Consider the following 64,846-nt stretch of genomic DNA (forward strand, 5'->3'; position numbering starts at 1 on the left):
AGGAGAAGGAGAAGGAGAAGGAGAAGGAGAAGGAGAAGGAGAAGGAGAAGGAGAAGGAGAAGGAGAAGGAGAAGGAGAAGGAGAAGGAGAAGGAGAAGATATACACAGCTCAAAGTAAGCACTCAAAGACAGATGGAAACCATCAGAGCCTCTTTAAAGGAGAAAATCAATTCTAGGCTTTTGGTTTGAAAAAAATTTTTTTTGTAATTTTATGAGCGAGTTTACATGTATTTGTATTTATGCTGATTCAAAAATAAATTAAGTTTGGCTAGGCAATACAAAATAAGGAGTGATTTTTTTTTTTTAAAGTCCTTGCTGGTATGGTTTAATTTTTTTGTACCATCACCACCTAGTGGAGAAAACCTTGAACTTCAAAGAGCTAAGGTTTGAGAAGAAATGCAGGGAGGGGTATTATACTAGTTTTATTCCTCCTGTTCTCACAATGAACTTTGAGGTCATTTTCTTCCTTAATATTTGGAAATGGGGTCAGAAGTTAAGTAGCTTTACCAAGGGTCACAGTGTGACTCACTCAGTTCCAGATAACTTGAAATTAAATGTAGTTCATTTTCACCATATAGTCCATTCAAAGGGCTCAACTCTATTCTTGTCTTTGTAAGTTATGTATCTCAATATGGAGAATTCCCTTATTTATACGTGTGAACAAATGGCATGTGCAAAAGGACTAAGATGAAGATAGAGTAGAACACATAGTATGAACGAGACCCTGGCTTAAATCTCTATCACAAGGCAATGAAAGCAACAAAAAGGAACTAAAAGGGGGGGGGTGCCCAGAGACTGGACTCCCTTCCTTTATCCCTGAAACCCGACTTCTTCCTCTATGAACCCACGACTTGCTTCTCTTTGAATCTACTATTCTTGCATCTTAGGCATTGAGGGTTGGTCATGTGCACTGTATGTTCAGATCTGATTTCTGTGCCCAGAGATCCAGTCACTGTATGGATGCTAGCACTGCCTTGATTATTGAACCATCTCCTGTATCCGTGTTGTGTAAAGAATACTTCCCAGAGGCTGGAGAAATGGCTTAGTGGTTAAGAGCACTGACTGCTCTTCCAGAGGTCCTGAGTTCAATTCCCAGCAACCACACGGTGGCTCCCAGACATCTGTAATGGGATCTGATGCCCTCGTCTGGTGTGTCTGGAGAAAGCAACAGTGTACTCACATAAAATAAATACTTTTTGTTTTTTAAATGCTCCCCAATCATCTCTGATTGGGTAATAACAAGCTGACCAGCTTGTGGCTGGGCAGAGGAGATAGGAAGGCTGGACTATTGATCTCTGCCAGATAGAGAGAGAAGGAAGAGAGGGACAAGAAGACCAATGTTTGCCATGAGGTTGAGATGAAAGAGCAGACATAAGGACACACATGGACCAGAGTTAGCCAGGGGAAGACCAGATTGGCATGTTAACTGGGCATTTGTCTGGGTATTATCAGCCTTAGAGGGTTAGAATAGCCCAGACTGGTCCAGCTTAGGCTTGCAGCTTGTTATTAAACTTAATATGTCTTTGTGTCAGCTATTTGGGAACCAGAACGGGAACAGATGAGGTCTACACTTAGGTATGTAACAGAATTTGTAACTCTTGTCACATTAGCTATTGCCAGTTTACTTCATAGCATAAGATAACTAAACCTTCAGTGGGAAAACAGTAAATAAAAAGTTTCTACCGTAACTCACTGTATACTGTTGGGTGGTAAAGTAAATAAACACTCAAATTTTGACAAGACTCATAAGTCTTTGTTTCCCTTAACACATTTAATTTCTGATTATTAGCAATAATCAATTATAATAAAATTTTGATGTTTTTGGTAGCCCCCAGGTACAGGTTGAGAATTCCAGCCTTAGCAGCTTAACAAGTCACACTCCTCTCAATCGACCTATATGTATTTAAATATTTTAAAAGATGTATTACTTTTATATTTATGTTTTGCCTGCATGTATGACTGTGCATTACCTAGGTGTAGTGCCCCCCCGCCCCCAGAGGCCAGAATAAGGAGTCAGATCCTCTGAATTGGTGCTGCAAACTGAAAGAGGAACCTACAATAGCAGCAAGTGCTCTTAACTACTGAGCCACCTCTCCAGCCCCTTTTGCATCCTTCAAAGGAGTAACTTATAGAAAAGCATAATAAAATCATAAGCAGTAATACATAGATGTAGACTACCACACTAACTTTTAAAATTTGTTTTTCAAAAGTAAAAATACAATTTTGTATTATGTAGCCCTGGTTAACTTGGAACTCAATATGTAGACCACACTGGCCTCAAACTCTGAGATCCACCTGTCAGTGCCTCCTGAGTACTAGTATTAAAGGTACACAGCACTACACCCAGAGAATAATGTATAAATGCCTATGATACTCATTTCCTGCTCCTGTCTGCTGGAAATACCTTTAAGGGCTGCCTGCCATCATTTTGTTATGGGGATACAATGATGTTTTTCAGTTTACGACTATTATATCAGCTAGAGATAACTATTAAGCAAGTACTTTGGGCGACAGGTCCTAAAGTAAAATTAAGGGGCACAGGGGAGGGAATCCCTTTTATTGCATTTCTTTGAGCAGCCTTCTAAATTGAACTTTGTCTACCTGTGTAGCTCTTGTGTTTTTATGTCGAAGCCCTTTCTCCAGCTTCCTAGGCACTTCTGGGGTATTTCCACTTCGTTTTAGTTTTATTACAAATATTCTCCCTGATGACAGCATCTCTAGTTCCGCACCCAGAAGGCCAAAATCCTGGAAAGCCAGGTTCCCAAGTTCCCTCCGCTTGGGTTTTACTCGAAGGCGGTTGTTTCCGGTACCGAGCAGGCATGCGCACGCGCACCACGCCTGTCCAAGCAGCGCCACAGAAAGGCTCTTCCCAGGGACGGGAGAAGACGAGAGGCCCTGTTGTGACGGGGAACTACATTTCCCAAAGTTCAATGCGAGAAATTGCCGGCGGCGATTGGGGGCATCGGGTTGCGGAGTCTTCTGCCCGCTGTGGACTACACTTCCCGACACGACTCGCGAGGCGTTGCCAGCTGCGGGCCGAGGGCGAGTTGACGCGGGAGCTCAGGACGTGAGGCATGAGCGGCGCCCTCCCTCGGCCCGTGCGTGTCCTGCTCCCTACCCGCGCGAGGGTCGCGCGGCACCGGGCCTAGCGGCGGGCATCGGCGTTCTCAGGGGCAGGTGCAGCCGCACGGGCGCCAGGGAGGGCAGCTGCCACCATGGAGGTGAGCGGGCCGGAAGACGACCCCTTCCTGTCGCAGCTGCACCAGGTGCAGTGCCCAGTGTGCCAGCAGATGATGCCCGCCGCGCACATCAATTCGCACCTGGACCGCTGCCTACTGCTGCACCCTGCGGGGCACGCGGAGCCAGCGGCCGGCTCTCACCGCGCTGGGGAGCGGGCCAAGGGGCCCTCGCCACCCGGCGCCAAGAGGCGTCGACTGTCGGAGAGCTCGGCGCTGAAGCAGCCCGCCACCCCGACGGCGGCCGAAAGCAGCGAAGGCGAGGGCGAGGAGGGCGATGACGGCGGCGAGACCGAGAGCCGTGAGAGCTACGACGCACCGCCCACGCCCAGCGGTGCGCGCCTTATCCCGGACTTCCCGGTGGCCCGCTCCAGCAGCCCCTCCAGAAAGGGTATGGGGAAGAGACCAGCGGCTGCAGCCGCCGCAGGCAGTGCATCCCCGCGCAGCTGGGATGAGGCGGAGGCGCAGGAGGAGGAGGAGGCGGGGGTGGACGGTGATGGCGACGCGGACGTAGACGGTGAGGACGATCCCGGGCACTGGGATGCGGACGCCGCCGATGCCTCGTTCGGAGTCAGCGCGGGCCGCGCGCATCCCCGGGCGCTGGCGGCGGAGGAGATCCGACAGATGCTGGAGGGCAAGCCGCTGGCTGACAAGATGCGTCCGGACACGCTGCAGGACTACATCGGGCAGAGTAGGGCGGTAGGGCAGGAGACTCTGCTCCGCTCGCTACTGGAGGCCAATGAGATCCCTTCGCTCATCTTGTGGGGCCCGCCAGGTTGCGGTAAGGTGAGTGCTGCTCTTGCTGTTTTTGCCAAGGGTCGCGGAGGTATTCCGAGCCAGGTGCGGTCCTTAGAATTCTGGACCCCACCTCTGGAGAGGGAGGTCTGGGGGCGCGGTCCTGATGCGTGAGCCGAGTTTGTAATAAGCAAGCAAGCAAGCAAGCAAGCAAGCAAGCAAGCCAGCCGTTCCCCCAGATTCCCCAGACCCCTTGTTGGGCGTTTTTCAGAAGAAAATGCCCAAATTTCTTGGTTTATGCAGAGATGTGGACTGAGATTCGAGCTATCTTTGTGGTCATATCCATAATTTTTAGTGACCCAATTCCAAGCAGGGGGCATGCTGCAAACATTGGGGAAGAAACATTTTGTATGCTCTATTTGTTGTGGAAAAGTAATTAAATTTTTTCTATTATACTTGACCCCCTCTCCCACTAATTGGTTTATTCTAACCGGTTTTTGGAACTAATAGAAGTCTCTGTGATTCGTTTTCAACAGGCCTTTCCATAACTTTCTCATACCAAGTGCTGCTTGAGAAAAGCATCAATGTTCTGTCTTAACCACAGCCAGAGGAGATTGGTTAGAATACCGTGGGTTTAGAGAACAGGTCACTGGAAGAATATTTGAGAAAATGTGGTGAAGTGACAGTCCTGCTCATAGGATACCCGGACCGTCCGATGGACAGTCAAGAAAGGGCCCAGGATTATAAAGAGCTCTTCTCAATTGACGGTTCAGACTGCTTCATTCACAGACACATTCCTGATGCTTATCCTGTTTTCCTTTGCAGCTCCTCTCAGCCACACCTCTTTATTTGCTGGAATACATCATTCCTTTTGTGTCTGCTTGTACTCATGTTCTCTCTGGCCAAGCATAAATCACATGTACCCAGTTAACATTTTTTTATTTCTATAAGCCCAGGCCCTTGCACTCTACTCCACCATTGAGCTACACTTCCGGCTCTCAAAATAACATGCTGATTGCTTAGTGTGCTGATTGTTAGCATCTTGCCCCCTCCTCCCAGATTTAGTGGTAGTTACTCCATTTAGGGGTTCGGTCAGTAGCATTGGTAGTAATTCTGACATCTATGTTACGACATGGAAATAGTCAGCTATTGATGCTTGTAAGCTTTGAAAAGGTCTGCAGGGAAATGACTGGTGAGTCATGGAGAATTGAGTACAAGAGATTTACTGGGCCAAGGCTTCTCAGTGAGGCATGTGGTGATAGTTACAAGCCTATATGATGGGGGAGCCTAATTCCAAAAGGCACAAGTAAGCTGGGATTTATTACCAGGCCGCCAGTGTCTAGTAACACTCAACTGTACAATTTCCAGAAAATAAACTACTACCTTTCTATTCAGGGATAGTTGGTCATTCCGCAAGCAGCCTTCTCTTTCTCTCTCTCTTATTTTTTTCTTCCCATTTTTAATATTGAATTGCTAACAGTAGTAGTAGTGTCAAATACATATTTATTGAGCAGCTCTTAGGTGCCAGATATTGAATTAAGAGTTTTCTTGAGAGCCTGAAAGGTAGCTCAGTAGTTAAGAGCACAGACTACTCTGCCAGAGGACCCAGGTTCAATTCCTAGCACCCACATGGTGGCTCATAAGCACCTGTAACTGCAGTTCCAGGGGATCCAGTGCCACCTTCCAGGAGAGCTGACATCCTCTCTTCTGACCGTCCAGGGCAAGAGACACACACATAGTGTAGACATTCATGCTGGCAAAACACTCTTATGCATAAAACAAATTATTATTATTTTTTAAAAAGGTTTTCTTGAGTTTTTGTTTTCTAAGTACTAATAAGATCAAATTGCTTCTTTTAATTTCCTTGTAGAGTGGATGTGCAGAAGTGGCATGTAGCTGTCTCATATGCTAGCTGCTTTTTTCCCTCCGAAGCTGTTCATTTTGCTTTTCTCAGCTAATCTGCTGGCTTCCCATTTGAGCTTGGTTCTGGGATCAGCTCTTATCCTGGGGCCTTTAGCATTATACTCTTGGCCAAAGGAGAAAGAATTTTCTCTTTGGTGAGAGGTCACAGCTGTCACCCTGGCTTTGCTAAATCAAGACTTCTATTCTTTATGGGGATTCATAAGAGCTTAAAGAGTCCACCAATAAAGAATCAAAAGGAGTTAAGGGTGGAGGATGGTCAGAATTGGCCTAAGGTTTAACTATCTTCTGATTTTCATTGTAATGCTTACGTATCGTCTGTCTATGCTTCAGCACTCTTCCAGGTTCAGTGTACTTGGCTAAGTAGATATGATACTTACGGTACTTATACTTTTTGGTACCTATGCATACTGCCCAGTCTGACTAGGTTTTTAAACTTTGCTTATCTTTTTCTAGACCACCTTGGCTCACATCATAGCCAACAACAGCAAGAAGCACAGCATAAGGTTTGTGACATTATCTGCAACAAATGCCAAGACAAATGATGTGCGAGATGTCATAAAGCAGGCTCAGAATGAAAAGAGCTTTTTCAAAAGGAAAACCATCCTTTTTATTGATGAGATTCATCGCTTCAATAAATCTCAGCAGGTATATTAACTTTTTACTACTTTTAGATATTATATATGTAAGATAAGATACATAGAATGTAAGATCACTTTGTAAAGTATAAAGCAATATACAAATGCAACAAATGTTAACTCTCCTCAAGACACATAGGCTTGCCATCCATCCTCAACCCCCCCCTTACTCTCTCTTTTTTCTTTCTTTAAAGTATTTTTAGATGACAAGAGAATGCTTTCTCCCTCTGATAAATGAAATAATTGCCATATCTCTGAGCTGTCTGTAGAAGAAAAGGTTCTTTTGATCCATTTTCCAACTTTTAGAGCCTTTTAATCTAAAAAGATATTGTGACTAGTTGAACTCAATATAAAGATCATTATTTAAGGCTAGGGTATAAAGTACTTACCTAGCTTATAAAAACCCTGGATTCTAGTTCTGCCCTGCCCTCCAAAGTTCATGGTTTTATCTCTCCCCACTATTTTTATGTTCAAAATTATTTTCTGTTTTCTGTGCCAAGGTAAAAATTGTAAGATAATGCTCTGTTTATTTTCAACCCTTTAGAAAGAAAATGATAGTTGGTTTTTATAAGTAAAACTTCTGTTTTGAGTTACCTAAATAGAAAAAATATTTTCAGGCATACTTTTTTCTTTGATTTACATTCTTATAGCTTTTTACGTATAGGTAGAAATATTTCCCCAAACTAATAAACCTTTTTTCTCCAGATTTGAATCTCTGAGTATACCAACACTTTACTGTTCTGCCTGATTTTGGCTTAAATATGAGACCAGAGAGTTGGCATTTTCCCTTTAGACAATGCCTGCTGGCTGCACCTTCACCATTCGTTAAGAACAGTTATGTGATGATTGAAGTATGTAGGAGAAAGACATTTTAGAAATATTAACAATGACCTTCTGTAAAAAGCTGATGTTGCATATGTTCCCACTGTGTACTAGTTCATCAGTGGGTAGAAGGTACTTGTCTAGCAAAGAAGTAGTTTACCTTGAAACTGTTAGAATTGTTCTTGAGAAGTACCGTATTCTTCCAGCAAGAGACCAGAGTTAGACAGTGCCACCCAGATATGCACCTTACATATACTAACTAAGACAGAGACTCTTGAAATGGATGTGTCTAAACTGATGACTATCCTGAAAAGGTAAAATTAGACAATAAAGGAATAGATAGGCAACTTACGGAGGCTTCTGCACGTGGCTCTTGAGTGGAATCACTTTCTTTTCTTTTCCTCCCATGGTTAGGACACTTTCCTTCCTCACGTGGAGTGTGGGACAATCACGCTGATTGGTGCAACCACTGAGAACCCTTCGTTCCAAGTCAACGCCGCCCTTCTGAGCCGCTGTCGGGTAATCGTTCTTGAGAAGCTTCCAGTAGAGGCAATGGTGACGATTTTAATGAGAGCAATCAACTCACTGGGAATCCATGTCCTAGACTCCAGCCGTCCTACTGACCCTCTGAGCCACAGCAGCAACTGCAGCTCTGAGTGAGTAGATTGTGTGCAGCCCCTGGGTGCCCACACCTCCCTGGGAATCTCTTGGCAGAGGGCCAGAGAGGGCTGGGCCTTAGGCAGGGGAAGGGTGAGGCCAAGAGGAGCCATTGGTCTGCCTGTAAGGAAACTAAAGGAGGAGGAGAGTGTTTGCTTCTGCCTGCAGGACCTGTCTAAGGCTCCCTTTCCTTAAGGTGCATCTTGTGTCTACTGAGAGGTGTGTCTGCATCTCTGAGCGTTAACATTGCTTTGTTATTGTGGTGACCTGGGCATTTGCTTTTATGCTTCATGCTTTTTCCTCTCTCACTTATTTTAAAGGCTTAGAAAGACAATAGGAAGCCTTATTTAAAGGCTTTAAGCCACTCATTAAATAGAAGAAATAGATATATATACTTGTAGAATTAATTTACAAATGTTTGAAGATTTGTGTTAGATTCAGATTTCTTTTTGCCCCACAGTGTAATTTTCAAAGTATTGAGGAAAAGCTAATGTAATTCTACCCATACAATTACTTAAAACATTTTGTATATTCCAAAGCTCATTTCCATAAAAGTAAAGAAGTGATACTGAAAGTGACATGGTCTGAAAGTGACAGGCTGAAGAGACTGTCTCATTCCTTTTGTTGACTAACTCTGCATCGTGACCACCCGTAGCCTTTCTTGTGATTAATCCATTTGATTTCATGGGTCAAAGGTTTTTCTTTATTGTTAGAAATGTTGTTCTGAAGTCATTTGTTCATGTGCTGACTGAAATAATACAGTAGAACATCATGTGGTCTGAGGAGAAACCTTTGCCCACCTCCACATGCTGTAGACCAGACAGCTGCTTGTGCTTGCTCCAAGGCCAAGTTCTGGGGCCACTTTTCAGTGAGGATTAAAGTACAAGGCATAGTTGTACCCTCAGTTTTAGGTTTCAACAGTTTCTCCCTGTGTTTCTGCATTCTCCCATTTGCTTCTGTCATATATTTGGGAAGAACACTACCACCATGTCTCATTAAAAAAAAAAAAAGCCTTAAAATATTTGGATCTTTGGGCAGAATGAAGTTGCTTCATTGTAGAGTACAGTTATGGAATGGCTATTAGAAGTTGGCCAGAAAAAAGTTTGGGACCTGCTGTTATCTGACCATTGTTGTCTTATCAGGGGCCCTTGTGGGCTGGGTCTCAGGTCATTGTATCTACTATAGTCTTTTCTCTGTCTCTTTAGAGGGTTAGTTCAAGGACCCCTCCCAAGTAAATGTGTAGGTACTAATGTACTCTCTGTAAAAAGATGCAGTGCTTGCATTAAATCTATACATTCTCCCATATACCTCAAATTCTGATTAGACTGTTTTTTAGTTTTTTTTTTTTTTTTAAAGATTTATTTATTTATTATATTTAAGTACACTGTAGCTGTCCTTAGACACTCCAGAAGAGGGAGCCAGATCTCGTTAAGGATGGTTGTGAGCCACCATGTGGTTGCTGGGATTTGAACTCTGGACCTCTGGAAGAGCAGTCGGGTGCTCTTACCCACTGAGCCATCTCACCAGCCCTGTTTTTTAGTTTTTAACTTTTTTATTTTTTTGCTGTCAATTCAATACCTTGTTCATGACAAATGTTTTATTACTGAACTGTGCTTCCACCCCCCCCCCCCCTAAAGTACAATGCCTGATATGATACAAATGCTATACAGATAGCTGTTACTCTCTGTTGTTTAGGGAATAGGGGCAAGGAGAAAAGATCTGCACATGTTTAGTAAAACACACTTTACAAAGCTTTTTTTTTTTTGTTTCTGTCAAAGACTGATAGAATTTTAGGCTGTAGAGAATCCATGGGTCAGGTATAGACTCATGTCAGCCTGTGGTAAAGGCAAATTGAAAAGAGAAAAGCAAGCCAGGCAGTGGTGGCGCACACCTTTAATCCCAGCACTTGGGAGGCAGAGGCAGGCAGATTTCTGAGTTCGAGGTCAGCCTGGTCTACAAAGTGAGTTCCAGGATAGCCAGGGCTACACAGAGAAACCCTGTCTCGGAAAAAAAAAATACAATGAGAGAGAGAGAGAGAGAGAGAGAGAGAGAGAGAGAGAGAGAGAGCAAAGAAGAAAAAAGAAGAAAATTGCCTAAGCTTTAGGAAACTTTTTATCCTATATGTTACTTGTAATGTGTCTATAAGTTTATGTCCTGCATATTTAGGGTCATTTTTATTTCCTGCCATTTCCAGGGTCTGAGTTATCCATGTGCTTCGAGGCTTCTCATTACTGCTCTGTCATGATTGCACTGAGGTCAGTAGAACTGTGGACCTCACCTTCATGCAGAAGGTTTCTGTGCTTTAAGAGATTCCCAGATGATCTGCAGGCACATAAAGTCTGAGGAGATTCAGTAGAAGAAGTAAGACTTCATATAGATACAGACCTGCTAAAATGGCGTTGCCGTCAGTGCAAACCTCCCATATCCAACATGGCTTACTGTTGTCAGTTGTTTAGAGCTGGTCCTAGTTATGGCTTCTTTTCATTCTTGCTTGCTTCTTCTGTCCTCCTCCTTCCTGGGTATGCTAAGAAAATGGGAAGTTGTCCTTGTTTCTATACCCATCACCGATCAGTCTTATCTTACGTGCTTGGTGATTGGTTAGAGCCTGAATAAATCGTAGCTTCCAATGTGAAAACCTTGGTTTAATTCTTCAGGACTGTCCTTCAGGTATGAGAACCTTTTTTCTTTGGTAAAGTATCCCTTTTTCACAGTAAAGTATTAACCTTAGCACAATTGATGACTGAATGGCTAGCATTCCTGACAAGAAGTTAGGAGATGTCATAGATCACAGAAAAACAAACACTTTCTAGGTGACTTCCTGAAAGAAGTAGCTGCCACCTCAATTGCCAAGAATAATTTTTGACTTTCAGTTTTTGTGGATAAAGTATTACTTTCAAATCACTATTTACTAGTGTCAACTGTGTGTTCATTCTTACACATATTAATCAGGTTGGTTACACTGATCTAGGTAGAAGAAAAGACTCAGCTCCCAGTCATTGACTCCTCTCTGGGAATACTGTGCATCCATTTGACGTGATATATTTTGATGCTTTAGGTAGAAACTAGAACATGCACAGAGAATTCTAGACTGTTGAAGGCCGTGTATGAGGTGGCAGGTATGGCATCTAAGAGTACTCCAGGTAATGCTTTATGCCACTTGATTGCATTTGCAAATCCGAGTTCACACACACACACACACACACACACACACACACACACACACACACACACACAGTATCTCCATTGCAGCAGCACAGAAGTATTCAGTTTCTTGCTTGTTTTGGTGCTGGGGTTCATATCCAGGTCTTTTCAGTTGCTCAGCCACTAAGCTCCACCTATCGCCAACCCAGCCTGTGTGCTTTTGAAAAGAAAATTCCTTAGGCCTTTAATCTCTGCATTCCTGAGGCATTAAAAGTCCTACATATGCTAGGTATTGGCTGCTGGGTTTTGTGCATGTTGAAAAGTACATTTCTGTGCTTGTAGAGAGCATGAAGTGTGATAAGAGCCAGACGAGCAAAGAGCTCGTAGTATTCCGCTCTGGGCGTCTGTACAAGAGAGCTCCTTAAACTTGGTATACAAGAGAGCCTTTTCTTCAAGAACTTGTCTGACTCCAAGTATATAAGAGAGGTATAGAAGTCAGACTTTGATGGGTGATGATTCATAAAGTGATGATGATGATGTTTTTGTTTTTCGAGACAAGAGTTTCTCTGTGCAGTCCTGGCTGTCCTGGAACTCACTCTGTAGACCAGGCTGGCCTTGAATTTCAAGATCCACCTGCCCCTGCCTCCCAAGTCCTGGGATTAAAGGTATTCACTACCCCTGCCTGGCTAAAATTATTTCAAAATAGTTATTTAGTATACATGTAATTTTTTTCACTAAAGATGAAACTTATTTGCTTAATAATGAGATGAATGTAGTTGTTTGTTTAAGACAATACAAAGGATACACACTGATTAGAACTTAAATACTGATGAATGACAATAGAAAAATATTACAAGTCTTTATTGTCCTGGGACTGGGGATGTAGCTCAGTTGGTAGAATGCTTTTCTAGCATGCCTGAAGTCCTGGGTTTGATTCCCAGCACTGAAAAAACTGGGCATGGTCATATATGCCTATATTCCAGCACTCAGAAGTAGAGGAAAGATGATGTAAAGTTTAAGGTCATTCTGGGGTTTATAGTTCAAACCAGGTGTCTTGAGTCCAGGTAGACAGCGTAAGTGACATGTGTCACTTAAGTGCATCTTTACAAAGACTTCATTTCAGCTCTTGCTTTGTTTTATTCAGTGAGCTAGGCTGGCTTCTTTGGTTCTCCCATGAAATTACAAATAATTTTACTTTTCAGTATCATGTGTTGAGTAAAACCCCAAAACTAATGTGTGAAAGAGTTCAGGCCTCTTGAAGAGACCACGGAGTTTCCTGTGTTCTGCTTAGGTTAAAGCTTTTTCTCCAGTTGGAGAAGCTAGGTCCTAAGTCTTTTACCTCTGTATCTTGTTAACCAAAAATACATTTTCAAATGCATTTGCTTTGGCCAATTTTTCCTTATTACAGAAGCTTTTATATCTTTGTTGTTGTCATTTGTTGTTGCTATTTTTGTTTTTTGTTTTTTTAAAGAAAGATCTCACTGTGTTACCCTGGCTGTCCTGGTACTTGCTTTGTAGGCCAGGCTGGCCTGGAACTCAAGACTACCTGCCTCTTCCTCCTGGGTTTAAATTCAGGGGCTACCACACCTGGTCATATTACTTATTTATTTTGTTTTTCATTTATTTTGCATGTGGATTTTGGTGCATGTACGCCATGTAACACATGTGGAGGTCAGAGGACAGCTTACGTATTAATTGGTTCACTCCTTTTACCATGTGAGTTCTGGGAATCGAATTCAGGCTTAGCAGCAAGTGCATTTACCCACTAAGGCATCCTGCCAGTTCCCGTTTATGACCTCATCACAGTGTAGTTTGCTATTTGTTATTTTATTTATTTTGGTCAGTCTAGTTCCAAAGTAGATTTTACTCTCAATTAATTTTCTTTAACTTTTGAAGTTTCTTTCCAAATTGAAGCACTCCCCACTCTTGTGCATGTGCATATACATATGCATGTGGGTAGGAAGGACAGACTTCTGAGAATCAGTTCTCCCCTTCTATGTGGGTTCTAAGGATTGAGCTCAGATTGGCTTAGCAGCAAGCACATGTGCTCACTGAGCCATCTCACTGGCTCCTATTTTATCATAGTATGAATTATTTCCTCCTTCATTCAATTACAAGACATTTTAGTTTTAAATTTCAGTATTTTTAAAGTTTTTTTTTTTATTATTAATAGTATCAGTGTGTCACTTTGTGTGCTTGTGCAGTGTGTGGGTATGTGAGTGCTGGAAGAGGTCAGTTAGAACCAGTTGTTGGAGTCCTTAGAACCAGGAGTCAAAGATGGTTGTGAGCTGCACCACGTTGGTTCTAGGAACTGAACTTGGGTCTTCTACAAGAGTATTACATGCTCTTACTCACTGAGTCTTCTTTCTAACCCTAATTTTTTATTAGTGTGTGAGTGTGTGTGTGTGTGTGTGTGTGTGTGTGTGTGTGTGAATGAATGAGTACATTTGTATCATGCAGCATATGGGAGATCAGACAACAGTTTTGTGAAGTTGGTTCTTTCTTTATGTAGGTTCTCAGAATTGATATCAGGTCTCCAGGCTTGCACACTGTCCACCTTTACCTGCTGAGCTATCTTCACTGCTCCCAGAGTATTTTAATGCACTTCATGTAATTACTCGTCACAGCCTTTAAAAGCAGGAGTTCGGGACATAACGGAGTGGTGGGTAGAACCTTGGAAATTCCTGCCTGGTGTTCTTAAGTGGGGATTATCATCCATGCTTTGCTTATGCCCATTGAGTGCCATCAGCACAGCCCCTCTTACTATTTGGACAGAGTTGCTGACAGATTTATTCTGTTTTTAAAATACTCTGACAGGGGTAAAGTTGCAAGTATGAATCATATAAAGGAAAGAAGGAGTGGTGGCTCTGTGACTGCAAACTGCATTAGAACTTGTAATGACAGCTAGCTGGATTAGCTCCATAGCCAAACTCTGGGTGCAATATAGACAGCAATTGAGGAAGATACTGGGCATCAACCTCATACCTCCTCATGTATCAGTACACACACACGCACACACACACTACACACACACTACACACAGTGGTTAAGAGTTTAATGTTTAAGGGAGTGGCTAATTTTCTCAAGAGAATAAACCCCATGTCCACTCTTGAGGTTCTAGTCACAGTGTGCTATTTATAAATCTTTGAAGCACACACTTATGGAAGGGACATATACTACAGTGCTAATTTTAAAGACCAGCATTGTGTGCTTCTATCTTTTGATTTTTTTTTTTTTTTGTAGGTTCAATATAACATGTATTTGCTTTAGAAATGAGGTCTGAGCAGCTATTTATTTGAAGAGCATAAAACTATACAGTATGATCCCAGTGGTGTTTTAAAAATTAGCTACACTGTTCATGGTTGGTTGAATCATAAAGGAAAATTAACAAATGACAATGTAGGTGTTATTTCTGGTTGATAGAAATAGGAATTTTGTTTTCTAATGCTTTATTTTTTTAAGAAAAGAGTGTCTTGCCATGAGATGGTAAGAAAGCCAAACTAGCCCACTCATTAAACAAATTTTGAATGCCTGTTATCTACCAGGCATTGGAACTACCACAGAAGGATAGACCTCCCACCTCTGCCTTTGTGCTATCTTTGTAGGATAATAAAAACAATTTCAAAATGACATTCTCAAATACTGCACTGAGTGTTTACTGGGGTCTCTAAGATGAGAACGGTGGTTAACAGCACACTTCATGGTTTAGGGCTCACAGTTTTCGTATTGAGAGGAGGCTTTCCTCAGAGACAAAAGATGTTGCTTTCATTAGTTCCAAGGCAAACTGGAGGTGTTCAGGCAGTTTTGTTTCTTCCATCGCCTTCCTCCCTGGCATGCCCTTCTCGCTCAGGTGACCCTTTGGTTCTGGTCCTTTCTCTGCACATTTTGTTCAGTATGTGTCTTTTGATTTTCTTTTAATTCATCTTCAAGAAAATCCCATCTCTAGTTGATAATTGTTTCCTAGGCTCTACAGAATGCTAATGGTCTAGTCTAGATGTCTGGTGAATCTTCTGGTGAAGTGTCTGCTGGTTGGAGCTGCCATTAGAAAGGAAAAAGGCCATTCACCAGAGCTGTGAGGCTCAGGTGGTCCTCAGGAGTCTGTGAAGAAAGCAGTGTTAGAAAGTTACATGATGAGAACTGTAGTGTCCTTGCATTTTTGTCAACCTACACACTGGAGTCATTTGGAAAGAGAGAACTTCAATGGAAATAATGCCTGCATCCACATTGCCTCTAGGCAAGTCTGTATTTTCTTAGTTAATGATAGATGTAGGAGGGCCCAGTCCATGGGAGGCGATGGTACACCTGGGCAGTTGGTGCTCAGTTGTATAAGAAAGCAGACTGAGGAAACCATGGAGAACAAGCCAGTAAGCAGCCTTCCTCCATGGCTGCTGTTTCAGTTCCTGCCTTGCGTTGCTGCCCTGACTTCCTGCAGTGATGGACTGTTACTTATAACTGTAAGATGAAATAAACCCTTTCCTTCTGCTTTTGTTCATAGTGTTTAATCAAAGCAATAAGAACCCTAAGACACAGAATGAATAATTAGAAATCTAGGACAACTTAAGTAAAGAAAAAATGTCATGTTTAAGAATTATTACCATACAAAGGATTAAGTTTCATCATGGCTTTTTTTTTTTTTCCAAATAAAATTTGGTGTGTTACTGTTGTTTCTAGTTCTCCCATCTCCCTCTTCTGAGGCTGCTTTTGAAACATTAGCCATTACTTTTGTGGGTGGGTAGGTAGTAACAAACACTATGCCAACTCCAGCAGACAGCTGGATCCTCTCCCCTTCAAGATGCTTTCTAGCCCAGCCTAGTTCACTGTTTCCCAGGTAGCTGGATTGGACATCTGTGACCAGGACTCATTGTTACCATAAATAGTTTTAACTGAAGACTGGAAATGACGTGAATGAGCTATAAATTTAAAAAAAATATATTTTTCCTACAAAAAATACAACTAGTCACTCAATCAAAAATGTCCTAAATAACATGTGTTAGATGGTTGACTAGGTTGGGGAGAAAAATTTTATTAAATCAGGCTTTAAAGGTAATCATAGTTTGACCTTCTTTATGAAGGTCTAAACTTAGAAGTGATTGTGTCTAGATAGTATAACAGAAATCCCTAAGTCCACTGCTGGGAATCAGGTAGGAAGATTGCTAAGTTAAGGGTGTATTCATTGGTCTTCTAAGAGAGACTATGCCTCAAAACCAACCAACCAAACAAACAAACCAAAACCCAGAAAAATATGTAAATGAATAGATGTTATTGTGAAAATCAGTCCTAAAACGTTAGGTGACTTACTCAAGTTCTGAGAGAGCCCTCTAATCAGTTTCTAGGATAGTGCGAAGTACCAGATGCTCTTTATTACACTGGGAAGATTTTATATGATTAATACCCACAGAAAGTGGCATACTGCCATCCAAGAACGCCATGGCCCAAATTCCAAAGACCTGTTGTTCCTTGGTCTGCTGTGCCAGAGTAATTGAGATCCTTGTTTGTTTGCAAGATGAGGGATTTGGGCTTTCTGATTAAAGACATGTGATGCTGTCTTTACCCCATGTAGAAGGTGATCCGAATATTCCTGTGTCATCAGATGTGGATTACCCTTGACATACATAGGCTTTCTATACACTATGGTGACATGCTAGCATGTCTAGTAGTTTTCATGATTTATAGGCTAGAAGCAGACAGCCCACTTGTCAACAGTGACTTTTCATAACATTTGCTGTCTTGCTTTGTACAAGTCTGTATAGATTAACTTGTACAATGAGGTCCTGTGTGGTTCATAGATAGACTGTGACAGCCTCAGCTTGTGAGATAGAGTGAGATACCCTATAGATCATGTCTGGTAAAGTGTAGTGACATTCCCTTAGGAATTAGGAAACTTGGTCAATTCTTAGTCTAAATAACGCTTAATTATTTATGTTAACAATATGAATTCAGAATAAATATTAGAACCTTTGAACCAGAATGTTTTACTGAAGTTAAAATTAAATTAAGATGTGCTGCAAATGAGAAGTTGAGCCTTGAATGTGTTGGTAATGAACACGGGTTTCTATTGCAGGCCCTCTGTCTTCATAGAAGATAAAGCAGTGGACACTCTGGCTTACCTCAGTGATGGTGATGCCCGGACGGGCTTGAATGGACTGCAGCTGGCAGTGCTGGCCAGGTTAAGCTCTAGGAAGATGTTCTGTAAGAAGAGCAGTCAAACCTATTCTCCTAGTCGAGTTCTGATCACTGAGAATGACGTGAAAGAAGGCCTACAGCGGTCCCACATTTTATATGACCGTGCAGGTGAGGAATTGAACGATGGGAAAAGTAGAGGTGCAGGGACAAATGTGCCCACAGCTCTTTCCACCCTCTGACCTTCAGCCAGGTCCAAAGCATGCTCCAGATGCTCAGTTTGATCTGCATATTATAATGGAAGTAAGCCTCCTACACAGGACTGAAGACAGGCATAAAACAAGCTGTCTTGATAAAAATCAAGAAGAGCTTGGGAGTTTGAAATAGGACGCTTCTCCTTCATCTTGTAAGGTGGTTAGATGTAGATTTCCCCTTGTTGTCTGATAGCACCTAGGAGAACATGGCAGTTTGAAAGCCATGAATTCAGTTGACAGTGATTCTTGTGATCACTAACAAAGTCAGTGAGGCAGAAAAGATTGGTTTGTTTGAGAGTTAAAAATCCTCCATTTTTAATATTAAAGATGAGTTTACAAGGATTTTGATAGTTTGGTTTTATAGTAGCTTTGAAAATTTTAATTTTGCAGTATGTGCTAGGTGTTTGCACAGAAACATGTTTATAGATGGCAGATATTCCAGCTCTTATTAAATCTGTGATCTGGTAATATTAAATATCATAAGCACAGCATATTTGTAACTTCTCATTAAAGGTAGAGATGAAGATGGCTTATTGTAGATTAAGCTGAACTCTATTCTAGAACATTTGTGTGACTCTGAATAGTATCATATTGCATAACTATGGAGTGGAGTTTCCATGCCTTTAAAAGTCCTGCCAGAAAAAGGAGCTGATAATTGAACCTTCCAGGGCTCACATTGACTGTGCCTCCATTCTGGTATTTCTTAATGATGAGAGTTCTCCTTATAGGAGAGAGAATTGGAGGGTGGGGCTGTAGAATGACCCTGGTCCTAGTCACTGCTTTTCATGAGTGAACTGGCTGGCCATACATCCTGAGTGACCAAAGCATCCCTAGCTGATAATACTGTAATGTAAATAGTGTTGACACATTGGTCACCCCTGTCCTATCTATGTTGTGCTGAGTGTGTGCCCCAGCCAGTGGCCTTTTTGCATGCTCTCTCTTGAATATCTTGCCCTTGAAAAGCCTGGGAAGTAAAATACTAGGCATAGTACCCTACTTTGCTTTAAGCCAAATACTAACTCGAGATAAAAGCAAACTGCACATTTTTCAGAAGTGAGCAGCTTCTCACCCACCTGTTTCTTTTTCCGGAGGTCCAGTGCAGTGGTCTTTACCTCCCCTTGTGAGCAGCTCAGAAGACCCTTTCCTTTGACTGTTTCATATTTATCAGGTCACTAGTCACAATCCATAGGACATTTATGAGTGATCTTTTGAGTTTTTTTTCTTTAGATTTCCCAAACAACCTTATAAGGTAGCTTATTAATACCATCCCTACTTTATATAAAACTCACCTCAGTTCACAAAGCATGTGCTAAAACTGATTCTAAAATTCACCTTTATTGGGGTCTGGTAAGATGGCTCAGCAGTTAAGAGCACTGACTGCTCTTCTGGAAGTCGTGAGTTCAAATCCCAGTGACCACATGGTGGCTCACAACCATCCGTAATGAGAAACAAATAAAAAACCATGGGCCAGAGTGAGCAGGGCCGGGAGCAAGAGGGAGAAGGGAAGGGGAAAAAAATCACCTTTGTCTACTTCCTGAGAAGATGTGCTGCCTCACTGCCTGCATATACCCCATGCCTACCTCCTGGAGTCACTAAGTCACTCTACCCAGACATGTTACTGAGAAGAGACACTTGGAGATTTTCAGCCCTAGGGAGCTCTATACGTGGGGCACCTTCTTACTAGCCCTTTGCTGTTCCAGGAGGAGCTGACGACAGTGGAAGTTCCTTGGCTTGGGGAGGACCCATGTGTCATACCTCCTATGTTAATGTGCTTGCACTGCCCATCCATACCACCATGTCTGTGCCACAGGGGATCATCAGACACACATAAATATAACTCACATTCTCAAGAAATAAACTTTTACAGACTGCTCCAGAAACAAGAATTGTAGAACTGTTGCCCTATAAATGTGTTAGCTTAGACTCTTAGAGTTTTTTTATAACCCCGATTTGACAAAAACAAACAAAAAACTACCATTAGAGGCTTTGTTATTATTAATCTCGTTTAATGTCACGAACTACACAGTTGCCCCCTACTAGGATCCAGTAAGGTGGTTCAGATGTTCAGTGAAGGTATTTCTGGATGAGAACAAATGGTCTCCCCTGCATTGATCTCATGCTTTTAGGTTAATAATATGAACTCTTTAATTCTCAAGCTGCATGTAGTAAAAGCAAAAGTAAATTATTATTTCTGTAGGCTAGACATTAACATTAACAGGTTTAGTTCTTCTAAACTGTTTGCTCTATACAAGGCCCATGTGTTTAAAACAACCACATTTTACCTAGTGGGAATCCCAAGGCATGGAGAACTTGCTAAAGTCTGCATTGCTAGTGAGTTTGAGGTTCAAGTCCAAACTGCCTCAGGCTAGAACCTGTGGTACAGTTCACTGTAAGTCAGTAAAGATGAGTGACCTGTGTTAGAGAGTATAGGGTTAACAGGTATGAAGGACTAGAGGTGGTTGCCTATCCCTCCCCAACTGTATGCTCTGTTCTCTTGAGAGATCAGGGTTCAGAGTGCCCAAACCAAAGAGGCCAAACAGGGATTAACGCCATGTAGAAAACTCAGGACACTTCCAGCCAGGGACCATGGCTCACTTTAGTAGAGAAGCCCCAGTCAGGGGACATTGCTTATTCATAAAATTTAATAATTAGATTCATGCCTTTGACCTGGCCTGAATTTCCTTAGGAATTGAAGTTTGGAGGCCCTGCAAACTTAGATACTTACCCTTTGGTAGACCAGATTCTTGTCACTCTATTTGAAGAGCAAATGTCATCTTAGCAGCTGCTGGGATTTGTTCCTGGAGCCAGAGTGCCCTGCCCACCAGAACACTGTCACATTGTTGATGTAGCTCATGATGTCTTCAGAACAGGTGCTTCTCTGGAAGGACTTAGGACCAGAGGACTTTGCCTTCTCAGCTGTCATGTTCTTAAACTTCCATGAGAGAATGGTCAAAAGACATGGACATGTGTAAAGAGTGCTGCTTATTTTTGATAACTGTTCAGCTATTATTCCATTATTAAGTGTTTTTTCTAACGTACATTTTGCTAATCCGTTTGCTTGTGAATCTAGGACTAAAGATGAACTAAGGCCAAATGGTGAGGACGGGGCCACAGTGCTTTGAGGCTAAGAGCCATTATTTCATTTGCCAATACCCTAAGATCCTGCTTTACAAATGTCCCCACAGTCTATGGTGTAATGACCATGGTCTTCACATACCAAGGTCTCAACTGGCAATGACACTGAGGAACAAATGAGCTCTATCAGCTGTCCTTCCCACTTTCTCTCAACCCTGATGACCATGACCAGGCCAGTCTGTTTCACTCAGATAGATTCTGTGTGGGCAGAAGATGGAACCAGGACATGAGAATCTCTCTCCCACCTCTCTTCTATCTGACAATCCACTGTGATAGAGATCACCCTTAAGAGAGCCTGTCCTCTCCATTCCCTTTGCCAGCCTCTATGTCTAAGTATCCGCAGTGTGTATAACCATCAGGAGTTTCTCCTCTGAGTAGGACTGCAGTGAAACAGGCCTGGAGCCCTGAGTGAGCTCTGCGGCTTATCCAGGTTTTACTCCACTGAGTGTGGCTGGAGGGCAGCTGTCATGCCTGCCTTCCCCAGCACAACTGGGGCCTGTTTTAGTGCTGCTTTGTAGTCGTGTAGGCATACAAGGCAGACACGTGACTGTTGTTCTGGTGTATAGGAGAAGAGCACTACAACTGCATCTCTGCCCTACACAAGGCTATGCGTGGCTCTGACCAGAATGCTTCCCTGTATTGGCTGGCCCGGATGCTTGAAGGAGGGGAGGACCCGCTCTATGTGGCCAGGAGGCTGGTAAGGTTTGCCAGCGAGGACATCGGTGAGTGGAGGAGAGTCTGTGTGGGGGTGGGGGTTCTGAGAGGGGGTGTGCTTACTCTAGTGTCGAGTCATGCAGAATAGGTAGGAAAAGAAAGACTTATTCTGAGCTCAGTGGTCTGTTGCTCCATGTGCATGTGTCTGACTATTTACAGAGTCACTGTTATGATCTCAAGATCATTCAAAATACCGATGTGTAAGAGAGAGTTTAGGTTTGCTCTGTAGCCAGATGTTAAGGTTTTTATTCGTTAGTTCTCAAGGTAGAAATGGGAGGTTCTGGACACCATTCAAGACAGAACAGAAAAGTTTTCATTTTCTTACTATAGATACTGTGCTTTCATCCATCCATTCTTATGAATGCCTTCATGGCTTTGAACTTTGTGTCTGTCATGTTTATCAGTCTCTTGTTTTTCCTACTGGAATATATTTTTCCACAAGAGGCCATTTTGACACCAACAGTAACTCAATAAACAGTAACAACGACTATAAATGTAATGTGATTGGAGATCAGAGATAAATTGAAATAGTTGTGCTGGGTATTTTATCCCTAAGTCTGCATGCAGTAGTGGTTGCTGTTTACAACAGCACACTGACAGGTCGGAACAAGGGTATCTATCGTGTGACTTCAACTTCGCTTTGTCTCTTGTTGTATGATAGGCCTGGCAGATCCATCAGCATTAGCACAAGCAGTTGCTGCCTACCAAGGCTGTCACTTTATAGGCATGCCCGAGTGTGAGGTAAGATACCAGCTCAGTTCTTTGCAAATCTTCTTTATTCTGTGCCCTGTCTTTTGTGGGTTTGAATATGTCTTGCCGTCATCACAGGTGTGTTAGGTCCACTGAACAAGCTGCTCAGTTTTGAACTTTGTTATGTAGATCTTAGCCTCCTAGAGAGATGAGAGCTTCCCTGTCTCATCTGGTTGTGGTTTGGTTTTGGTTTTATAATATTGGGGCTTGAAAGCAGAGCTCACATGTACTAGTTAAGTCCTCCATCACAGTACTATCCACAGCCCTGTTTTAACTTTTTAAACAGTCTTATGGGTTGTTCAAAATAGTCCTTAACCCATTCTTTAGCCCCCAGGCAGGCCTTGAAGTTAGAACTTCCTGCCTCAGCCTCCTGAGTTACTGAAATTATAGGATTGTCAGAACAAGCATGCTTTCACACCATCTTTAACTTTCTGGGAACAGGAAGCAGTGGGTTCACCTCCATGCCGGACAGCTTCCTAGTCATCTGCTTTATGAACCAGGGCTTAAGAAATATTTGATTTAGTGAGAAGGTCATACCTTAAATGAGAACTACTGATTAAGTTCTGCTCTCACCATGTAAGACTTTCTCCATTGTTACTAATTGTCCAGACTAAGTGAAAAGTGGACTATAAAAATTAACTTAGAAAACAAGCAAGCATGGGAATCAATTAAGAGTTAACTAGGAGGAACCATAAAGTGCTCTGCCAAACAGAAACTGTGCCATCTTCCTGGTGACATGTGCCCTTCTGTGTCCTAGGTGCTTCTGGCCCAGTGTGTGGTCTATTTTGCCAGAGCTCCAAAGTCCATTGAGGTGTACAGTGCCTATAACAATGTAAAAGCCTGTCTGCGGAGTCACCAGGGGCCCCTGCCTCCTGTACCCCTGCACCTGAGGAATGCGCCCACCAGGCTGATGAAGGATTTGGGCTATGGCAAAGGGTACAAGTACAACCCCATGTACAGTGAGCCTGTGGACCAGGACTACCTGCCTGAGGAACTGAGAGGAGTTGACTTCTTCAAGCAGAGGCGGTGTTGACTCTTGGGCCATGAGTAGGATGCTTGTATCTTGAGGAAGGCCAAAAGTCACTGGATCTTGGAGTTGGTTGCCTGGGGAAAGTTAAAAATAGACCAACATTTTGTGCCAGAAATTAAGGGTTCCATAGATGGAGGTGGTTACTTCAGCTAAATGTGTACCATTGAAATTGTGTTCATTTGCACCCTGTGCAATGATTATGCTTATGAAAATACCTGGCAGCTTTGTGCAATTAAGTAATGTTATAAGGAATTATCTATTTTGTCATAGTATTTAAGTCATAATGTCATTTCAAAATTCTGTTCTGTAGGCTTTTTTTCTTTTAAAAAATGTATATTCTGGGTAGTTACAATTGGTACAAGAAAATGTAATTGTGATTTAATACTGCATAGTGATTTGGGTATTTTTTTTATATGCAAAGGTCTTATGAGCCAATAAAACTATTTCAAAGTACTCTTCAGTTCTTCAGTGGTCCTCCTTTTGGGGATGGTGGCACCAGTGTCTGCCACCATTACTTCCCAGGAATGAGAGACAGAGAATGAGCAAACACCATCGGTGAGAAGATTGGAAAGGTAGGGGCTTTTTCTGAAAATGAGTCGTCCCCATTCCCCCCCCCCCACCCCCACTGGAGGACCTCACTTTGTAGCCCAGACTGCACTTGAACTTGTGGCCCTTTCTATTCACCTCTTTGGTGTTGGGATCATACAGGAGTATGCCACTACACTCAGCTCATTTTATTTTTTAAAGGACTACACCCGTACAGTTTATGTGGCCTGTGAGAAACTCTAACATTCCTAGCACATTCTGCCCCAAGCCCAGTAGGCCTTATTTACCTGTAGCCCTGTTTTTTTGTTTTTTGGTTTTTTTTTTTGTTTGTTTGTTTGTTTCTCTGTATAGCCCTGGCTGTCCTGGAACTCACTCTGTAGACCAGACTGGCCTCCCACTCAGAAATCCGCCTGCATCTGCCTCCCAAGTGCTGGGATTAAAGGCATGTGCCACCACGCCTGACTGTAGCCGTGTTTCTAAATCCAGTTTCTTGCTTTACTTTTTTTGTTTCTGGAAGTTACGTCACTATCTCTTGGTTTGCTGCCTTTGGACCGGATGCTAATTCTTCTCAAATGCATTTCAATGGCCAGGCTGTGCACATTTCCGCAAGAGTTAATGGGTCACTTCTTACTCCTTTAATGTTATCTCTCTTAGAGTTGATGTCAACAGTTTTCCTGGGAAACAGCCTCCGCCTTCCTGATGAGAATACTTGTTCTGCTGCTGGGATGTCTAGTTTCATCAGCCCAGAAAGGCAGCATACTATAGAGGCTTTTCATCCTTGCTCAGGCAGCATGCTTCCTTCAGTAGTGTTGTCATGGAAGGATGCTGAGAAGAGCCACCCTAGACCCTTCAGGACTGAACCTGATGCCTGTGGGCTACCTTTAGGCTTGTCTGATAGTTTGGCTGGGAATCCATTGTAGGTAAGGAATTATTTGTTCATTGTCTTCTACTTTCCCAGCTTGCTATTTAGAAGTCTGAGGACATTGTGATCAGGTGGCTGGTTTGTAAGTACTACAAGCTTTAGAGCCCTCTGTTTCTGGTATATAGGAAGTCTTCAGTCGTTTTAATGTGCGTTTGGTAGGGCCTTCCTAGATGGAGCTCCCTGACGTGCAGCTCTAGAACATCTCTCTCTTCTTTTTTTAACCCATTAAATATTGCCTGTTTCACACTAAGCAATCTTGTTGATATTGGAAACACCAGTGAACAAAAGAGACAGTTTTGCATTTACTGAGTGCAGTTAGTGTTGTGCCCTGTAGAAAACTGTATCAGAAATGAGATGGAGAAGATGGAGAGGCGTGGTTAGATTTAGCTGGAGGACCAGTGGGGTCTTCAAAGAAGGGATGGACTACCACCATCCCCTCTGCTCCAGCCCCAGCCCTGTTTATTTTTCCTTCTTAGTGTAGTTTCTGGGAAATGTCTTTACCTTTAGTTTTTTGTTCCTTCGTTGCTGCCATCCTGTCTTAAATTTCCCAGGACCTGCTTTTCTTCCCTGTCTGGTCCTTCTCCCTTCCTCCCCCATTCTTTCCTTCTGTTCTATTCCTCTTTTTCAGAAGCCTGTATTGATTGTATTGTTTGATGACTGCTTAACTTCCTAAGGATATTAATTTTTAAATCTTTTCTATTTTTTTCCTTTTTGTTTCGTCTCTTGTATTGCTCACCCTCCCATCCCCCCACCTACCCCACACACATCAGGCATGGAATTGGAAACTGAACACGGGATAAAGGGCAGTGTGCTGTATTGGCTTTGTTCCTGTTCAGGGTATTTGTTGAAAACCCTGAAAGTCCAGTCCTTAGGGCTTTCCATTTGGAATAGTGGGAGCTCCCTCTGTTATCTGCCTGTGGGTGAAGGTTCAGTGCCTCGAGTGCTGAGTGTCAAGCAGGGAAACAGGTGTGACCTCTGATCTGGTGACCAAGTGGGACCCAAGCTGTTGGCTCTATTTGGAGTTTTACAGTTGAGATGTTCTGCTGTGGCCTGGAGTAAGATGAGATTGTCCCTGGCCTTGTGAATGACCCCAAGACTTTGAGACAGTTTCTTCAGAGAAGCAGGTTCTTGGCTTTCCTCATTGGACTTTATCATCTCTGACCCTCGGCATCATCTGCCACCAACTTACTTGTTTACCCATTTTCCCTCTTCCCTCCCTCCTTCCCTCCCTCTCTCTCTCCCTCTCTCCTTCCCTCCCTCCCTTCCTTCTTTCCTTCCTTCCTTTTTTTTATTATTGTTGTTGCTGTTTGTATTTCAAGGCATGGGACTCACTCTGTAAAACAGGGTCACCTTGAACTCAGACACACTCCCCCAAGTGCTGGAATTAAAAGCTATGCCACAGTGCCAGGCATTTACCCAGTTTTCTAGGGATAGATGCAAGATTTTAAAGATTGCTTCACCATTGTTTTGATGAAACATAGGAACATATGAAATTCATGTAGGACTAACTGGATTTACTGATTTTTTTTTTTTTTTGCTAGGATTCACTACTCAATATTTGATCGATTTGTACTGTCTAAATATGGAGATCAGGTTACTTGGAGCTAATAAGTGTTTTTTTTTCATGTTTCCATTTGAAATGAGACGTCCACTCCCTCTGACCTGTTTCCTTGGGGTCTGAGTGAGGAGATACCACTGAAATCCATAAATATTGTCTGTCAAGTTAACAGGCTATAGAACCAACTAAGATCGTTTTACCAGGCATTTAGCTGAGGACATCGTGGTATGTGAAACAGGCATGGTGCCTGTCCTCATTTATGAAATCCTATGGAAGTCAGGAAGTGCTTTTTGGGTGATTCAACAAATCTTAAAATAGAAAAGAAAATAGAAAAGCAAGTTTTTTGTTTGTTTGCTTTTGTTTTTTGTTATGGTATATCTTCTCTGCCCAAAACAATATATACCACAGCACATATGAATGGGAGAGTACAGCCCACACCTAGTAAAAAACATCAGTGTACCAGGGAGTCAAGGCATTTGCTAACTGGAGGCAGCTAATCTGTGTTGCCATGTGTTAGGGTCATTTAAAATTCTGAAAAGCATTGGGGAAAACCAGCAGTTCACTTGTTCTGCATCAGGGGTGTTAGGTTTTGTTTCCCCTGGTACAGCACACTGAAATTCAGTGATGTTATGTAAGTAACATGCAGAGAATCTCCAGCTGCTGTAAGAAAAATGCTCATTCATGTTTTCGAGATGCACGTCTTCAAACTAAGACATCTTGTGGATTTTAAATGAGAACCCAGCTTTTGTTAGTACTATGTTAGAAAGTATAGTGTTCTAGGTAGGACTAAGGAGAAGGCTCAGCGGATAGAGGCTTCATAGAAGCCTGGAAACCTGAGTTCAGTCTTGGAACCCGCATGTATTTTCAGTGTTAACTTTTCTGTTGTGATAACACTATAGCCAAGGCAACTTAAGAACAAAAAGAAAAAGAGTTGAAATAGTTTCAGAGGTACGATAGTCCATGATAGCAGAGTCTTGGGGCATGGGTCCTGGAGCAAGAAGCTAAAAACTCATGTCTTCAGACCACAAGCAGAAGTAGAGAAAGCAACGGGAAATGGCGTGACTCTAGCAGTTAAAAGTACTGGCCCCAGATGTTTCACTACTGACTGTAACTCGAGTCCTAGGGAGATCTGAAACCTTCTGGCACAATGCACAGACATTCATGTGTGCAAAATGATCATATACATAATTTTGTTTAAAGAAATTCAAACTCTCAAAGCCCACCTGCAATTACATACTTCCTATAACGAGGCCACACCTCCTAAGTCTATCCTAAACAGTTCCACCAACTGGGGACCAAATGTACAAATACATGAGCTGATGGGGGCCATTCTCACTCAAACCCCCATGCTATGTAAAGGTGGAGGGAGAGAAACAACTCCACAAAGTTCTCTGACATACATGGCTGCATTTCAGACCTCTAGAAGGCATGCAGGAGCTATACAGGGTAGGTATAATGACCACCTATAACCCAAGCACATAGGAATCAGAGATGGGATTCCAGAGGCAAGCTGGCTAGCTTGACTAGAATTGCCAAGTTAGGTTTAGCTGAGAAGCCCTGCCTCATGAAATAGTAACCAAAGAATATAACTTCTGTCGACTTTGTGTCTCTCTGTGCAATTGCATGCATATGTATGTGCACCCCACCACCTGCACCCAACCATACACAGACATGCACATGGGCTGGGGGAGGTGAAGGGAAATACAGCTACTCTTAAGAGGAGGTTATTCCTGCATACCTCAGGCACTAGAGAAAATATCTGAAGAGTAAAATGACCAGATGTAAACAACACACTCAAGTTGGTAGCTTCTTGGCCACTAGTTACAAGCAGCACACACACACCCAGAGAGACACCCCCCCCCCCATGGCAGCCAAACTGAACTTGTCAGAAAGGAGGATAGAATAAAAAGCATAGGATAGAAAGAAACAGAAAACTTGTATAGTTCCTAAATGAGCCTTGCCTTTGATTTGTTTTTGTGTATCTCTCATGCTTAGCATGTAGAATGTGAAAGTACATATTTGCTAAATAATAAAACGAATAGATAACGTTTCCCTGGGGTCTATGTAGATGTCTGGAAATCAGGCTAGTGTTCAAAGCTTCTCTCCAGCAGGGGTCAGGCTGAGGCTGGAGCAAAGTTCCTAGTGACCAATGCAGGCCAAGGTTGTCTTACTGTTTGTGATCAACGGGACAGATAAAGTAACCTTTCAAGAGCTGATTTGTCTGGTTGCAAAAGCAGTGTTTGAGCACTACAAAAATTGTGCAAAAAGTAGTGGAAATAAACCAATTTTCCTCAGTGGTAACTACTGTGAGTGGTTCGGTATATGTCCTCTCGGTTACAATAGGGTAAATAGAGTTTAATATACTCTGTTAGCTATTGATACAACCTGGACAGCCCCCTAGTAGCCCAGGCAGAGTTGTATGGATTTACTTAAGCAGCTCTTGCACAATTGCTAATATATTTTTCTAAAGCCAGACTGGCTACTTCGCAGCTGCTCTTGCCAGTGGTGCTTGCTGTTTGAGTCTTACCCAGGTTACTTCTCCAGCAGTCTATTTTGGGAGTGGGATGGGCCATGTTCTCCTGGCCCATCACATCTCCTGTTCTCTCCATCTTCCTCCTTGACTCTTCTTTTCTCTGTCTCTTGTGGTCCCTACTTGCAACCCCCCAGCCCAGTAACTGAAACCCCACCTACCTCTGTTCTCCCCGGTAATTGGCTGTAGCCACTTTTATTTAGCCAATAGCTTTAAATTGGGGAGCCAAGTTTACATAGACTCACTTGGTGTACATGAGGATCTGCTTGTCAAGAGCAGGCAGGTCTTGGGGTCCAGTATTTAGCGTTTGAATACATAGCAGCACCAGACCAGCCCCCAACACTGGATATTTTTTTAAACGTATGTGTGCATATGAAAATTGGAAACTTATACCACCTGTTTAGCAGCTACAATCTGAACCACCAGGGGGCGCACAGTTCATGTCCTGCACCTCTCCATCTGTGCCATCCACACAGGCAGTGAAAGAATGGACAGCCTAGGAACTGTACTTTATGAGAGAAATGAATCCCTTTGCACACTCCGCCTGCCAACCTTTGCCCTCTGCCCCCATCGCCAGGGTTCTATCAATAGCCCAGCCATCCATGCACACTGAGGAACATGGACTCAGAGTGAGTCTGCTGGAATTCAAACCCTAGCTGGGCTGTTTTGTGGTCAAGGTTATCATCATTGCTTTTCCCCTTCCTCATCTGTAGGAACTTAGTTGCAATGGAACCTCATCACTGAGAACTGAGATGTACAGGGTCTCATCTTGCAGCCCTGGGTGCCTCATCTCAGCCTTTTGAGTGCTGGGATTACCAGTGTGTGCCATTGTCTCTGTCTATTTCCGATAATGACTTTTAAAACCTACCACAATGCCGGTATCATACTATACTCTATGCTGTTACTTGGGAACGGACTCCTGCAATTTGTAAGATCCTGCCTCAAAACAAACATGTCCAATCACTAAGCAAGTAGAGTATTTTGCACCCCAGGCAGTGCAATATGTTTCTTGGCTGTAGCTGTACCACAAACACAAGTGAGGCACGGTGCATAATGGAGCTAGGCCATAGGAATGTGGGCTCTCCATTACAATCTATGGCGGCACCAACATATGTGACATGTACCAACTGGCAGTGGCAAAATGCCAGGATACAGGGAAAGTGTTTTTCACAGAATTCAAAGTCCCCTGTGCAATCTCCTTCCTGGTTATAGTAAAAGTGTTGCTTTCTGGTCCTGAGTATTATAGAAATGGCTGGCATTGCTTTGCTGTGCTAGGACCTGCTTTGACAGCTGTTCTGACACCTGCAAAGCCACATGTGTTAAACATTGATTCGTGATTTCCTTCTGGGGACTGTTTTCCTTGTGTTTTAAAACATGAATACGTGGAGCTGGGTGATAATCTCTGATTCAGCCATAGGACATATCATCGTAGGACAGGAAAGGAACATCTGAGTCACTTAATCTAATTCCTGCAGTGTGACAGCAACTTGACCATGGTGGTGATAAAAAGGCCAGAATTACAGTTTATCAGATGATGCATTCTATCATGACTTTTTCCATTAAAGCAGGCAGGCTTAAGAACACCCAGGCTTCACTGAATTAATTGCTTCATACTGTGTCTACAAGCACAGAAATAGCACAGTTTTAAAAAGCGGATTGTAGATACAGACACTGTAACAAGACAGGGCACTTTCATAACATGTGAGTAACAAAGCTGACTCGTCTGTGCTATGTACTTAATCAAACTTCCGTGACATTCAGTCAGTTGTCTTAACATCTTTGCTGGAAACAGGTCTAAAAAGGTTTTGTAGAGCCATCTTACTGTGCACTGATACCGACTTACCTGCATCTGGTAAAATACAACATATTCACAGGCAGTGAGTTGCAGGCAGGCAGCAAGAGACTGGAAGTGCAGGGTGCCCTGGGAACTGAGCCTTAAGGCTCAGGAATGCTTAACAGAGTAGATGGATTTCCTACCATGCACCACCACTGATGTAGCCCAGAAAGCATGCTATCCTGGACTTTATTTTCCCAGGGTTAATTGACAAGCTGAACTAAAAGCACAGAGAGCCAGCTGGTTTCTAGAAGAGAGTCCTCTTCTCAAGCTGTTGTATTCCTAACATTGAGAATGTTTGTTTTTGAGAAGTAGCTAAGGGACTAGATTGTTCCAAGGTCCCCTGAAGAACTGTCCTGCAGCTAATCACCCAAACCAGGCATCCTTACAATGCTAGTTTGTTTCAAGAGAGCTGTCTCCCCAGACACTTGTGCTGTGGTCTCTTACTATACTGGTAGATCTGACGTCTTCTTTCATTTTTATCAGTTTTGTCTCAGTGTATTTTGAATCTTCCCCCTTGGACGATGAAAGTAGCATGCTGATGAGGAAGAAGGGGAAACCAAAATAAGTCTGTAATTGTTGAGGATCTGTGGACTCAGTGTTAGATAAGTCACAGTACAACAAGGCTGTCCCAGTCAGCATCACCCAGTCATTTTCTCCTGAGCCCAGAGCCCTCCAAATCCCCTTCTGTCAGATATTGGGCACATATTCTTCATCCCCACCAAAATAAAAGTGACATATCATCATTACAAAGTAAATGGCAACTAAAGATTATTATTTTCATGACAAGTATTATCATCTTAAAGAGGCTTGCATTGGTTCCTTTTGTGTGGCTATGACTAAATAACTGTAAGGGAGTAAAATTTTGGGAGAACCATCATGGCAGGTCAGCTTACTGCTTAGGAAGTAAATGTAGTGGAGACTGTTCATGTCCCAGAAGAACACTAAACAGAGTTCCACAGGAACTGGGGGCTAGACATTACTTTGCCCACCATGACTTCTGCCACTTGGGCCTACTCTGTAAAGGCTCCACAGTCTGTAATTGGACTGTATAATATGTATGTATATGTATATGTATATGTATATGTATATGTATATGTAATAATGGCACCATTAGCTGGAGACAAGTGCTCGAAACATTTCCTCTTCCAAAACAAGTATGTTAAATATGAAGGCAACGGATGCAGCTTGCCTGCAGAATTTCAGACATTATCAGACCTCTGAGCATTGAAGCTCTGAGATCCACCAGGAATGACTTATCTAACTTTCTTTCCGGGGGGGCCTGACGAAATAGCTCAGAGGGGAAAGTTCTTTACCAGGCAACTGTGAAGACAGACATTCAGAGCCCAAGAACCCATGTAAAAGCTGGGTAGGCATAGCAGCCACTGGTAATCCTTGCAGATGATCCCTGAAGGAAACTGACTAGCGAGACCAGCTGAAATGGCATGCTGCTGGTTTAGGGAGAAGAATCTGCTTTGATATATATGGTATAGTAATTAAGGAGGACACTTTGGGCCATCACACACATGTACCTGCACACATACCACACACACACACACACACACACACACACACACACACACGAAAACGAAATTCCTCATGGCTCCTAACTTCTGTCACAATACATCCCTCATATTTCAACTGTTCTACCTAAGACTCTTTCAGCATGTTGACCACTAGAAAAAGGAACCACGTACCCTCCTGCTTTATATTGTTCAAAGGTCGGACTCCTTACCCCACCCCACCCCTGCCCTGTAGGCAGTCTAGTTCTGATCAGATCCTCCCAACACGAGAAGCTAAACTGTGAAATTTCACATCCCAGTTTCTTCCATCCTGACTGCGATAGCTGTCACAAGATTTGTGAGTGTTGCTTTAATAGTCAATAGGATTTCAAGTAAAGCCTTAAAGTCAAACTGAAGTTGGGGCTGAAATAATAGCGAAGCATCCAGCTTTTTATGTCACAATTAAGTCTGATGAAGCCATCATTTTCTCCTGCTGCCTGGCAAGCCCAGAATATAAAGGAACTTTATTTCATGTGGGAGGGAACAGAATAGGGATAGATTTGCGGAAGTTACAGAAACAATGATAAGAAGAGATATGAAATCAACAAGGAAATTGTTGCCAGGCAACATGGTTGGTTGTCAAAGAGATAGCCTTCAGTAATAACCCTTGGCAATCTTCAATATTAGGCTGTAAATCTCTGAATAAGAATGACTGAGCTAGGAGTGGATCAGGGTGGACACTCTTCCAAAGAACCAGTGCACCCAGCTCACCCATTCTGTCTGTAAACATAACTTCTGCCTCTCTGAGAACTGTGCATTTGTTTCACTGACTGGAACACTTTGTCTCTTGTGTTTTAAAATTGTACTGTGATTGTAGTTTTTGTTTTTGTTTTTTTTTCCTTAGTACAATGAACCCAGGTTGCCACCTCCCTACTTACTTGGGTCCCAGAACTCTGGCCAGAGGTAGCAAGGGCACGTGACTCACAGACAGTGAAACTGGGGTCTTGTGGGAGTTTTCCACAACCTGAAATCAAAGCCTGTCTATTAGGTAGGTACAGGAGGCGGGGCTAGCTGGCTCTGGGGTAGGAGATCTGCATGAGCAGTGTCAGTCTGTAAACACTGGGGAGGAGGAAGATACAGTTGCTAGTCTTTGTACACACTGGGAGAAGGAAATACAGTTGCTAGACTTTGTACACACTTATCAGTCTTCCTAAACAGTTATACCAGAACTCCCAAGAAAAGCCTTGCAATTTCTCTTGAGCCTGGCTCATATGTGGAACAGCTTTGCCTATTTCCCATGTGAGGCCTTGGGCATCCTTGACACAGCTGTGCCCAGCCTGGCCCATATGGATAATAGCTTTGTCAATTGGCCATGTGTCTGGCAGGCTTTTGCTGTCCTCCACAAAGCCTTGACCATGATAAAAATCCATATCTCCTCAGGATTTCACTCACATAAGCCTTCCTTTGCTCCCTATACCAGTTTATGCCAAATTACCTTATATTATTCTTGTTAGATCACCAACATTTGACCAGTGAGTCCCATGCATTCCCAGGTCCATGAAGTCTGTAGAATGTTGGATTTGAAGGAACGTTACAGAACCCTGGGCCAGAGTCTTCATTTCCATAGCTGTGGGATCTGCTCTATGACTGACAATCTCCTTTCTTCTTGAATCTGTGTTCCACAGAGCCTGGCTTTTATGCTTGGAGCCCTCATCCTGTATTTTCCTTGTTAAAATATTCTATGGCAGGAAAGTCTGCCCTGCTCATCCTTGTCTCCAGCTGCTAGCCATTTCCAGGATTCAGAAACACTGACAAATGGATGTGAGTAATGACTTCCAAGACCTACAGCAAAGCTTAGTCACCTAGAGGCTGTCCTGGCATGTTTGGAAGGGTCCCTCCATCCTTCCCTCCCTTCCCTGTGAGAGGCTTTGTGCAAGACAATGTCAGTGCATAGATGAATGAGCGGGCTCTCTGGGCTGAAAGCTGGCTCTTGAGACCGTGGACAGCTTGTGTAACATCTCTTTATTGGTTTCATCATCCATACAATGAGAAAATGTTATATCTAACTCATTAGCCGGATGAGAGGATTAAAGAAGCTTAAAAATATTCTAGTATGTAGATAAGTATGAGATATATCTCCCTTTTTGAATCTTTGCCATTATTTTTAATGAAGATGAAGCAAAATCTGCCCCCCAGAAGACAAGACATTCTGTTCTCATAAGTGAAGGTTAAAATCAAGGGCAGGAGAGGTCGAGGTGGAGGGGAGTAGGTGTCTTTCCTATAGGGGGGTAGCTTTTCTTACTGGGTTGGTGGGATTTTTAGCAGTATAAGCTAAACAATCATTTTGCTGTCTTTCATTGGGACTTGTCACATGACGGTGACTTCAGTTTACTTTTTTCAGAAAGTGAGCCGACAAAGAGGGCTTCTGAAGGGTTTCATTTGCCATCACAACAGAGCTGTGGTTGAACAGCTCAGGAAGACAATGGTTTCCTGTGTAACTGGAAACAAAATTGCTTGTGTCTAGGACAAGTGTTTCTTAATAGCCATGAGAAAAGGGAAGGCAAGGGGCAGAAAAGCAAAATAAGATCGAAATTCTTTTTTAAGTCAGTTTACATTGATTGCACAAAGTAGTAGGTCCCATTATGACAGATGTAAGTAAGGGGTTTAACCATATCTATCTCTGAAAACACACACACTATTCCCACCCATGTCTCCTCGTCTTGTGCCTTAATGGTATGAGCCCCTTGAATTTCAGGTCTTTTTTTTGGGGGGGGAATGTTGGCACACAATATTGAAGATTTAACAGTATCAGCCCCCACATTGGAATTGCTGTGAGCCAAAGAGATCAGTAAACTAAATTAAGTTTCTAGAGATCTCTTTTATTAACTAACCACAAAAGAAATTGGTGGAGCCTGGGAGCACAGCTCAGTTGGTAAAGTATTTTTCTTGTCCCACAAGGACTTGAGTTTGATGTACAGAACCTATATAAAAAAATTCCATGCATGGTGGTTTCCACTTATAATCCCATCTGTGGGGCTTGCTGGTTTAGTTAGCTTCACTCACTTGGCCAGTTCCGGGCTGGTGAGAGATGCTATCTTTTAAAAAGGTTGCTGGTTCCTGGAGAAAGATATCGAAGTCTTCTGGCATCCACCCATACATGTGTTATGTATGTATATACATATATGAGGGAGAGAGAGGCAGTTAAAGAATTAGGAAAATGCAGAAAAATGTGTGAAATCAGGCAACCCTTACTAATATTTACTGCAGTTGTCTTAATAGAAAACATGCATGCGACTGAGCCCAGTGGAGTATGTATGAAATGTGAGCACATGGAAGGTTGAGGCAGGAGAATTATAAATTTGAGGTCAGTCTGGGATATACAACAAGATCGTCTCAAAACGCCAAGAGAAGGAAAAAAGAAGCAGCAGAGGCTTATTAAACCCGATGGGAGACTTCCTATTGTCTTAAGTGTTTTAAGGAACGATACTTTACTCAGAAAACTGAAATCTGTGCTGCACCTACATTCGTTTAAAGCTAACTGTAAAAATAGTATGCAGTGTTGTTTACATTTTTAAAATACAGGGGAACCATTTTCTCTGTGGAATTGAAGTCCCAGGAGGAGCTGGCGCAACACTCCACCATGAAGGAAGGGCTGGTGCAAGTGCACTTTGAAAACCACATTCGGTAACATCTGCTTGCTCTTGCAATGCATGACTTTCCTGAACCCTGAAAATCACTCAATTTAATGAAGTATGTAAAACTGTACACTGTAGGACCTCCTTAGGGCTGTTCCCTGTACTGTATTCCCTCTCCATGCACCTCTCCCGTGTTGAAGTAGGGCTGCCACCTCCAACACATCGTGTGAGGGCCAGATAGTTCAGGTGTAGAAATTCTTCACATGTTATAATCTCTATATGACTCTGAGCTTCTCTGAGGGAGAAATAAAACGACTTCTTCCTGAGTCCTGTGTTGACTTTATGTCATGTATTCACTCATACTCAGGCTCACTCATACTAACTCAATCTCTCACTCACTCTCACACTCACTCTCACATTCATTCTCACTCATTCTCACTCACACACTCATTCATACTCTCACTGACTTTCACACTCACTCTCACTCACTCTCACACTCATGCTCACTCTCATTCTCACTCACTCTCACACTTTCACTCACACTCACTCTCCCATTCATTCATTTGCACACTCACCCTCACTCAACTCTCATTCTCACACACTCACTCATACTCTCACTCACTTTCACACTCACTCTCATTCATACTCACACTCTCACACTCATGCTCATTCTCACTCACATTCTCATTCACTACCATTCACTGTCACTAACTTTCACTCATACTCACTTTCACTTACTTTTGGTCACTCTCACACTCATTCTCACTCACACTCACTCTGACTCATTCTCACTCACACTCACTCTCACTAACTCACACTCTCACTCATTTTTACTTGCTAATTCATTTAACGTGTTGATTTCAGTGCTGGATATTAAATACAGGGTCTGTGCATTCGAAGCTCAGGCTCAACCTCTGAGCTAGATACTCAGTCCCAGGTGACCAGGGTTTGGTGCTGATGTTGACTGTTTATAGAGATTTTGGATTTCCTAGGAGCCACTGGAAAAAGTAGGACTACTGAAGGTGTCAGGGAAAGATTACACTCAACAGGTGCTACTGAAATGCTGTTTTTTCATGGTCTTCTACCAGTATCAGCTACCTTGTTGAATGTATATTTATTGGAAATTGTAAAATTATTAGTGTTCCTTTTAATTGGCAGCAAGTGAAAAAGGGCACTGATGTTGAAGTATAAGGACCTCCTAGGGTAGTGAAGAACTCTTTGTGGGCTTAACTCTTTGTGGAAGTTTAGGGGTACTAGCCATAATAGGTGGTCACACTGGTTTCTGCACCTCAGAGCTTGGAGATGCATGCTCTCATTCTCCTCTGAGCTCCTCCATAGCATGAGGACCATAGCATCCAAGGCATGATGTCAGGGTTGATACTCAGTAGACATGCAAATGTCAGCCCAAGGGCTCAGACTTACCCAGTGTTCCTGTTATTTGCATTCTGTGTTAGTGATGTCTCCCACCATAACAGGAGGTGAAGCTCTCGTTCAGTGAGACTCCCAGGTTACATTGTCATGATTTTCTTTTAAGTAGAAAATTGGTAGTGATTAGAACAATTATTTTAAAGAAACAGAGCAGGGCAAAATGTGTCAGGCGTCTGCTAAAATGTGTCAGGCATCTGCTGTAATTTTAATGATTTGTATAGCAACCTTAAAAGGTAAATAAACAAAGGCACCTCAGTTTTCTACTACTCAGCTAGATTTCTCTCCTTCCCCCTCTTAGAGTCAGCTATCCCTTTCCTTGTGTCATTAAAGACACTGTTTCCAGCTCAGAAGCCACTAGAAAGCCAGTTTTCTGCCACTGCGAATTCACAAAGTTCTCCCTGCCACCAGCTGTGGTTTCTCTTTATTTCATTTGAGATCCAATGAGAAAAGTTCTGGAATTGGGCAGTCCATACAGATCATTCTCTAGGACCTCTCTATGGGGCTGTAGCCCATGCACATGATCAGGAAACCTGTGATTTAACTCAGAGTGTGCATTTTGGAAAAGTGAAGTTTACTGTTAAGTTGACTAAATCTAAATTTAACTAATAAAAAATATTAACATGTCCAATTCAAGCGGAATGTGGTTGTGTACACCTATAAACGTAGCTGCTTGGGAGGTTTGAGAGGGAGGATGACTTGAATCTGAAAGTCTGGAGAAAAAGAAAGCAAACAAGGAAAGAAAAAGAAGTGGAAGAGAGGAGGAACATATGGGGAGTCCAAATGCTTCGGATTGGAGAGATGGCTTAGCAGTTAAGAGCACTTGCGTTCTCTCTGCCTGTTTTTTTGTCTCTGTCTCTGTCTTTCTCTCCCTCTCTCTCTGTCTCTCCTGTGTACACTGCATGCATGTATGACGCTTTCAGAAACTGGAAGAGAGGACCAGAGTTGTAGATGGTTTTGAGCCACCACATGGATGTCGGGCATCAAACACAGGTTTTGTACAAGGGCAACAATTGCTCTAAACTGCTAAATAATCTCTCCAGCAGCCATACTTGCTGTTCTTGCAGAGGACCTGGATTCAGTATGCATGTAGCAGCTTACCACAGCCCTTAACTCCAGTTTCCCAACTGATACCTTCTTCCCACCCTCCATGGCCAATAGGCATGCCATGCCTGCAAGAGAAACATTCATACACATAAATTTAAAAACAAGCACATAAATACCTTTCAAAATTCCCAAGTCAAATAAAACACTTACTTGTGTATATGTCCTGCTTAGAAAGCACTTTTTTCAAGAATTGATTAAAACAAACGAACAAACAAACAAACACCCCAACAACCCGTATTTGGTCTTCTCTCACCTTCTGAACACTTTGTTTTGTTTTCACAGTGAAGTCTACAGTTGTGCTGTTGTCAATTTGTGTACAGGGTGTAAGGAGAAATTCAATTTCATCTCTTCTCACACAGTTCCCTACATGTTTAAAACAATACATGGGAAATTTTCTCCTTTCACCTTCTGCCCTGGAGAGCTTCCATGTATTGTCAATATATGATCTGGGATTTCTAATACAAATCAATTGAATGTGGAGTGTAAAGAGTGGGCTTGGAAATAGTTGTCCCCAGGTATTTTTAGGATAATTATACCTATCCTCCCCTATAAGATGTTGAGTTATTGTTAAATGACTTGTAATGTTTGGTACAGTGTACAAACAACATGAATCATTATGCTTTACTGATTGGGGAATTATAACACGAACTAAATATCTGTATGCATTCAATACAGACACAAATTTAAAACTACTTTTTATTTCCAGTTGATTGACTCTGTTATGTGGAATGAAGTGTCTGGGGCACCTGGATTACACTGGGATCAAAGGCATAGAGAGGTTTCTCTGGAAAATGGATTGATGGTCTTCTTCACCAGAGAGCGGGGCTCACAATGTGCAGGGTGACTTGTAGGCTCTCTATTCTATCCACTTCTAACACCCTTACATGTAAACTGTCCTGACTCATTTCTGCAGCATTAGCCTAGAAGGTTTTGCCTCAGTGTGTCCTCTTACCTAATTTGTCTTCTTGTTAGTCTTGGAAATTCTTAACCTTTTTCAAGTTACACAACTATTACATTAGCAGCACTTGCCCTCTTTCACAAGACAGGTGTCTTAGTTACTCTTCTGTCGCTGAGAAGAGACATCAGGACCAAGGCAGTTCATAAAAGGAAGCATTTAATTGGAGGCTTACTTACAGTGTCAGAAAGTGAGTCCGTGACCCATGACCATTGTGGAGGGGAGCATGGCAGGAGGCAGGAGCAGTAGCAGAGCTTACATGTCGAAACAGCAATCATATGGGAAGAGAGAGAGAGAAAGAGACAGAGACAGAGACACAGAGAGAGAGAGACAGAGAGAGAGAGAGACAGAGACAGAGACAGAGACAGAGACAGAGACAGAGACAGAGAGAGACAGAGAAGAAACAGAGACAGAGAAATAGAACATGTGCAAACTGTAGTGGCTCAGACTTTTGAAACCCAACATCCCCCTATTGACACACCTCCTCCAACAAGACCCTACTTAATCCTTCCCAGTTCCACCAACTGTGGACTAAACATTCAATTATATGAGCCTTAGGGGCTATCCTCATACAAACCACCACATAGAGTACAGCAAAAGGGAGCAGGTATGGGTATATCTGAGGTCGTATAGTTCCAGATATCAAATAGTGTTTTTGAAATACTGGATCACAGGTTCAGGAGATGGCTTAGTGAGTAAGGTGCTTACATCACACACATGAGGATCTTAGTTCTGATCCACAGCACACAGGTCATCTATAAACCTAACACTAGGGAATGAGGACAAATGGATCCAGGGTGATCTCTGGACAGCAAAACTAACCAGACAGCAAGCTCCGGATTCTGTGAGACACCCTTTTATTGGACTTATTCTTGGACACCAGAGAGTTTTCTGATTTATTCTTAATTTAAAACTGCAAGTATGATGATTACATGGAAATAAAAATTGGTTTTGTAAACTGAACTAGCTATTTTACTTAGCTCCCCTCGATAATAGTAAGATACATTTTCTAACAAAATAATCGAAAACATTATGAAGTTAATTTTCCTTTGCAAAATAGTTCAATATTTTTCAGTTATAGCTAGACTCCTTATTAAGATACTAGATTATTATTTATCAATTATTAATTACACTTATTAATTATGGAGAACATGCATTTTTCTCATTTTATATAGACATTTTTTCCTTTAATTTCTTTCTATTTTTGTTCTTTCACTTTGAGGGAATGCTACTGAGTGCATGCAAATCTAAAATTTTTATATTTTCTAGTGCACTGAATCTTTTTCTCATAAAATGTTCATTTCTAGGATAGAAAAAGTTATTTTTGCCTAGGATTAATATAGCTACATCTATCTCTGTGGTTAGTCTTTGCATAAGTTAGCCAGTGAACCGTTTCCTCTTTGGAGTTTAAGAGACAGGAAGGCAGATTGTTCTTTGTATTCAAGATTAGAGGAGTTATTGAAATCATAGGTGGACAAACAGACGGCAGCACAGCAGGACACTGAGGACAGCTGCAGCTGTGTAAAGGAGTAAGGAACCGTGTATATTCTTGGGAAAGAGTAAGGGGTAGATTGAAGTGTTTTTCTTTTTAACCCAAGTTTGACTTTGGTGGGGATCAAGTGAGTACCACATAATTGATAAACATATTTCCTGGTTCGTGAAGACTTGGGGCCAATGGGACAGGGAGACGAGAACCTAGAGAAACACGTTCACTGTATTCTGGAAACCAATTGACTATTGTTACTGCAGCTGATACAGTTCAACCAAAATACAAGATGGCATGGCCCTGGCCAGCAGTTTTCTCACTGTGGCAGCTGAGCACCTAAGAGGCAGCTTAATGGTAGGAAGATAGATTTGTGCTGATGGCTTCAGGGGTTTCACTCCTTGGCTCTCTAGCATGGATGCCTGTCACTACATCATGTCTGAGGGGGTGGGTGGTACATGGTGAGACTTTACTTCATTTCTGAACAGACAACAAGTAGAGAGAGGGGGCTAGATAAGATAACAGCCCCCACAACCACACCCCACTGACCTATTTACTCCACCTTGGCCCACCTTCTAAAGCTTCCATAACTGCCCCAAATAGAGCCAACAGCTAAGGACCAAGTGTTTAACACACTTTGTACTTAAACCTATTGAATGTCTTTTTTTCCTTTCAAAGAATGTTTCCTTAAATATTACATGTTGAACTGACCACTATTGTCTCTTAACTAAACCACTTGGTCATTTTACATTTCAAGTAATTACTTAACACCTACTGTCACTTCCCATCTTGTTGTTTCTCATGCTTCTTGTATCTTGATCGCTTCCCTTCTCTTGCCTTCTTTGGGTTGATTGTACATTCTTTGTTTCTCTTTGGTTCAATATAGAAGCTGCCAAAGCATTGTACTGTTAATCCTTAGATTTCAGCACTGATCCGTGGCTTATCTTCCCTGACAATGCAAGGACCTTGGAAAATGTTCTGTAAGTGAAGAAAGTACTAGAGACTTAACTATTCCTCTAGCTCAATAGATTATTAAACTCCATTCCCTGTCCTCTGGCTTCTAAACCATAATTTATATTTATTTATTTAGAATTAAAGTTTGAATATGGTGTGATGTGGTGCCAGCTAACTTTGAACACATGAACTTAAATCATCCTTTTGCATCATCATCCTAGCTATCTAGGACTATAAAGCTCCAAATCTGGAGTATCATTTATTTTAAAATATTTCCCATAATTATGTATACATTGAAAACTACTTAGACACTATTGCTACTATTTTATATGGTCAATATTTACTTAAATTCTCCACAAATGCACATTCTTGTTCTTTAATGTCTTCTTTCCTGTGCATAAAGAAGATTTCTCAGGATAGTCTAAAGGCAGTCTACATAAATCAATGCTCTAAGTTTTTATCTGAATATGTCCTGAAGGACATTTTTCTCAAATATGAATTAAGTTGAAGTTGGTAGGGTTTGGAGTCTGCATTTCCCAGCTAACTGGAAGACCTGTCTGTGGCTTGGCTCCAAGGCTGTGTGGCTGTGTGTTGTTAGCGTGGCTGCCCTGTCTGATCTCTTTTATTGGGTTGTTTTTATGATCGTTGTCTTAAGACTTCTGCAGTTTTTCTAGGATATGCTTTGTTTTGTTTTCTTTCTAGGACAGAGTTGTTTTGTTTCATCGGCTAGGGTCTAGAGTGTTCACCGAAGCCTTTTTATCTAGTTTGAAATAACCATTTTGAATGTTAGCTTTTTTCTTTTAGGTGTGTGTGTGTGTGTGTGTGTGTGTGTGTATGAGGGTATACGAAAGCGTTAGTGAGGGGGGGTGTGGATGTGTCTACACAGGGGTGCATATGTGCATATTGGTATGCACACTATTGCATGCATGTGCACTGACAGCCACAGTTTGTCACCCTCCACCATATGCTTTGAACACTGTCTCTTACTGCACTGGCTTGGACCTTAGTGATTGGCAGGGCTAGATGCCCAATTCTCTCCAGGGATCCACTTGTCGCTGTCCTCTCTCAATCCACTGCTGAAGTTACAATCGCACCCTTCTACACAGGGACTGTATGTGTGTGCTAGTGATCCAAACCCAGGTCTTCATGTTTTTGCAGGGAAGGCACTTCAGTGACTCAGCCATCTCCCTGGACAAATGTTTGCCCTTTATCCCTGCTCTGTATCTGCTCTGATCCCATCCCTGTCTCCTATGTACTTTCAACATCTTCTTTTGGAAAGGTGTTTTGAGATAGAGTGTAAACCTTGCAGTCCTGTAACTGACTTGGTAGACCAGGCTGTCCTCAACCTCGGAGATCTGCCTACCTTTGCCTCCTGACTGCTGGGATTAACCCTGGCTGGCTTCATCCTAACACTTTTGAGTTGTTTATCATTCCTTCTGTATTTCCCATGCTTACTTTTGGTGTTGGAGTTTATTGATTGTGTGACTTTCTAGAAGAAACTAAAATCATTTAAATAATCAATTTAGTGGATTGCTTCATCAGACTTAAAAATCCACAAATCCTTTATTATTTAAGTTTTCTATGGAAATAATTTATTGTATGGTTAAGCTCTGGGGTTTCTAGTTCCTTTTCATCCAGACATGCATTGTAGTTTGTAAGTTTCCATCTGCCCGCTAAAGTATCTGACCTTGGATTTCACCAATATTATTTTCACAGACTGTTGGTCTCTGGTTTGTATGGGCGGCAGCAGCATTTAGAGCCTTCCACTGTTGTCCTTCTCTTTTGTTTGTGCTGCTTTGTATCTCTGTTGCCATGGCTGCCCACCCAAACAGTTATCTTTGATTATACTCTGGATGTTGTACTTGAAAAGCAGATTGTAATAATGATTTGAGGCTTAAGGGTATCCCTGCTACCCCAGATGGATATGGCTTCAGTTAGCATCTGCAGGCACCCACCTACAGTCCATAAAGTTTGAGGATGGAGTCGTCCAGAATTTTCAGCCTAGCTATGAACCTTTGATGTACTCTGAAGGTCATGCAAAAGCCGAGGAGGAAAACAGGAGTCCTGCTTTCATTGTATAATCAAAATAGACATACCCATGCCAAAAGTCATGGATATAAAGAGCTAACAGGGTTGAACATACAAAAGAAAGATTGGTTTCTGGTTAGAGTTTTTATTGTCAAGTACAAATGAAAATAATCACTATTAAAATCTCAGGGAATGAAACTCTAAGCTCTGCCTTGTATCTGTAAAGTCTCCTTCTTCTATGGGGAACAAACCCTGCCAAGGAAGAGCACATTAGATGTGGGATTGTGCCGAATGAAGAAAATGAACGGATGGTCCACTGTGAATTCTTCCTCAGGCAACAACATACAGAATGTAGCAATGCCTCCTGTGGCAGCGGCTGCCTCTGTTCCCTCCTCATTCACTTCCACAAAGGACTTGTGGACAATTTTTGATATGAAAAGATCTCTGGATCCTGACATGCCAGAGAGATCAGCCTTGCTACTGCTAAAGAGATCCTGCACTCCCAGGCGGCCCAGGTTAGAGTTGAGGGTATAGCTCTCTTCTATCTTGAACCGGGGCAATTTGACGTGGACATCAATGAATTCCAAGTTCTCGCGTTTGGTCCATTCACGCAGTTTTTCCAAAGTTATTTGCTCTTCAATCTGGAATTAATATAAAGCAGGTGTGTATTTACTTAGTTGATTGTTATATGGTAATTACTATGTGCCAAACCCTTTACATACATCAATTTGTTCGATGGTCATAGCAATGCTCCCCCATCACAATGGTTCACTGATGTCAGAACATATTCTGAATATTTACATTTTAGGCTTCTGGGCTGGGAGTGTGGCTCAGTAACAGAACACTTACCTAGCCCAAGGTACTTGGGTACCGTGAATAATAAAATAATAATAATGGTAGAAGTTAATTTATTACTGCAACAATGTACTATTACAATGAACAGACTCACAGTTGCCACAAGTCACAGGGTTTCCTTCATGATTCCTGCCTAAATAGATTCCACTTAGATTTTATTTTATCTGTAAATTGCTGGAATATAGCAGAATTATTTTCCAGGTCTTTGAGGGTAGAAATACAAAAAAAAATTTAACAGTGGGTCTTTCATCCATTCATCCACCTATCTATTTATCCATTATCCATCCACCTATCATTCATCCATCCATCCTTTATCCATTCATCAATCCATCTATTTATCTGTCCATCTGTCACCCATTCATACATCTACTACCTATTCATCCATCCATCCTTCTTTCATCCATCCATTCATCTATTCATCTCTCTCTGCCTCACTCCTTCCATTTGTTCTATTCTTCCCTTCTGTTCCTCCTTTACTCCACCCATTTGTCCATTTTTCCACACACTCAGAATTTTTAAACCCCTCTCACACTGAATCACTTGACTGATGGACTATGAGAGGTTTTATTACCCTGACTGCTTGAAAGGTACAGGGAAATTTTAGTAGTTTTCTTTATTTTGAAACTTTCTAGAGTTGTAGTGATGTATACACTCTACTAGAGCTGAAGTAACATTCCATAACTCCTGGGGAAAAATGGGGACAAAATATATGGGATCTATTTATTTATTTATTTATTTAAAACAAGTGTAAGTAGTTAGCATGGGGCCACACACCCTGCAATCCAGCATTCAGGAGCCACTGACAGAAAGCTGTAAGCTTTGGCTGCACAGCAAGACCTTGTTCATGGAATGGAGTTGAGTAGAGTAGGGTAGAGTAGAGTAGAGTAGAGTAGAACAGAACATAGAATAGAATAGAATAGGATAGAATAGAATAGAATAGAATAGAATAGAATAGAATAGAACAGAACAGAACAGAACAGAACAGAACAGAACAGAACAGAACAGAATAGAATAGAATAGAATAGAATAGGCATGCTAATGACACTAACTTTGTAGCATTGATGTGACCATTGAATGAATTGATATAAAGGGTTTGGCACATAGTAAGTACCATATATATATTAACTACTATTGTTCCTCTATTGGACTAGACCAGAAACACTTATCTTATGGATACTGACAATTTCCTTCTTTAGATCAGATTATCTTTTTGTAATGAGATAAATTACCAGCTAGAAAATACAATTGACAAATGCACCACAATCATGTTAGTGCACACTCTGTACATTGGAGTGACAGCAGGCTCCTTCTTAAATGCAAGTGTAGGCTGGGAAGGAACAGAAGCTAAGCTCAGGGCAGTCTAAGATTTCTGAGGGAAAACTTCACAGTTTGTCTACTTCTAACCTTGTTAGGAGACACCCAATCCCCAAAGACTTAAATCAATTCTTAATATAATTCCTTTAAAGTTACTTTAAGTGACTTTCTATGGGGGACCACTCATCACTATTACTTTTCAAATATCTACATGTTCCCCCATTACAGTAGTTCACTGAAGACCGAACATATTCTGAATATTTAAATTTTAGGCTTCTAGGCTGGGAGTGTGGCACAGTGACAGAACACTTACCTAGCCCAAGGTAATTGGACACTGTGAATAATAAAATAATGATAACGATAGTAACAGCAATGATAACAATAGTAGTAATAATGACTACATAAACATGAGACCTCAGAGCAGTAAGTCCTGATGGACTATATTGACAAATATGGGCCTGCAGGGTAAAGTCTGTGGATGGACAAGTGTTTATGGTTCAGTGAACACATGGGAAATATAAGAACAATGCAATATAAGGAAACAAACCATGGCATTGAGGGCCAGTTACCTTCTTAAGACCCGTGGACTCGTCCTCAATGTCTTTAGGCAGCAGAATGACCATGCTAAGTTCTCCACCCTGGTAAGGCATCTCCAGCACCTTGCACTTCAGGTCCGAAATGTAACCGAATGGAAATTTTTTCTTTTGATACATCATCTTCACTGTTTTTGTGTCTTTCTGAATGGTTGCAAAATAAAAAAAATACTCAAGTTATTCTCTCTTGTGTTTTAGAGCAGAGGTGAATTTGGGTCTTGGGGTTGAGGGTTCAGTGGTAAAGGCCTTGCTGACCATAGAGGAGGCCCTGTCCTACATCCCCAGCACTCACACACATACAATCAAGAGCATCCCAGGATGCTGGTGTCACCTGACCTTACTCAGTCGGAATGGAGCATCGGTTGTGTCCTGTGTCATGAATTTCTCCTCCCACATTCCCTTGAAATAGATGGCATTCACCAGCACAAGCTTGGTCATACTGTCCACCACACCCACAGCCAACAGTTCTGGGATTTTCCCTGAAAAGATAAGGTAAGCTTTCTTAAAGGTTCATATCAAAAGTTTAAATTTAATCCAGTCATTTCTTAGCTCTCACGTAGAGGTCACACTTCATTTTGTTTGAATTCAGGGTTAAGTCAGGAAGGACCCACTTGTCTCATTTTTATTTTAAACAAACTAACTTGTAAGACCAAGCAGGCTGTGCCTAGTGCTTCTTGAGACCCTAAGTTCCATCCCTTGAACCAGAAAAAAAAAAAAATCATTAATGTCAGTCAATGTCTTCAAAGGTTTAAAACAAGAAAGTTCTCCTTTCTGGCATGCAAGCAATAACCATTATTTTGTGAATGGCTGTTCTTTACAGAAAACAAACAATATTCCATAGTGAAAATTTTTGCTCACTGGTAAATTATGTCTTCAAATCTGCTAAGTAGGAGACTGTTCTTTTGAAAAGGGCTTTGAACAAATATCCAAGAGATAAAAGATTTATCCTAGGGTAAGTCTATTGAAACAGGAGCTATATTACCTATAGTCTAACACACTTCTGGGAACTGATAGCGTTCCAGACAGGATCCCTGGGTGCTGACTCACACAGAAACAAGACTGAGGACAGATCCATTACACAGCTGAATTTAGTCCAGAGGGTGAGTCACTCCCTACCCACTACTTCTGATTTACTGGACAAGATGGTGGCCAAAAATATTATGACTACAACAGCTTCTAAATATTGACTTCATGGTTCCATGAGGTTTCACCTCTCATTTCTTTGCATATGAACGCTAAACAATTCTGTTTAGGCATGTGTAATAATTTTATTCTGCATTTTAATGTTGGTTTTAATTTTCAGTTATACTTCAGGGGAACCCATAGGTACTCAACTGGTTCCATTAAATTATGTCTGTATTTCTCCACTAATAAGTTTCTGACATCTTACATTGTCCCTTATTCTAGGGAATAGCATGGACATGTCAGTGCACATAAGTCAGGATTTGGGAAGTTGTGTAAGGGAGACAGGAGATGCAAGTGAGAGAGTGCCGAGGAATGAGAACTTGTGCATAATGGCTCTGCTGTGGTTCAGAGGGGTTCCCCAAAGGACCCTGTCTTGAAGGTCTTGGACTCTGGTCCATCCTGCATTGGAAGACAGAGGAACCTTTAAAATGTAGGTCCTAGGGGCTGGAGAGATGGCTCAGTGGTTAAGAGCACTGACTGCTCTTCCAAAGGTCCTGAGTTCAAATCCCAGCAACCACATGGTGGCTCACAACCATCTTTAAAGAGATCTAATGCCCTCTTCTGATGTGTCTGAAGACAGCTACAGTGTACTTACATATAATAAATAAATAAATAAATCTTTAAAAGAAAATAAAAATAAAATGTAGGTCCTAGGTGGTGGTGGTGGGGGTCTACCCACTTATATATCATTGGGAATGTTTTTTAATTTATTTGTATTTTGAGACAGGGCTCTTGGCATGTGTGCTCAAGGCAATCCTCCTGCCTCAGCCTCCAAAGTGCTGGCATTGTAGGTCTTTATCCTCAGTGTTACCTTGGAAAAGGCTTGCTGCTGTTGAAAATGGTTGTGAGACACTGGTCTCTCCTTCCTTCTCTTTATTCACCAATGAGGTGAACAGGCCTCCTCTGCTGTGCTGTCTTAACAAGAGGTGCAGTGTTGCCATAGGACCACAGCATTAAGTCTGATCATTTATAAACTAAAACCTCCAACACTGTGAGTCAAAATCAGCCTTTAATCCACAAGCTGATTGTGTAAGGTGTGAGCTACAGAAGGGGAACTGACTAACAGAGCCAGCACTGCTCAGCCTCTCACCCTCTGTTTGACCTTTGACCCACTGGTTTATCTCCTTCCTTGCATCCTCAGAGGCATGAAGAAAATCCACAGGGGCTAAGTCAGCACCGTACATTTTCTGGGTTGAAGCCAAGTACTCCTGTTTTTAAAAAAAAAAAAAAAAAAAAAAAAAGTGCCATGAATTATATTTATTCCCTAGAGAAATTTTCTAAAATCCCCAAAAGAAAATAACAAAGTCCTAAAAATTGAAAATGTTTTATTAAAACCTAAGCTTTGGACTTTTTTGTTCAAAGTCCACGCAACAGTAAATGTACTGTCCTAAACATTTCCGTTTTCCTTCCTTCCTTCCTTCCTTCCTCCCTCCCTCCCTCCCTCCCTCCCTCCCCTTCCTTCCTTCCTTCCTTCCTTCCTTCCTTCCTTCCTTCCTTCCTTCCTTCCTCCCTCCCTCCCTCCCTCCCTCCCTCCCCTTCCTTCCTTCCTTCCTTCCTTCCTTCCTTCCTTCCTTCCTTCCTTCCTTCCTTCCCTCTCATCCTCCCTTCCTTAAACCCTCCACCCACATTTCTTGAGATAGGGTGTCTCTTTGTACCAGTGCTGGATGTCCTGGAAATCAATTTGTAGACCAGGCTGGCCTTGAACTCACAGAGTTCTTCCTACCTCTGTCTCCCATGTGCTGTGTCCTAGTCATCTTTGAAGCTTACAATGCTGTAGTGGCAAGTATATCCCTTTATATAACATTTCTGGTGTTAATACAAAGGCTACTCATCCTTTTTGAATTTTACACTAATGTTTTCATAATTGAATAAATGTTGATTATACTTCAAGTGGCTTTTCAGACTCATTTTTCCTTTGTATGTGTATGTGTATATGTATGTGTGTGTATGCAAGTGGGGTTTATGTATGTACAAATGTGTATATGGGTGTGCATACCTGTGCAATCATGGAGGCCAGAGAAAATGATAGGTGTCTTACTTTCACTTTCTGCCTTATTCCCTTAAAACAAGTCTCCCACTGAACCTGCCTAGGCTCGTGGTCCACAAACCCAAGGGGTCCTCATAGCTCTTTTCCCCACAGGTCTGGGGTCACAGGAGACTATTGAGCCATGCCTGGCATTTTTCATGGGTTCTGGGATCCAAACTCAGCTTCTCATGCTTGCACAGGAATTGCTCTTCTCCACAGAGGCATCCCTTCAGTCCTTGCTTTCTCAAGTCATCCAGGATGGATCCTTTCGTTAGAAAGACTATGAGATGAAAGTCCCACATGCATTCTTTGCTGTTTTTATGAATACCTGCAACATGTCTGTGCCTGGAAAGGTCTGTGCCACTTCAGGAAGTTTCAGAATGTGAAGTGCTAGGTACTTACAGGAAGGAAGTTGTAGGTTTTCTCTCCATACAGTCTGTTAGCAAGTTTCAGAGTGTGAGATGCTCCACGCTTGCTCACTTCAGCAGTCAGGCTTTGAAAACGTGAATGGATGTCCTCAACGGAGTCAAAATGAAAAGTCTAAAGGAAAGACATCATTCTTTATACAATCATCTATGAAGTGATTCCCTGTTGTCTACATCTACCAAATTACTTTTATTTGATACCCAGTAACTCCAGCCTAATATTTTATTAACATATCATTGGCGAAGGAAATAAAATGGAACCAAAAATGTATGGCTCTGTGAGACATCATTAAACATAGCTTCTGAATAATTTTTAAATGTTCCCCGAATGTGAATGGTTAACAAGTTAAATATTTATGCCTAATTTTTTCCATAAAGATTTAAATGGTATGTTCAAGTTTATATACTGTGCCATATACAAGTTTGTTAAAAATTTTTTTTTAAATCTCAGAAATAAATAAACAGTGTCAGTAAGACTCATTCCTGCTGTGAGACCCAAAACGTGGGAGTGACTGAGACCTTCTTTCTCTTTGCTTATCTTATTAAGGTCCACAACTCATTCTCTAGAGAAATAACTTCCTTAAGTTTATTCTGGTGAGAGTTTACTTCCTCTTCTACTAGTTGTAAATCAACAGGCCTTTTATGGTTGTGTGAGGTCTGGCCTTATTACTTGCTTCTAGGACACAAAGGACAAAAGCACACAGGGTCCAGAGTCCATGCTACTCTCTGAGCTATGCTTACTAGATTGCTACATGGACACACCTATGAGACTGAAATGGGGAGGGAAAGGCCTTGAGACTACTGTTTCCTGATGCTGTCAGCTGTAAAAGCCTTAACACTGAAGCAGACATACCTGCGAGGAGCACCTAGCAGCAGGTGCAGTTAGCAAACACTTTACCCACTCCTGTCTAGATTTCCAAAGGTGGCAGAATTCCCCTCTCAGAATTAAGGAACACCAAGAGCAGAAGTGCCCTTCACACCCATTAAGGAAGACTAGGCAGCTGTGGGGAGAGATGCAAAGGTGACCTGCTGTCTCCCAGGGGTGGACTGAGAGGAGGTAGGACCTGTCCAACAGGCCACAGGGACTTTACAGATCCTCCTCCTGCAGAGCCACAGCCAGTGAAATCAGGCTGGAAAGGGGCACAGGGCTAACCCTGGGAACATAGACAGATGGCTGTCTTTACCTTGTCCCCATAAAAAACCACCAACACCAAGCTCTCTTCCTGTAGCATGTTCTTATATTTGTCATGCCTGAAGGTGACCCTATTACAGGCATGATTTATGAGTAGTGGTTATCAGTGCAAAAGGAAAACAGGAGACAGCTAGTTCTGGGGAGGTGCAGGGCTCGCTTACCTGAAAGCCTGTGATTCACTCTTGTGAATGGGAGAACCAAACCCACAGGTAGTGTCATTGTCTTTCTTCACTTTGTGTCCCCAACTGAACAGAGACTCTGTCCTAATCTCACTTAAAACTGGTAGTGAATGAAGAAATGACTGTTTTGGGGGTGTGGCTCTCTGAAAGACTGACTATACCATCTAACAAGCATGGAGATGGCAGGGAGAGCTGGCCAGTTTTGCTTTTGCTAACCTTAGAAAGCTGAGCTGCAGTGCTGCCTTTGGCCCCCAGAATGACCATGGCCAAGGCAGAAGAAATGCTGAAGGGAGAGAAGAAGATGTTTCCTGTGGGGCTGCTTTCATTCAGGGTTTGGAACAGCTCCAAGGCGAAGAGGGTGTTGGCTGAACTCAGCTGCTCCATGGTGAAGTCTGCAAAAGAGGGGAGATCAGTATTACCAACTACAACACCAGCAACAACACCTACCTCAGATCTGACATCCACCCCTAGGACCCTACAGTTTGGAATTCCTACCCCATTCTGTTTTTCCTAAGAGGGCACGCATACTCCTTTAGTTCTCCATGCCTGAGGTCAAGGCTGAAGTCTCAGCTGGAGTGAAATATGCAAGTTTGAGAATGCCACTCACTCTCCCTAGTAAGATGTAGTGACAGGGAAGAGGAACACTCTGTATCCCTTTTGCAAACAAGCTGATTCCTGCAGTGGGTAAGCAAGCCCTGCTTGGGGCTCATCTACTAATCCAGCTGGGTCCCAAACTCAGAGCTCCAGTTTGTCCAAGTACAGTCTAATTACAACTGTGTGTCTCTGGCTGTTTAGCTACCAGGGCCACATCGAGTTCTCATTGTTGAGGATCCCTAGGATCTTACCAGCTTCCTTCCCTCCCAGCCTCCCTGCAGCCAGGATTGACCCTATGAAGCTCCGGGCACTGTCTCTCAGATCAAGGTTCAAAAAGAAAGCCGAGGGAAAGAAAAACTGTAGCTAGGATCAACTTCCTCCCTCTGGCCTGAGGCCTGGAGTGGGGTGTAGTTGGGGATCCACAGAGCATTTCCTGGTTACATCTTGGGTGAGGGTGAGGTACCAGGAATGTGCTGGTTCCTGGAAGAGGTGCCAGCTTCCTCCCTCCTTGCTATGACCCCTGAGAATCTTACCGCTTGCTTAGCAGGTCTGGCTCCACTTACAGCTAGGATGAAGTGCCCAGAGCCAGCTGTTGCCTTTATAGCTTGCAGAAGGGGCGTGTCTTCCTGGCAAGCCCAAGCTGGGTGGAGGCGCCTTTTCTTGGGTGAGTGTTTAAAACCCGACCTTGGAGGGCTGTCAAAATAAAAGCAGAAGATTGTGGCCACTCCCAAGGGGCCCTTATTTTACTCAGTTGCAGCCCCCCCCCCTTTTTTTTTAAACTTCTCTAAGCAAGAGACAGGGTAAGTTATTTCTTCCTCAGCTGCAAATGGCCAAGAGAATAAAAAAAATGTCCTTTCTTTCAGGTCAAAAGATACCTTCTTGAATTCCACTGAAACACTGTAAAATCAAAAGGAATCCTTTTTGTGAGGTATGTAGGTAGGGATGGAGAAAAATCTTTGGGGTCCCTTGGATAAGGTCCCAGATTGCCAGTTACAAGCAATACCCTTGTCTTCTCTGCCTTTCAGGTGCCAAGGCTAGCTCAGGGACCACACCAGGCTGGAGAAGCCCTCAACCCACCATTCTCCACTATTAGACTAAAAGTCTGGACAAATCCACCCACAATGCAACTTAAATTAGAATTGACTAGCCCGGGCCATTGTTAACTTGATGGGTTCAGCTTTATTCTCCTTGAAGTGTCTGGATCTGGAAATTCACAGAACTTTTAGTGCTTCTTGTCTTTCTTCAGAGGACAAAGGAAGAATCTTGCTGTTAGTGAGGGTCACAGCACATGGATTAGTGTTTGTTAGACACGGGAACTAAAAGAGGAGAAAGGAAGATGGGGAGATGGGTCAGCATGTCTCTTGAGCACTCCCGTGTTGGATATAATGCCTATTGTGAAGTATCAGAAGATAGAAACTTCGTGTGTGGTGTTTGGGAGTCGAGGACTTTGAGAAGTGATTAAGGTTACACAGCGTTCTCTGGGTGGGGACGCCTGACTGAATCCCAGAATATCATCTTCATGACCACTAGGTGGCGAGCACGCCCCAGCTCTTAAGGACTATGACTCCAAGGCTTTTATAAGAGAAGGAGAAATGAGAAGATCAGAAGAGATAGACCTGGGCTCCTTTTTTTTTTCCTATGATACCTTGATGACTTACACTTTCTGAGATCTTGTCTAGATGAAGGCTAGTTCAGATGCTGAGTCTTGAACATGGAGAATTCATAATTATCAAGCTACAAATGTTTTACTATAACAACATAAATGGACATAGTCCTTTTCACATACAAAATATATTCATTCATGTAGCTCAACGTTATTCTAGTATTACCAAAATAAGAAATGAAATTCAAAATATTCCCAGTGAGCCCGTGGAATCGAATAAGTTAGTTTCTTCTGAAATAAAATGGGACCAGCTTAGAACAGAATTTCCTTTTTAAAAAAATCAGTGACAAGGAAAAAGTGGTAGGTCCTACAGACTTTCAAAGTCCAGCATTACAAGCACTGGGACAACTTGAGACTTGAATACCACCATTACACCTCCCTGTTTCTACAGTCAGACAGGGCAGGGTTATGGATGTCCAAGGCTCTGGTGAACTTCAACCCCATAACCACCAGACGGCGATGACGCAGCAGCCCTCATGGGCTGAGTCCAGTGCTTGTGGCTTTCCCAGGCTGCCGAAGTCTGTAATAATGCTCTGCTGATCAGGAATCTTGGAAAAGAACCCCTCTTTAATTCCTCAAAACATCTTCCTGGTGGGAACTTCACAGTGTTACAACCCCAGGCTCCAATAAGCAGCACTCTGTGGTGACTCCATGGCTGCCTAGGACCTACCTCATAAAGCCATCCCTTTAAATACAGGAGAATGTGCCACACTGCACCACCTCACAACCAGCTGGCCTGAGACTTCATGACACAACATCAAGGACTTTCAGAGGGACAGCAGAACCAGAGTGCCATATTACAACGTGGGAGCAGTTGTGGTATCCTGAGTCCTGTAGTGCACTGGGTCCTCCCTTGAAACCCTGTGTCTGAGGCCTTCTGGTATGTGACAGGCATGACAATTAGGATAATCCCTTGATGACTTTGGCTCACTCTGGCTTGCAGTAATGAATAGACTCTAGCTTCTTGCCACATTAATCTCTTTATCAAAGCTTACTTTTGTCACAGCCTCCATATTCTTTCCTGAACATGGGGTTTCTTTCTTTAACATGGTGGGAGATTTCCAAAATCCTTCAGTTTTATGCTATTAGCTGCCGCCCTCTATCCTTCCACATCCCCCCTCTCTCCTTATGGCAAATAAATCTGCTTTTGTGCTGAGAACTTGGTCTTGGTGTGTCTTGAGCTGATTCCAGTTGAGTGTCCCTACAATTTGCCTTTCTGAGCCTGGATTATTTCACTTAGCATGATGATCTCTAGTTCTGTTCAGTGTCCTGCCAAGACATAATTTCATTCCTCTGAATAGCTAAATAAAACACCCACCATTGTGTACACATACCATATGTAAAGTGACTATTAAGACATCACAGGAAACTTTCTCCAAAATTGTCCACAGACTTGGACACAAAACAAGTCTCACCTGATACAAGAAAGGTATAATAATAACATGCATCCTATGCAACCACCATGGACGAAAGCTGGATATCAACAACAACATCTCTATAGCAGAAAGCTTATGAACTTAGTGAAACTGAACAACTATTCAGTAGTGAATGAAAATTGGTCAAGACAGAAATTAGGGAAGAAATCAAGAACTTTTCAGAATTAATGAAAATGAAAAGACTCAGACCCAAACTTTTGGAACATAATGAAGGGAGTTCTAAAAGTCAAGTTCATAGCACTACATTAAAAAATATTTGGGCAATTCTCCTAATAATAGCTTAATGTCAAACTTGGAAACTATTGAAGAAAAAGAAGAGATCACACCATTTTGGGAGTAGATGTCAAGAAACAAACTCATGGTGGAAATAAGTAAAATGGAGACAAACAAACAAACAAACAAAAAACCCAAAAAGTCTCAAAAACCAAAACCACCCAAAACATACAAACAAACAAAAATGAATGAGAAAAGGAGTGGTTCTTTAAGAAAATCCACAAGATTGACAAACTCTTAACCAAATTAAACATGGAGAGAGAAGATCCAATTTAACAAAATTAGAGAAGAAAAGAGGGATCTAAGGGCCACCAAGGAAACCCAGAGAATCATAAGGATGTATTTTGAGAATTTGTACACCACCAATTTGGAAAATCTAAAAGAAATGGATAATTTTCTTGACATCTACTATTTACCTAAGTCAAATCAAGATCATATAAGCAATTTCAACAGAAATATCCCTTGGGACATATAAACATTAACTAAAATCTCTCAGCCAAAGGAGCCCATGGCCAGATTGTTTTAATGGAGAATTTTACTATAATTTTGAAATAGAATTAATGCCAATACTCTTCAATTTCCACGTCACAACATCAACCTAAATAGGAAGAGTCGCAAAACTGTCATGTGGAGTGTAACTACTCCGCTTTGGCTCTCTGTGGGCCATGTGCTTCCAGCCATCTACCCAGGAACTCTTTGGATCTGTGAATGAAAAAACACACAAATTAGTTTATCTTCTAAATGCCTTGACCACTCAAGGGCTGGGCAGTTCTAATCCTCCCATGGCTGGCATACTTTTCCCTCTGGTACTTCTGGTTCAACACCTTCTAAATCTATCTTTAACTTTCCTGCCCTGTTACCTTCTGTGAGGTCCATTGGTCTTCACTGCACAAGATGCTTGTGGGCAGCCCTTCTGGGGTCCACTTTCCCTTTCCTCCTACATTTTGGATGATCTTCCCCCTACAGCTCTAAATTTTATCTGTCTCTCTCCCTTGAGTCTTGGTGATTCTCTGTCTCATTTTTCCCAGTTCCTAGCCTGTGCAAATCTAAAGGTCCCACCCCATCTCCCTTTGCTCAGCCATTGGCCACTGATGTCTTTATTGATCAATCAAAAACCAACTGGGAACAAGGACCCTTAGTGTTCGGACACAGATTCTGGATAAAATCAAAGCCTTAGAACCAATCTTCAACACAAAACAATTCACGAAAGAACATGACAAGGTTGTCCATTCTCTCTGTACATAGTCAATATAGAACTTGAAGTCTTAGCTAGAGCAATAAGATAACTGAAGGAGACTAAGTGGATACAAGTAGAAAAGAAATAATCCAAACTGTCTTTATTTGCAAATGTTATCATAGTATTCATAAATGACCTTAAAAAAATCACACCAGGAAATTCTTATAGCTGACAAACAGTTGAGCTGTTGTAAATTTGTGCACAGGGTGTAAGAAAAAAAATCAATTTCATCTTTTCTCACACTGGTTCCTAAATGTTCAAAAACAAGATATGGGAAATTTCTACCATTCACCTTCTGCCTTGGAGAGCTTCCACGTATTTATTTTAAATATGTAACCAGTGATTTTAAATACAAATCAATTAAATGTGGAGAGTAAAAGGTGGCTTTGGGAATAGTTGTCCCCAGGTATTTGTAGGGATCTGGTCCTAAGATTACTCCCTGTGGTCATCCTTCTGTCCCCCATGGATATAAAGCACAGGACCAAAAGTACCTTAGATTACAACATTTGTATACTTATACCTATCTCCCTATAGGAAGCTGAGTTATTAAATGACTTGTAATGCTTGATACAATGCACAAACAACATGAATCATTATGCTTTACTGATTGGGGAATTATGACAAGAACTAAATATCTGTATGTGCTCAATGCAGACACAAATTAAAAATACCTTTCATCTCCAGCTGATTGATTCTATGATGTGGAACTATGTATCTGGGGTAACAGATTGCACTGGGATTAGAGGCATAGACAGGCTGCTCTGGGAAATGGATCGATGGTCTTCCTCATCAGAAAGCAGGGCTCATAATGTGCAGGGTGACTTCTAGGCTTTCTGTTCTATCCACTTCTGACCATCCCTACATATAAACTATCCTGACTCATTTCTTCAGCATTAGCCTAGAAGGTTTTGCCTCAGTCTGTCCTCTTACCTAATTTGTCTTTTTGTTAGTTTTGGAAATACTTGGCCTTTTCTAAATATACAACTATTAGCTGCTGTATATTTCTAAATATACAACTATTGCCCTGTTTCCTAGGAAAGAAGATGTCTTAGTTACTCTTCTGTAGCTATGAAGAGACACCAGGACCAAGGCAATTCATAAAAGGAAGCATTTATTTGGAGGGCGAGTCCACGACTCATAACCATCATGGAGGGGAGCATGGCAGGAGCAGTAGCTGAGAGATTACATGTTGAGACAATAATCATGGGAGAGAGAGGGGGGGGATTGCCACATTCCCTTGAATTAGATGGCATTCACTACCACAAGTCTGGCCATGCTGTCCACCACACCCTCAGCCAACAGTTCTGGAATTTCCCTGAAAAGATAAAGTAAGCTATTTTAATGATCCACATTGGAATTCCAATTTTAAATCAATAACTTCTTTGCTCTAATGTAGAAGTCACACTTCATTTTTTTTAATTAGTGTTAAGTTAGGAAAGACTCACTTGTTCATTTTTTTTAATAAACCAACTTGTAAGACGAAAGAGGCTTGTGCCTAGTGCTCCTGAGACCCTAAGTTCCATCCTTGAACCAGAACAATATCATTAAAGTCAGTCAAATGTCTTTGAACGTTTAAACAGGAAAGCTCTCCATTTCCCTGTACAAACACTAACCATTAGTGATTATTTAAAAAAAAAGAAACAATATTCCTTAGTGGAAATGTTTTGGTCACTGGTAAATAATGTCTTCAAATCTGCCAAGTAGAAGCCTGCTCTTTTGAAAAGCACTTTAAACAAATGTCCAAGAGATAAGAAGACTTATCCAGTAGATGAGTCTATGGAAACAGAAGCCACTCGCTGCACAGCCTGATGCACTTCTGGGAACTGATAGTGTTCTAGACAGGATCCCTGGGTGCTGACTCATACAGAAACAAGACAGAGGACAGATCCATTACACAGCTGAATTGACTCCAGAGGGTGAGTCACTCCCTACTCATTACTTCTGAGTTACTGGACAAGATGGTGGCCAAAAATATTATGACAGCAATAGTTTCTAAATACTGACTTCATGGTCCCATAAGGTTTCTCATATTTTTCTTTCCACGTGAGCACCAAACACTTCTGTATAGGCATTTTATTAACTTTATTCTGCATTTTAATGTTGGTTTTAACTTTCAATTGTACTTCAGGAGAATCCATAGGTACTCATCTGGTTCCATTAAATCATGTCTGTATTTCTCCACTAATAAGTTTCTGACATCTTACATTGTCCTTTAATCTAGGGAATAGCACCTTAGTGTCAGTGCATGTAAGCCAGGATTTGGGAAGTTGTGGAAGGGAGACAGGAGATGCAAGTGAAAGAGTGCAGGGGAGCGAGAACCTGTGTACAATGGCTCTGCTGTGGTTCAGAGGGATCCCCTAAAGTACCTGTCTTAAAGGTTTGGACTCTGGTCCATCCTTCACTGGAAGACAGAGGAACCTTTAAAACGTAGGAACTAGATGGGAGTCTATAGATCGTTGGGGATTGAGTTTTCTTTTTATTTACTTTTATTTTGAGACAGGGTCTTGCCATGTCTGCCCAAAGCAATCCTCCTTTGTCTGCCTACCAAGTACTGGGATTGTAGGTCTTCACCATCAAACCTACCTTGGAGAAAGGGTGCTGCTATGGAAAACGGTTGTGAGACACTGGTCTCCCCCTCTTTCTCTTTACTCACCAGTGAGGTGAACAGGCCGCCTCTGCCATGCTGTCTTGACACCAGGTGCGGTGTCGCCATGGGACCAAAAGAATGAGTCCAGTTGTTTATAAACCTAAGTCTCCAGCACTGTGAGTCAAAATCAGCCTTTAATCCACAAGCTGATTGTGTAAGGTGTGAGCTCCAGAAGGGAAACTGACTAACAGAGCCAGCACTGCTCAGCCTCTCACCTTCTGTTTGACCTTTGACCCACTGGTTTATCTCCTTCCTTGCATCCTCAGAGGCATGCTGAAAATCCACAGGGGCTAAGTCAGCACCGTACATTTTCTGGGTTGAAGCCAAGTACTCCTGATTTTAAAAAAGGAAGTACCATGAATAATATCTATTCCTTTCAGAAGTTTTCTAAAATCCCCAAAAGAAAAAGTTATAAAAGTGAAACAACAGTTCATTTAAAACTTAACCTGTATACTCTGTATTGTGTTATAAAATAAATAACACTAAATTTACTGTCCTATTTTTTAAGGTTACAGTGTAGTAGTGGCAAGTGTAATCCTTTATTTACAGTTTCTGGTGTTAACACAAAAGTCACTAGTGCTCTTTGAATCTTACATTAACATTATCATAAACCAGCAGATGTTGAATATGCTGCAAGTGGCTTTTCACATCTCCTTTTGCTTTGTGTATGTGCCATGTGTCCAAGCAGCATTCAGATATTACCTGTGAAAAGCACCGAGCAGCAGGTGCAGAGTAGCCAGGCAACTCAGTTAGGAAACACTTTGCCCACTCCTGTCTAGACTTCCAAAGGTGGCAGAATTCCCCCTCTCAGAATTAGGGAACACCAGGAGCAGAAATCCCCTCCACACCCATTAAGAAAGATCTGAAGGTGATACTGTATTACAGGCATGATTTATGAGTAATGATTGTAAATGCAAAAGGAAAACAGGAAACAGCTAGCTCTGGGAAGGTACAGGGCTTCCAGGATAAAGCTGTCAGATTCACTCCTGGGAATGGGAATGGGAATGGGAATGGGAATGGGAATGGGAATGGGAATGGGAATGGGAATGGGAATGGGAATGGGAATGGGAATGGGAATGGGAGCTCAAAGCCTGCAGGTATTGTCATTATCTTTTTCACTCTGTTTCCCCAACTGAGCAGTTCCCCACACTGCCCTGTGCTCAGTTAAAGCTGCTAGTGAACCAACAACTGATTGTTTGGGATGGAGTGGTTCTGAATGTTTGACTGCACCATGCTAGCATGGAGACTGCAGGAAGAGCTGGCCAGTTTTGCTTCTGCTAACCTTAGAGAGTTGGGCTGCAGTGCTGCCTTTGGCCCCCAGAAAGATTAATGGCCAAGGAAGAAGAAATGCTGAAGGGAGAGAAGAAGACATTTCCTGTGGGGCTGCTTTTATTCAGGGTGTGGAACATCTCCAAGGCAAAGAGGGTGTTGGCTGAACTCAGCTGCTCCATGGTGAAGTCTGCAACAGAGGGGAGATCAGCATTGCCAGCTACAACACCAGCAAGGCCACCTGCCTCAATGTTGCTACCCATCCCTAGGACCCTACAGTTTGGAATTCTCAATCAGTCTTGCTTTTCACAGGAGGGCAAGAATACCTCTCCAGGCACACAAACCTGGGGCCAGACATCACGAAGGGCATTGCTTGGGGTGTAGCTGGGATGCACAGTGGCTTTCTGGGTTGCCGGCTGCATGAGTGTGTGTATGTGAGCCTTGGGAAGCATGCAGGTTCCCGGAGGCAATGCAGAGAGGTCTGCCCACATCCTGCCACCCAAGTGCCTTACCGCCTATATTGTCAGTCTAAGTCTACTTGCTGCAGACCTAGGAAGAAGCTCCCAGGGCTAGCTGTAGCCTTTATAGTATGCAGAACAGGGACTGTCCTTCTGGCAAGCACAAGCTGGCTAGAGAGTCTCCTTGCCTGGTTGAAAACCGAGCTTGCAAAGCTGGCAAAAGAAAAGCAGAAGATTGCAGGCATTCCCAGGGGACCAGTGCTCTTTTTGGTTCCAGGCCTTTCTCTATTTCTCTAAGCAGAGGACATTATTTCTTCTTCAGATGAAACAAACTCTCTTATAGGTCAAATGATTCCCTTTTGAATTCCATGGAATGAGTGCAAACACAAACAAACAAATACACTAGAGATCCTTTCTGTGACGTGTGTAGGTAGGGGTGGTGAAACACCGTTGTGGTCCCTTGGATAAAGTTGCAGAGTGCCAGTTTCAAGCAACAAGCTTGACTGTTCTGCCTTTCAGATGCCAAGGATAGCTCAGGGACCTTCCAGCCTTAGACAGGTTGGAGAGACCTTCAAGTCAACTTTCTCAGTTATTAGACTAAAATATTGGACACATCCCCACCCCATCAAATGAAAATTAGAATTGATTAGATTAGCACAGGCCATCATTACCTTGAAGTGTCTGGATCTGTAAGGACATAGTCTTCCAGTGCTTCTTGTCTTTCTTCTGAATGACAAAGTAAGAGTACTATTATTTGTTAATGTGGGAACTTATTTATGAGGATAAGAGAAAGGAGCATGGGGAGATGGGTCAGTTGGTACCGCATTTACCATCCAAGCATGGGGACCTGAGTTTGGATCTCTGAGCCTCTGTAATCTTAGTGCTGGAGTGGAGATGGGGGTGGGGGCGAGCATTCCCTACGAGGAGCTCAATGACCAGCTAGTCTTGCTCACTCAGGGGGCTCATGGGTCTGTGAGAGAATTTGTCTCAAAAAATAAGGTGGAGAATGATAGGGGGGGCCTTACAATGTTGACCCCTGGGTTCTATATGCACATGTATCTGTGCACCTGCCTACATATGTGCACATAAACTAGGTGTGCACACTCACCACAAAGGGAAAGGGCCATAGTCTTAAAACAAACAAGCAAACAAAAAAGAAGCAAAGGAGATGAAAACAGAGAGAAAATACAGTTTACAGTTGACATAGTTAGTTGTCATGATTTGATCAGATTTGGCAACTTCACTGCTATTTCCAACAAAACTGGGGAACCCTCTCAATGACAGGATGTCAAAAAGATGAAAATAAGCATCCAAACACTGAAGTTAAAGACATGGGGCAAGAGGTGCACCACCTTGGGAATGCAGTTGCCTGCCACACCCATGAGGCCTTGGGTTCCATCCCCAGCTCAAGCCCAAAGCAAGAGACAATAATACTCTGAAATGATTTTTTTCTGACACTTTCTGTTGGTGCTTACCTAAGATCAAAGCTATTTTATACGTATTTTTCTTCCAATTTCATATATATATATATACATACACATGAAATTATATAGTAGTCAGGAAGCTGTCCTGTCCAGCTCTACAGCCAAGCTCAGTGTCCCTCAGCACTGCTGCAGGGCACTTTCTTCTGCTAGAGGTGCAGGGTTTGATGTGCATGTGCCCTAGTCAGATGGTGTCAGCCCACTAGCAGGTATTTGATGTCCCATCTTCAGTTCTTGCTGAAGCCATGACCCACCCTTCACTAAGTCCATTGATCTGAGAGTGGTAGGATGTGCAGACTTAACTTGTCTCCTGGGAGTGAGCTTATTGTCATGTTGCTTGGGTATGGAAGGATAACTCTTGTTCCTAGTGAAAGAAGTCCTCTAGGAGATCTAAACAAACACAGAATCGTTCTTATAAGTCTGGTCATGAAGTCCCAACCTTCCCATAGATGACTTGATTATGTCCCCAATGAGCAGCAAGCTGTTTCCATGGTCCTTGTTTCCCCACAGGGATCCTTAGACAGTCTATTCATTCAGCTGCCACACTGACCAAGTGTCCAGGATATCAGCAATGACATCATAGTAAGTAAAACCGTGGCTGGATGTGGTGGCAGAGGTGGCCAGGAGACCCTAAAGATGCAGAGCCTATTGTATACATCATATCCAATCTAGGTCAGAAGATAGCCATTGAGTGTCCAGATGACAGCGATGGTCAGTGCACCTTCATGATTGCAGTTTTATAGAGCCATCAGTGGCCACACCTCTGAATCCTGGACCCTTAGCCACAGTGGGTTGGAGCATCCACTAGAGGTCACTCTGGTGACTTGCTGGTAAGCTAGACGTTAACCTGTACAGCTTGCTGATCCATTGGTATGTCACCTGGGCCCATGTTTTAATGTATCATTTCATTCTGCAACTGAATTCTGTCGTGTTTGTCTATTTACGCTAATTGTGCTCAATATCAAAGTAACCAAGAATGGGAGGATTATAACAATGAAAAATTGCCTTGTAGGTCTGAAAGCTGAGAAGTTCAAGTTGCCGGCAGGTTTGCTGTCTGCTCTCAATATGGTGTGCTGTGAAGACAGTGAGGTGGTCCTGTGGGTCAAGATACTGGTCACTAAGCCTGAACACCAGGGTTTGAAGCTTGGGACCCACACAGTAGACTAAAAGAACTGACTCCAGAAAACTGTCCTCTGACATCTGTGCAGGTGCCCTGGCATGCACAGCCATGCCTGTGCACACACAAATGTTAAAACAAACAAACAAACAAACAAACAAACAAAAATACCTTGTTGCTGTGCCTTCAAAGATGGAAAGTAGAATCATAAAAGAGTTAAATGCATCTTTTATAAGGTTCCAACCCCACACATAGGGACTGTTTTAATACTGTTAGAGAATTAACTCTCATATGAAGTTTCGGAACAACACATCCAAACCTCAGTATCCCACCCACCATCCCTGTTCTCCTCGAACTCATGTCTGCTATAGTTAGGATATGGTTTGAGCCTGTCCCCTGAGCACTCAAGTGTTGAATACAATGCCCAGTGTGAGGTATCAGAAGATAGAAACATCGTGTGTTGTGCTTGAGAGGTCGGGGCTTCAAGAAGTGATTAGGAACTCAAGATTCTCAGGGTGGAGCACGAGAATATCATCCTCATGACCACTAGGTGGCGCGCACGCCGCAGCTCTTAAGGACCAGGAGTCTGGTGCTTGTGGCTTTCTCAGGCTGCTACTGTTCCTTAGCTGTCAGCATCTTGGATCTGAAATCTTGGAGGAGGCCCCGCCTTTAACTCTGAGAAACAGTGTCCTGAGGGATTCAGCAGTCTTCCTCTAGTTTCTGTTTTCACAAGACAGGAAGAGATCAGAAGAGACACACCTGTTCCCTTTCCCACTTTTCTCCTTTTTTACTGTGATTCCTTGATACCTTCCACTTCCTGGGAACCTGTCCAAACAAAGGTTATTTCAGATGCCGAATCTTGAAAATGGAGAATTCATAGTTATTTAGCCTCAAATGTTTTCTATAATAACATAAATGGACATAGTTCGTTTCACATACAAGATAATTAGAATATTCTATTTACCCCGACATTATTCTAGCATGACCAAAATCATAAATGAAATTCAAAATATTCCCAGTGAGCCTGTGAAATCAAATAAGTGAGTTTCTTCTGAATTCAAATGGAACCAACTTAGGATAGAAGTTTCCTTTTTTTTTCATTAGGTATTTATTTTATTTACATTTCCAATGCTATCCCAAAAGTCCCCCACATGCTCCCCCACCCACTCCCCCACCCACCCACTCCCACTTCTTGGCCCTGGCGTTCCCCTGTACTGAGGCAGATAAAGTTTGCATGACCAATGGGCCTCTCTTTCCACTGATGGCCGACT

At 42.3% G+C, this 64,846-nt stretch overlaps 2 protein-coding genes across 2 annotated transcripts; one reads left to right on the forward strand and one right to left on the reverse strand.

Annotated features, from left to right (window-relative positions):
• The first annotated feature begins 3,000 nt into the window (after positions 1 to 3,000).
• Wrnip1 (WRN helicase interacting protein 1) lies at positions 3,001 to 23,605 on the forward strand. Its single transcript, XM_021180051.2, has 7 exons — positions 3,001 to 4,022; positions 6,348 to 6,539; positions 7,766 to 8,007; positions 17,211 to 17,440; positions 21,225 to 21,380; positions 22,034 to 22,113; positions 22,880 to 23,605. Exons 1-7 carry the CDS (start codon positions 3,216 to 3,218, stop codon positions 23,153 to 23,155), a joined length of 1,983 nt encoding a protein of 660 aa, XP_021035710.1. The 5' UTR covers positions 3,001 to 3,215; the 3' UTR covers positions 23,156 to 23,605.
• A 19,536-nt stretch (positions 23,606 to 43,141) lies between these two features.
• Serpinb1 (serpin family B member 1) lies at positions 43,142 to 52,615 on the reverse strand. Its single transcript, XM_021180441.2, has 7 exons — positions 52,528 to 52,615; positions 51,617 to 51,792; positions 50,007 to 50,144; positions 48,669 to 48,786; positions 46,730 to 46,872; positions 46,370 to 46,537; positions 43,142 to 44,272 (listed from the first exon to the last, which is right to left on the reverse strand). Exons 2-7 carry the CDS (start codon positions 51,782 to 51,784, stop codon positions 43,868 to 43,870), a joined length of 1,140 nt encoding a protein of 379 aa, XP_021036100.1. The 5' UTR covers positions 51,785 to 51,792; positions 52,528 to 52,615; the 3' UTR covers positions 43,142 to 43,867.
• Positions 52,616 to 64,846: the final 12,231 nt, after the last annotated feature.

Source organism: Mus caroli, chromosome 13 (assembly GCF_900094665.2).
Source record: "Mus caroli chromosome 13, CAROLI_EIJ_v1.1, whole genome shotgun sequence".
NCBI classification, from domain to species: Eukaryota; Metazoa; Chordata; class Mammalia; order Rodentia; family Muridae; genus Mus; species Mus caroli.

Bases quoted from the DNA above. Each gene is read 5' to 3' on its own strand.
- Serpinb1 (XM_021180441.2), bottom strand. From the start codon at position 51,784: ATGGAGCAGCTGAGTTCAGCCAACACCCTCTTCGCCTTGGAGCTGTTC. The intron at 46,873-48,668 runs GTGAGAGGCTGA...TTATCTTTTCAG, and splicing joins GGTCAAAGGTCAAACAGAGG to GGAAAATCCCAGAACTGTTG. The intron at 44,273-46,369 runs GTAACTGGCCCT...TATTAATTCCAG, and splicing joins AGTCCACGGGTCTTAAGAAG to ATTGAAGAGCAAATAACTTT.
- Wrnip1 (XM_021180051.2), top strand. From the start codon at position 3,216: ATGGAGGTGAGCGGGCCGGAAGACGACCCCTTCCTGTCGCAGCTGCAC. The intron at 6,540-7,765 runs GTATATTAACTT...TCCCATGGTTAG, and splicing joins GCTTCAATAAATCTCAGCAG to GACACTTTCCTTCCTCACGT. The intron at 21,381-22,033 runs GTGAGTGGAGGA...GTTGTATGATAG, and splicing joins GTTTGCCAGCGAGGACATCG to GCCTGGCAGATCCATCAGCA.